General features: G+C 50.1%; 1 protein-coding gene across 1 annotated transcript; it reads left to right on the top strand.

Annotated features, from left to right (window-relative positions):
* Nucleotides 1-18,866: 18,866 nt before the first annotated feature.
* On the top strand, nt 18,867-47,709 carry LOC123350611 (butyrophilin subfamily 3 member A2-like). The gene is made up of 11 exons (XM_044989263.1): nt 18,867-18,936; nt 20,144-20,491; nt 22,361-22,645; nt 34,293-34,394; nt 34,620-34,676; nt 36,109-36,135; nt 37,876-37,902; nt 39,948-39,983; nt 43,533-43,586; nt 46,502-46,528; nt 47,203-47,709. Exons 1-9 carry the CDS (start codon nt 18,867-18,869, stop codon nt 43,559-43,561), a joined length of 981 nt encoding a protein of 326 aa, XP_044845198.1. The 3' UTR covers nt 43,562-43,586; nt 46,502-46,528; nt 47,203-47,709.
* The last annotated feature ends 23,622 nt before the right edge of the window (nt 47,710-71,331 follow it).

Genomic DNA, 71,331 nt, shown 5'->3' with positions numbered 1-71,331 from the left:
GATGAAACCTCCTCCCCATCCTTGCAGAAGATAATGCGGGTGGCCAGGAACCGGGAGAACACGGAGCATTGGAACCGCATGGAGTCCCCTGGCTGGGCAGATGTCAAGCTCAGGTGGAGAATGGGGGCAGGGAGAGCGCCTGGGAAGGGGAATGGGTCAGAGCTGTCAGTGGGGTGTTGGTGGCATGCAGTGCTGTCATTGGGGCAGGAGGTAAATGGTGGGTGAGTCTGTGCCACATCTCAGATGGAGGCTCTGATTCCAGCCCAGCTGGGCAGACTGGGGGACAAGCTCTCTCTGGGGACCAGAAGTTTTATTCCCTGGGATCATTTGGGTTATGGAAGAGCCTGGAGGCTCAGCTGGGCTTGGTTCCCACTGTCTGGCACCCCGCTGACCCAGATAGAGCAGTATGGCCAGGAGTGAAGTGACCCCTCAGTGAGGCCGGCCTCTGGCCATTGAGGGCTGTCTAGGGAACGGCCAGCAACTTGGCCTGCGGCCATGGTCCATGCATTGAAGCACAGTCGCTATCCCAAGGAGCTCGGCAGCCGACTGCCATGGAGCTGTGTCAAGTCCTTAAGCCCTCTGGGGTCTTCTCTAGCAGCCTCCCCATCCTTGTGTCCCTCCCACCCCCCAGTCCCCAGCTGGCACAGGGGTAACCGGGAGCAATTCTGGGCCCAGGCTAAGGGAAGGCCCTGGAGCAGCAGCAGGGAGTGGATCCCCCTTTCCCGGGAATCACCAGGGAGATGGGTCCCAGCTCTAAACTTGCAGGGGAATTGCTGCTCCCACTGGCTAAGTCAATATCTACCCATCACCTTCCCCACCTCAGTGGTGCCCCCTGCTGCTGCCTTCTGCACGCAGCCAGCAAAGAAACAGCTCTGCCAGCCCTTGCTGGGCTGGGCACAGGGTCACTAGATGCGGCTCCCTGGCACGGGTCATAGGGGAGCTCAGTCTGGATTATACAATGGTCCTTTCTGGCTGTACCTATTCAAACGCCATCTGTCCTCCCAGGGCTGACTATTAACGGTGCTGCTGATTCTCTCCTCCCCAGGGGGTGGGACAGTGTGGATGTGACTCTTTGACCCCCATGTCACAGTGGTCCTGGGTCAGAGTGGAGCTGAGACACAGCAGGTCAGGGAAGGGCCAGCCAGATCCCTGCTCAGATCCCACACAGCCCATTTGCCTTCCTGTGCCATTGCCGCTGGCACCACACTGGGCAGAGAGCATCCCAAGGGGTGGTGGCTGGACAACTGGAGAGGGAGGGGTAAATGCCATGAGTAGGTTGAGGACAGACAGACAGACTCACTCACCGGGAGCTGAGCAGATATCCTGGCTGCTGGGACTCAGTGCTGGGAACAGAAAGGTGCCGTGTGGTTAATGCTGGAGATAAAATCTCCCTATTAGGTCCTGCTTCAGGGTCAAAAACTGCCTTTAATAGGAAAAAAAATCCTGATTTCTGTTTTGATGTAGAAGCGAACCAGGCAGGACGTTAAATCTGGGGCAGGGCAGGTTCCTCGAGCACAGAGATCTTGGCTGAGCTGGGACCAACTTTCCCTTCAACTGTCTAGAGGTCCAGATCCTCAAATGGTGTAAATCAGCATTCACTCCAATGGAGCGACACTGATTTACACCAACTGGGGATCTGGCCCAGTAACTCTCACACTCAGTGTTTACACTGGTTCCCATTTCTCTCCCACTAAACAAGATTTGCCAACAGTCTGGGCCAGGGGCTGCTCTGGATTCCCAGATACTCACTGGGAAGCAAGAGGCACAGAGACAGGATCATCGAGGTGGTGGCAGGAACAGATCAGGATGGAAATAGCCCAGCGGCTTCTGCTCCTGGATGGGGTCGGGAAGGGACAATCCTCAGTCGCTCTCTGCTCCCGCCTGCCCCACTGCCCTGTCTGACTTCAGCAGAAGGGAAGCTCCGGTCTCTCTCTGCTCTGATTCGCCTTTATCTGCTCTGCAGGGTTGGATTGTCCAGACAGCCCCTCTCCCTGCTCCCAGGCCCCTGGGGTCTGCAGGGCTCAGACAGCAGAGACACTGCAGCCTCTCTCTGATCTGCTCTGTCCCCTTCTCAGGTTTGATATTCATCATTGCTTCCCGTTTCCTTCCCCACACCATCCCCCTTCCCCACCCTGGCCACAGCGTCTCTATTTAAGGCTACACGATTGAGAACCAAAGGGGCCTTGTTTGCTTGTTTTAGTCTAAACATATCACTGCGGAAACACCCCTGTCGCATCTCACTGCCTGGGGACCTAGACAGCTCCCTGGCTAAAGGCACAACTTGACCAGGATGAAATGTGACTAGGTGATTGGTGGGCCTGGGATGTAGGATGAATCTGAACCTTTTGTCTCCACCCTGCTGAGTCCCTGGTGAGAAGGACCCAGCTCCCCCAGGGGCAAGTTCACCCTCTTGGCTTAAGAGGGAAATACCCTGGGCCTCATGTGGGACCCTCTACACAGGGCTGAATTTCACCCCCAGAGAACAGTAACCACAGGACTGCACTGGCTTCCCCAGCTGCTTAGTCTCCCCCTGCCATATCCTTGAAACCCAGCTCCAGCCACTTTTGCACGCCCTGCACTGACTGCCTCCATTCTCCATTCTGGGCTCCTGAGGAGTCTGCTGTCCCTGCTGAGAGACGGGCACCGGGGCAATGCCAGATAGGGAAGAACACAAGGTAGTTGAGAAAGAGCATCCAGAAGTGACCTCTGAGCAGGTGGGGCGCTGGAATCAGTGTGACTAAGAAAGTGGGGGAACCAGGGCAAAAGATCAGAGAGCATGTGGGAAAGAAAAAAAAGTCTTGTGAACAGATATTAACATCTCTGTAGGAAGCCAAACAATTGAGGTCCTCAAGGGAAATCTGTCAGGAGCACGAGGCAAAGCAGTTTTGCAGAGCAACTTTGCAGAGTAATTGATGCAGAAGTGGATTGTCCTGAGATGGTGGCTGGGCACATTTCACCACTGGGATAGAGTCAGCTCAGCAGAGTAACTGGACGGGAGATGTTTTGGGGAAGCTCAGATGTTCAGGTGAGAATCAGAGGAGCACAGTGTGAGACTCCCTGTTATAAGCAGTGTCCAGAAGCCAACAGAGTTAAAAGGAGTAAATATTTGTTGCAATTAATAAAAAAATATTGTTTAAAAACCTTATGTGAAAAATATTGTTTCCCCATTTTTTTCCCCTCTTGTGGTGGCAAAATGGTAAAAAGGGAGGGAGGGGAAACCAAAACCTGAAAACTATTAAAAAATTGTCTGAAAAAATGGGGTTTTTAAATGTACATTTTCTTTTTTTTCTTTTAATTTTCCAGTTTTGTTTTTACAAAACCCCCACAAAAGTTTTAATCTTTTTTTTTTAAATGGAAACTTTGGAAAAAAGTGAAAATGTTTGACAAAAACTGTCACTTTGAAAAATGTGTCATTTTTAGATCACAGCATTGTGGTGGCTCAGCCCAAAGTGACTCCCAGGGCTGTGGGTCAGGCTGAGCTGCTGGCACCCTTGGATGGCAGCCGGGCCCTGCTTGTAGCTCAGACAGTGCTGCCCAGAAAGGGCCTGGTCCAAAGCCCCTTGATGTCAATGGAAAGACTCCACTGACTTCACTAGTCTAGTTCAAACAGGGATTATTTGGGGGCAGTTCTCTGGCCTGTGTTATACAGGAGGTCAGATTAGATGATCACAGTGGTCCCTTCTGGCCTAAGAATCTATGAATGAACCTGACAAAGGCTCTGATTCCACAATAAGAGTGTCCTGTGGGAGTTATACCAGCAAAGCTAGAGACTCCAAACTGGCTTCCATTTCTAAAAACTAAGGTGACTGTGGCTGATCAGTGAAAGAGGTGACCGGGGGAAGGGAGATGCTGGACTGGGGCAGAGCAACTGGAGACAGGGGCGGCTCCAGGCCCCAGAACGCCAAGCGCATGCTTGGGGCGGCATGCCGCGGGGGGGCGCTCTGCCGGTCGCCGGGAGGGCGGCAGGCAGGCCACCTTTGGTGGCTTGCCTGCAAAGGGTCCGCTGGTCCCGCGGCTCCGGTGGACCTCCTACAGGCGTGCCTGCAGAGGGTCCGCTGGTCCCGCGGTAAATTTCTGTCTATAGAGAAACCCGGAGATAAAACAGCTCTTCCCATCATTGCTCTCCTTCTCCTTCTACATCCCCTGTCATTGGAGTATCGGAGCCTCTCACAGTCATTTTATCCTCACACACACCTGAGAGCTAGGGAACTTCATTCTCATTTAGAATCATAGAATCATAGAATTCAAGATCAGAAGGGACCATTATGATCATCTAGTCTGACCTCCTGCAAGATGCAGGCCACATAAGCCGATCCACCCACTCCTTAGCAAGCGACCCCTGCCCCATGCTTCGGAGGAAGGCGAAAAACCTCCAGGGCCATTGCCAATCTTCCCTGGAGGAAAATTCCTTCCCGACCCCAAATATGGCGGTCAGCTGAACCCCGAGCATGCGGGCAAGACTCTCCAGCCAAACCCTCTGGAAAAGGTTATATCATACCATTGACCCATTGTACTATTTACCAGTGTGGCACTTAATTGACCTATTGACTAAGCCCGTTATCCTATCATACCATCCCCTCCATAAACTTATCTAGCTTAATCTTAAAGTCATGGAGGTCCTTCGCCCCCACTGTTTCCCTCGGTAGGCTGTTCCAGTATTGCACTCCCCTGATGGTTAGAAACCTTCGTCTAATTTCAAGCCTGAATTTCCTGACTGACAATTTATATCCGTTTATATCTCATTTCACAGATGAGACACAGAAAGAGACTCAGTGACTGACCCCAGGGCACACAGGAGTCTACAGCTGGGTCAGGGATTGAAGCCTGGGATGTTGAGCACCAGTCCACTGCCCTTGCCACAGGATTGTCCTTCCTCCCTGCTGCCCCCAGCCCAAAAGCCTGGGTGACAATGACCAACCTGGTACCTGCCTGGAAGGCCAATGAGCCTGGGCTATTTCATTCAAAGAGTGGAAGAGCCTGGATGGGACAGGAGTGGGAGTGAGGGAAAACACCAGAGACACAATATATAGGGGCGGCTCCAGGCACCAGCGCACCAAGAGCATGCCTTGGGCGGCAAGCCACGGGGGGCGACCTTCTGGCTGCTGTGAGGGTGGCATTCAGGCTGCCTTCAGCGGCATGCCTGCATGAGGTCCGCCAGTCCCGTAGCTTCAGCAGAAATTCAGCGGTGGGTACGCTGAAGCCACAGGATCGGCGGACCTCCCGCAGGCATGCCGACAAATCCACGTTACCAGCAGACCTCCCGCAGGCATGCCACCGAAGGCTGCCTGACTGCCGTGCTTGGGGTGGCAAAATACATAGAGACTTCCCTGACAATATGGGAAATACGCCACAGGGAATTTAATGTATCTCACAGAGTGTCCCACCCCCTATTGATTCTGGGCTAGATCCTGCTTCTCTCCCACCAGCGCAAACCCCAGGGCAGCCTGGGCAGAATGAAACCCTTCTCCCAGCCCTTCAGGGGACATTGATGGAGTCAGATACTGCAGGAAGAGAGAGTGATTGGCTGCTGCTCAGAAGAGGGAAGGGAGAGGAGTGTAGGTGCCATCAGGGCCAAAAACAAAAACAAACCGCTGGGAGTGCAATTGCCAAAGCAAAAAAATAAAAAAAAAGGTGGCCAGAATGCCGCCCCTGAAATTGTACTGCCCCAAGCACGTGCTTGGTTTGCTGGTGCCTAGAGCCAGCCCTGGGTTCCATGAGCATTAGCTCCTTCTCAGCAACCTTCTGCACACACAATCCAGCTGCTCCATGCATCAGTGCAGGGAGGGAACCACAGGACAAGCTGACAGCACCCTGAGACTCTGGAGAGTCTCTTGTGCAGACACCTCTTCCTCTGCCTAGCAGTGAGCTCTCCAGGGCCTGATCCCCAGTTAGCAGCCCAGCAGGGTCAGGGTGTATCACACCCTAGATGTGGGTTTGAATAACCTGCTCACACAATGTTATTTTTGTCCTCACAGGCTAACCTGTCTCATTCTCTCTCTCTCTGTTCTCATGAGGTTTCCAGGGCAGTTTATCTTCATAGTCGTACATTTAAAGACCCGAAGGGACCAATGATTCCATCTAGTCTGAGTGTCTGCACAACACAGGCCAGGGAGCCTCCCCCAGGGATCCCTGCATTGAGCTGCTAACTTCTGGCTGAGCTAGAGTATATTGTGTAGAAAGAGACATCCCCTCTCAGTTTAAAGACTCCAAACCGGCTCCCATTTCTAAACACTAAGGTGACTGTGGCTGATCAGTGAAAGAGGGGACCAGTGGGAAGGGAGATGCTGGACTGGGGCAGAGCAACTGGAGACAGGGGCGGCTCCAGGCCACAGCACGCTAAGCGCGTGCTTGGGGCGGCATGCCGCGGGGGGCACTCTGCCGGTCGCCGGGAGGGTGGCAGGCGGCTCCGGTGGACCTCCCGCAGGCGTGCCTGCGGAGGGTCCGCTGGTCCCGCGGCTCCGGTGTAGCATCCACAGGCACATCTGCGGGAGGTCCACCGGAGCCGCGGGACCGGCAACCGCCAGAGCGCCCCCCGCGGCGTGCCGCCGTGCTTGGGGCGGCGAAATTGCTAGAGCCGCCCCTGCTGATCACCAATATTCTACAGCTGACAAGTGAATACTTGTGTAACCCATTGTGAAGGTGTTTGTCATGTCCTTCTCCATTAGCTGGCCTGGATTAAAAAGGGCCTAAATTGGGCATCTGACACCTAAGTGTTCAAATACTGCTGCTGATCTACCTGGTGGGTGACTGTTTTTATGTTCTGAGTTTGTACAGCACCTAGCACAATGGGGTCCTGGTCTGTGACTGGGGTTCTAGGTGCTACTATAATGTAAATAATCAGAGCAGTCTGGGTTTATGTGATTCACAAAGTGAAGAGCCCATTTTAAAACAGGTTTTGTACTTAAATGCTCTGATAATCTGTCAATTATGGTGTGAATCACCAAAATATTGCACCTGAATTACTTTGCTGGCTGGATTTGTGTATGGGGCACATTCACAGACAGCTCCTAAAGGGTGTTGTTGCTCCCAGAGGGGACGGCCCCCTCCGGTAAGGAAGTAACCATGAAAGAATGGGGAGGGGAGAGGGTGCTTCCTTGGGAAAGTGAAAGTGGTTTTGAAGTCAGCAGCACCAGCCGCAGGAGGAGGGGAGCTGCCTCTGTAACCTCACCCAGCAAGGAACACCTGTGCTGCTGTTACTGAGCTCATTCCAGGCACTCTGCCTGCTTGGGCCATCCCACTAAGCAGGAGACCCACAGTCTTGTAATAATGGGACAGCCCTGGGATCAGCCGCTAGCAGGGAAGGAAAATGGCAGATGACAGCAGGGAAGAGGGAGACATGCAGCAGGGAGCCCCAGGAGTGGGAAGACTCAGACCAAAATGCCCAGATTTTGAGCCTGAACCATTTCCAGGGGCTGAGGGTGATTGGAGCACTTGGATAGAGCAAAATCAAACTAAGTTGACTTTAATTCTGAATAAGAACAACCACACAGGTGTTTAATATGGTTTAGTTAAACCCCCAGAGCTTCCCAGCTGATGATTGGGGTCAGCTGAAAATTTTACATCAAGACCTTTTTTGATAGAATAGATTTTGATTTTAAATGAGAGAAAGAGAGAGTAAAGTGTCTGCTTTCCTTGGACACTTTCAAGTGTTCATTACAAAACCAACCCTCCTACACACACACACATACACACACACACACACACACACACACACACATCTCCAAATTTTATAGTATTTGGAAGTTTACAGCTGAAAAGTTTCCCCCCTCTTTTCAGGTGTTCAGTTTTTTAATGAAAAGTTACAATTTTCTTGTTGAACGTTTCAATGGAAATTCATCTCAGTTTTCCTTAGGAAAAAAACATCTCCACCTGCCCCAGAGTGCATCATGTTTATATCCTCATTACTGGAATCTGTCATCCTCCATCCTGCCCTTTGTCCTGCATGAGGCCCCTATGACATCTTAGGGGTTAACGCATTGGCCAGCCATGCTGTGGAGCTTTTCCCCTCCGGCTGGAAGGATGCTGTGATTCCCAGGATACTTGGGAGGAACCTTGAATTGTTCTGGGGGCAAATATGAATGGGGGAAGGTGTACATGGGCCCGGCGGGATGCTCACTGTCCAAGCTTTGTGCTGCCCAGACCCCAGAGCCATGGAAATCCCAGTGCTCTTGCTGGCTGAGTCTCAGACAGGCGAGTTCCTGCAGGAACCTCACTGGATGGTTCAGATGTTTCATCCCCACCCAGCCTCTCTTCCCAGCAGTGAGCTGGTCACTGGGCCAACACTCCCATTTACCTGGAGCAGGGTGTGTCTGGATCACAACAAACGCCAAGAATGGCCCAGCCAGCCAGTTCTAAACAGGATCTCATACAAGATGAGCTGGATAAGGTCCCAGGTGTAACTCCTGCTAGCCCAGCTGGGCTCCTATATTTATGAGAACAGAAATTAGGTTTCTGGGGTGGCTACAGGCAGGAAAGTAGCAACTTTTCCCTTTAGCCAGGTGATAGTAACCCAGGTATTTTGCTCTATAGGGCTTAGGTTCAATGGATGCAGATAAGAAGTGCTAACAGAGCTCAAGTGCCAGAGGTCTGTGCTATGCCATGGTAGATCTTGAGTTCAAACCCTACGGATGACCCCTAGTAAAAGCACTTGTCCCCACCGTCACAACAGCTCCTCCTTAGAAATCATTGGGATTGTTCTATGCTCCGCCTCCTGCCTACAATGAAGCCACTGGCATTGCTTTGCACTGAATTTTAGACCCTTGGGCTGCTGTTTTCTGTGCATCCCCCACCCTGCTAATGCCCCCAGAGTGCTGCACAGGCTGGGACACGAAAGGCAGCTTGGTGGTGAGGAAAGGGGATGGGATGAGAGTGAGGAGCAGATTCAATGCTCAGCTGCCATGGGCCTCCCAAGTGATGGGAGGATGAATGGGAACCCCAGTGGCACATAAATTCCTCACTGCTCACCATGTCTCCACAGGTAACCGAACACCTGCCCTGGATCCTGGCCAGATAATACCTCTGGCAGGTTAATGTGTAACAGGTGCCCTGGTGCTTTCACTTTCCCTTGGTCAGAGTTCACACACAGCTCCGGGACTTAGTTCCCCGTCTCCCCCAGAACATCTATTCAGCTCCTTGGGCACTGTGTGTGGCACCGGGACCCCTGGCTCGCTGCACGGCATCTGCTGGGACATGCTGAATTCTTAAGGTAGGTCCCTCCCTGTTATTATCCCTGTTCCTTCACTTCCAGGGGCTGCTCATACTTCTGCCCCCTGGGAGCACATCCCCCCTGCCATGGCCTGTTCCCACCCCCCATCAGTGCTGGGCAAATGCCGATGGTGGGTGTGAGTCACTGCTCAGCCCGTTATCCCCTCACTGCACAGTGTGGCCATTTGGGCTTCTTTGTGGCCTTTCCCTGGAGGGTGTGATGGGGCGCACGGGTGAATTGGTGCCTCTTCAAAAGGGCCTCATAGCACTTCCTTACAGATGCCCCTAGGAGTGGGGGCTGCCAGGCCAGAAGTGGGTGGGTGAGTGGGTGGGTGGGGGCAGGGTGGCAGTTATTTGGTTCAGAGATCTAAATAGAAGGTGCTTCCTGGTTGTTATTATTATGTGTATTACAGTAGCACCTAGAGGCCCCAGCTGAGATCAGGTTCCCCTTGTGCCCGGTGACACATACAGACCGTGAGAGACCATCCGCGCCCCAAAGAGCTCAGTCTGGCAATCAGGTGTAGCTGAGCCTAGCTGGGTTCAGACCCTTTCAAACCTCATCTCCATGGGACATTACATTGTGTTGGAATATGAGTTAATCCAGCACAGGACACTGAACACTCAGGCCTTGTCTGTGCTGGAGGGATGTGTGGTGTTAGATAATGTATTAATTGTCAGACCTAGTAGTTCATCAAGTCATCAGCTCACACTCTGCCAACAACAGCATCCTTGAATGTCGGCCTGTCCCCTCGAGCACCTCCGCACTTTCTCTCAAGCTGCCGCCATGCATGGGAACAGCTTCCTGCCAAAGTTCACAAAGCCACCACCTTCCCCTTCTCGAAATCCCCCTTTGGAGCCTACCTCTGCCATGGGGCCTATTGAGCGCTGCCACCTGAAGCTGGCTAGGCTAGCAGCCAGCTGGGACTCTGCTTCCCTGCTATGCTCCCTCTTCTGTCTTGTTACCTTGTCCTCCCAGCCCATCACCACTGAGGGGTTTGTCTGTTTCACCCCCTGGCTCTGTCCTGTCTGACATTGAGAGTCAGATGGTGAGTACTCTGGGGCAGGGACTGTCGTTACATGTCTACACAGCACCTGACACAGTGGGACACTGACCCCTGTCTGGGGTTCCTCGTTAATACCATAATGCAAATCATACACAACAGCAGTAACTAGCCTGGTGTGATGAGCACTGCGCTGAACACAGTTTTGTTCTTGGTGTGGAAAAGGACAACCGGGGTCAGTATCATGTCGGCTGGCCACGGTGACCCCAGGAGTCACTCTAGTGTTGTTATTGTGGTGGCACCTGTGTCTTCACTGAGTCTTAAGTCCTGGAGAGACCAATGGGAACACGCCCAATGATTTCAGTATGGCCAAGATTTCACCCTGAGTGGTTAGTGCTGTTAACACACGCTCTAGCACCAGGCATTTGTCGTGTGCAGAGAGGCCATAAGGGCCCTGGCTGGGCTATGCTGATTTGGGGAGAGCTGGATTTGTTGATCAGAAGTTGGGAAGCTCTGGGGGGTTTAAGAGCTGTCTTGGGTGTTGCTGTGTGTTGGTTTCTATTGTGTGTCTGGAGCTCACACTGTTCATCTGCAGGAAGGTGGCGGGGAGGCGGGGGTGGGCTCCAACTGTGCTGGCTGGTGGTTAACTTCTTCATAACCACTTAAGTGATTTAGAAGTTTAGGGCTGGAGTCACAGGGTTGCAGGGCCTGACTCCCAGGTGCCATGCTGCCTAGGGGACTTCACTGCCCCGAGTTGGCAAGCAGGCTCCCCGTACAAGGTCTAGGCAGAGCTGGGCAACTACCAAAGGGCCCCTTGGAAGCCAGCACAGTGAGCAGGCAGCTGCCTAAGCCAGCCAGTGAAATCCAGAGGAAATGAGGCAGGGCTTAGGTTCCAAATACACAAAGGGATTTAGGCACCTCACTCCCATTGATCTGAGCCTTGGGTGCTTGACTAACTGGCTGGAGGAAGGTGCCTTCCTCCAGTTGGGATTCTCAGCAGTAAACCCTCGCCTGGAGTAAGGCACCTAAACCCAGTCAGCCCTTCCTTGTACAGAGCCAGAGAGATAAACCCCTCCTCCTGCATTACAGTCAGTAGCCCAGGGACCAGCTCCAATAGGATAGACTCACTCTGCAACCTGTTACTAGGGGACTCCCCTGGATGCAAGACCTGGGGTCAATCCCTGCCCAAAATCAGAGACAGGAAATCAATCCTGGTTCTCCCACAGCCCAGGTGAGTGCTACAGCCAAGGACTATTGGGTATTCTGGCCACATGCCCACATCCCTCACCTGACCCCAACTGTATTTAGCAGAAGACCTGAACTGGTAGGTGCTCTCAGAGCAGTTGGCCCTTAATCTAGCTGTGTCCATTTGTGGATCTGGTCCTTAACTCCTATTGAAAGCCAATGGGACTTAGGTGCCTTTTCAGTATTTTACCCTGTGTTATTAGGCTGAACAAGAGCCCTGTAAAGAACCTGGAAACTAGAGCTGGTCAAGAATGTTTAATGGAAAATGTTTGTAATGAAAAGTGTTTTTCAAAAGTATAGGAACATTTTCAACAAAATATTTCATTTAATTTGAAAATTGTCATTAAAAGGATTCAGAATAAAAAATGTTCATTTCGAGTCCAGTCTAATGGAATCAATTTTGTTTGTCTGTTTGTTTTTTGGCTTTTAAGAAGAAAAAAACTAAGAAGTGAACTTGAAAAAAATCATTCTGATTCCATTTGATCTTAATTGAATTTCCAATCTATTTGAAACAATTATTGCTTGTTTTGAGTCATTTTGTCAGAATATTGGACGATTTCAGGCAAACTTTTGAATTAAAACAAAATTTTCCTAAAAAAAAAAATCCCCATTTTCACCAGCCTCCCAGAATACTCAGTGCCTGCCAGGCCTTGGCTCTGTGGCTCTCTCAGAGCCCCGCTTTGCACAAGGGCAAATAGGTAATAAAATGGCCCAGAAACCTACGCTCACCCTTTGCTCTGGGGCGGGGCTGGAGATGCAATGATACTAGAGAGCACTCGGCTGGGGGGGTCAAACTCTAATTCCTCCTTACAGGGCCAGCTGGGGCTGGGAGCTCTGCCGAGGGTGGGGCTGGATTAAGGCAATGCCTGGTCCTTGGCTCTCCCTGGCTTGCCCCCCATAGACCTGCCCCCATCCACTGGAGTGGCTGTGGGTGGGTCCTGCCTTCCCCTCCTGGCCAGCACATGGGCGACTTCTCATCCTCAGAAAGGTGGGGGACTTAACAAGGATTTTACCCCCTCACCCTCACTACTTCTCTCAGCGCCTAGGTATCAGTTGTAGAGATACATTTGTACTAGATTATAATGTAGAGAGACTCCCTCATAAGGGACAGTGTTATGAACACAGAAATGTAGAGCCATGCCTGGCAGGAGGGTGAAGAACACAGCATAGCTATGTAGTAGTAGGATTTTATGTTTGTATTTTGTAAAATTTTGTATCTGAGCTGATTTCAAGGCAATAACAGACCTTTTACGGTTACCACTTTGTTGAAGTTTTAGCATTTTAATATAAGTAAAGGAATGCAATAATTGTTTTCCTTTTCCATTGCAATGTTAAGTTCCTGGTCAAAATGTTCTGTGTAAATCAGTTCTATATTGTATGTAAATAAAAAATGTGTATGATATATATATATATATATATAAGCCACCACCGAACCAAATGTTCTAAAAAACTCCTCAAAACAAATGCAAGGGCACCAAAAGGCTGCAACATGCCCCTATTATCTAAATAATGTATAATATCTAAAAAGGGCAAATTAACAATTCTAAAAATAGGACAAGCACCTATCAATAAAACACAAAGCAGCTGTAATCAAAACCAACATAAAATAACTCCCTAAAAAATTAATAAAAAAAATAATAAAAATTAAAAAAAAACAAGCACTCATCAAACAACAATTAATTACAGCATAACAGTGCAAAACTCATTGGTCCCAATAAAAAAAAATCACCATATAAACAGGGCGCCTTGCCATAAAACTTTGGGTCCATTCTACCAAGACTTCCATGGAGCATCATGTAGCAACTGACACAACCCTGCTCCTGCCTACTCGTGATCAACCTAGCTGGCCACTAGATTGATCCAGACTCTAGTAATTATAACATCGACTGGCAGAACACAGTGTGTGTGCATAATTAAATGCATATACTAATTGTTGTATCTTCAATAAATGCAGTGTATTGCCTTTTCCCATGTGCCTCTTATAAGCATAACATTTTTTGTGGAGAATTGTGAAAAGGGGCAGACATGCATTGTGATTGTTGAAAATGTTACTGACAGGTATACCATATGTATGAAGTGATCAATCATTCAGGTGTGCACACCCCAATCGTAGAAGTACCAGGCAATAGGAGAAGAATTAGAGTTCTTGCTCCTACCCTTCTGTCAGAGGAAAAAAATATAGGTGAATATGCCCTCAGTTGTAGCAGGATAGAGCTCAAAAGGTAGGGAGCTTAGCGTTCCCCACTCCTGCTCTGTGAGGTAGAGTTTTTAGTGGGTATAAACTTTTTGTGTTTTGTAAGTCCTAGCACAAGTGTGGGCAAATAAGAAGTAGATTTCTCTAAGACCTCACTCTAAAGAATATAAACGTGAAATATTGTTGTGATTTCACAATTTTAAGAAAAATGTTTAAGAAAAGGGACCAAGAGGGGTGGGGACTAGGTAAGGAGTCCATGCTCCTTGCTAAATGGTTAGTGGAACAAAGCCTGTGCCCATGGGATGGGACAGTTCAGCGAGGAAAGCAGGATTGGGCTCAAACAAATAAAGGCAAGAAATAAAGAAATTAAAAAAAAAAAAAACAGGTTGGGAGCCCTGATGGCCATAGCTGCAGGAGTATGAAAAGGAGTAACTACAGGCATGGGAAATTCAGATTTCTCATACAATACTTGGAATGGTGATATCTGAACTAATGAAGGTGTCATTTTGGGAAATAAGCAAGTGATTTAAGGAAAGAGAGTGAGACGTTAACTCTGCAAAAGCTGGAGGAAATTAAGCAATTCAACTTTGTAAACATGTTAAAAAAAGTGTTATAAAAAAAAATCTTGGTTTCTTTGCAGCCATTCTGAAGGAAAAATCAGCCCTTTTCCAAAAGAATGTCTGTAATTAGCCAGGCAAAAAAACAATCACATGTAAATCATTTGACTATAAACAATTTAGTCAAATTTGCTAAAAAACCGTAAGTGGTTTCTATTGGAACTTAACTGCCCCCAAATATATATAAATGTAATCTATGTACAGCTGTGTAAAAATTAAAACAATGTAAAAATATTTTTAAAAAGTGTGTGTGTAAATATGTAAGGTTTTAAGAACCTAAATCAATACTCCTGGTTTGTAAAACTCTGTTTTGTACATTTTAAAATAATGTTGTTTTGTTTTTAAATAATACCACTAAAATCCATTTGAATCTTTCATTCAACTGTTGCAAAACTAACAGACACTGTTTGCCAGACACAGGTAACTAGTGTTGTTTGGCTTTGGTATTTAGCATTTAACCCTTAAGGTACCTTAATGCTTTATAACATTAAATATATTTAAAAAAAACAAAGTCATGGCTGCAGCAGGGCAATCAAACTCAGAAGAATGGGAAGAAATTCTAAATTTGTTTTTAATAACAAAATAGCAAATAAAAATTATAGTAAAAAATGAAAAGAAAAAAAAATAAAGCAACAACCAGGGTAAGGTGCACAAAGAAGCAATATTAAAAACACTGAGCCTTAAGCTGGCTCTGTGTAATCAGACTGTCACTTTGATGAGGGTACCTAAAAACTCTGTAAGCACAAAAAAAACAGTTACACCTTATGTAAAAAATAATATGGCTAATATAATGTTATAAAAGTTAAACTATGAAAAAAATGTGCATTTTTCCCAGGCCATATGCAGTTTATATTGTAGAAGGAGTAAAGAAAATGCAAACAAAACATGCTACTTAATTAAAATCCTATTAGGGCTCCAAAAGGAGCCACAATAGGTTGCGTTTTCTTTTTCAGATGTGTGTGTGTGTTTTGGAAGCAGGAGTTAAAAGTAAAAAGTAAGCAGGACTCTGTTGAAAGTTAATTGTGTACCTTTTCAGACAGAGTCTCTGAGCTGCTAATGGCTTTGAATCCAAAAGCAAGCTAGAAAGCATCTGCCTTAATGCAAATTGCCTAACTAATAAAAAAAGAAAAAAAATGTCCATAAATGGCAGCACAAAAAAGCTGCCACTAAAAAACATACCTGGCCAGCAAACAAACTACCTAACACCAAAAGGCTCAAATTATAACCATAAAAAATATTAATAAGTACCCCGTATATAATATATATGATTTTAAAAACAACAACTTTAAAATCATATGGTAATAATGCTTCTCAGCTATTACCTGTAAATAAATGTAAAGCTTAGCACAGGAAAAAAAAGTGGAATAATTTCCCCTAAACCCTTAAAAGGCAAAAGCCATTAAAACCTGGCCTGCCTATAAAACAAAAACACAAAAAAGTATGGGGGTATTGACTTTTCTCCAAAAAAAAAAAATCCTGTGTGCTGCTTATAAGCATAACAGCTGTGCCCAGTAGTTCACCACAGACACTCTCTAGTTTGTTTTTAACAACATTTTATTCCTTTCTAGTTCACTCATTTGTTGATTAATGAATCCCAAGATCATTACAGCAGTACTGGGGGTGGGGCTGGATCCCCAAGGTTCTTCGCCCCTGTTACACACACCGTCCCTGCTGAGTGGGGTTGGTAGGACCTGCAGAGCAGCGGAACTGGCAGGAAAACTCCTGCTGAGCTGCATGAGGCATTTCCCCTCTCAGAACTCTGGTCCCCGGACCTAGGGTTGCCAAGCAAGCAGTTTTTGACTGGAACCCCTGATCGAAAAGGAACCCTGGCGGCTCTGGTCAGCACTGCCAACCTGGCTGTTCAAAGTCTGGTCAGCGGCAGAGTGCGGGCCTGGAGCTAAGTCAGATTCGATATCTGCCCTCGCTCCACGCTGCTCCCAGAAACAGCTGCCAGGTCCCTGCAGCCCCTGCCCAGAGTGCTAGCTCTGCAGCTCCCCTTGGCTGGGAATCATGACCAATGGGTGCTGTGGGGAGGTGCCTGCAGGCACGAGGGCAGTGCATGGACGGAGCCTCCCTGGACGTCTGTGTGCCTAGCGGCCACAAGGACCTGACGGCCGCTTCCTGGGAGCCGGGATAAGTGCCGCCGGGACCCTGCACCCCCAACTCCTATAATGGGGCTTATAATGCGTAGGTTTTAACCCCGCCCTCAGGAACATCATGTCATTCTCAAGTGACCTTGGATGGGCTCAGAAGGGAGGTCTCTTTGTGGGAAGGATGTCCATTGTTATGCTCCTGGCACACACAGAGGAGTTGGATATAAACATAAATCCTCTGGCTGGAAGGTTGCAGCGGAACACGGCTTTAATGCTTAGAATCCAGAACAATAACACACAAGGACCCAAATCAGAGAGAGACAAAGCAGGCTGTTCCCTAAAGCTGAGAGGCCCAGGTCACCCTATGTTGCTCTAGGCTGCTCTCTGTACAACTGCCTGCTGCTGGACCCAGATCACACACTTCCACACCGGGCCCTCCCCTGCCAGAAGGACCAGGAATACCCCCAGAGCATTTACAGTGACAGTTTACAATTCTAATGCAATTTTTAATGCACCACACATATATGGACAGGCTTTGAAGGAGCTGGAACTGAAACAAAAATAGATTGACAGATGCTAAGGCCAGAAGAGCCCATTGTGTCTATCCAGTCTGACCCTGTGTACACAGACCAGAGAATTGGGGATAGGATGTTTGAGGCTCTGAGCAGAGCTGAGACGATCCCTCCTGATCCCCACCATATGTCTTACTGATATGATGGTCTACTGATATGATGGTCTCCCATTGACGTCAAGGGAGGAGGAGTAGGTATCTAAGAGTGCCCCCTGGTGTCTGCAATAGCCACTGCCAGCCCCATCCATGTCACTTGGCAGCATCACTTACAGAGGAGGGTGACTTTCGGGCAGGCTGACCTGTAGGAAGGTGCCCAGATGTCATCCAGTGGCCAGGGTGTGAGATGGACCTGCCTGGGCCTGATCCACACAGCATGTGAGTCTGTCACAGCCCCAGCTGCACAGCCTGGATCTTTAGCTCATGGTGTAGGGCCTCATGCAGTTAGCTGTGGAGAGCCCCAGGTCACACATCTGCTGTGCTGTCCCAGGTGGAGGCAGGCACAGAGCCAGGCCCCTTCTGCAAGGGGGACAGCAGTGTGGGTACCAGTGGGGTTACCTCAGAAGTGGCCCTGCTGTGCTGCAGGCTCACCTTGCACTGGAATCGGGGGGGACACCTGCACCAATGGATGGTCAGAGAACCGACAAGGGGAGGAGGAAATGGGGATGGATACATGGCACTGCCAAGGGGTGGAAATTCCTAGTGCCAGGCCTGGGCAGGTGGCAGGACAGCCTGGGAGGGGTTGTAGCCTGATTTGGGCTGGGTTAGTAGGGTCGGTGGAATTTATCCACTTAATTTAATTTAATTTGATTAATTAATTTCCTAATTAATTAGTAATATTAATAATAATTAATGGATATTAATAGTATGGGTTTGGCTCGCCAACGTGTATGATCAGAAGATAAAGTCTGTCCTGAATCAGGCTTCACAGAGTTTATAAAAGGAACTTCGGGGTATATGACAGGAACTTACACTGAGACAGAAATAGTCATAAAGACCTTTTATTAAAATCAATGAAACAATAAGTAAATGTTAAAACAGTTCAAGATTACAAAGTTACAAAATATCACAGTTCTTTAAGAGATATATTTAAGATAATATATTGTTATAAACTCACTCTGTGCAGTAGCACTTTGGGTGTTTATCACACCTCTGATAGAGGAAGCTAGTTTAAGATTGCGTTTTGGTTTTAACTCTACATAAACTAGGTGCTTTAGAAGGTAAAGCAGAGGCAGAAATTAGATTCCTTTATACTTACAGCTTTGAAAAGAAATAATACCATGGCATGTTAATAGCCTTCGTAGATGGGTAGCATCAATATGTAGATGGGGTGGAGGCGATGGAGTGTAAACAGGAACAGATAGATGGGTGTATCACCTGCCTAATGGTGATTTGTTTCACCTTTTCTGGAGCATTATTCGGAAATCCTTCCTCCTATGCCCAAATTTCATCTTCCCCCCCCCCCACACACAGAAATGTTAGAGTACACCTGCCACATGTGTGTGCATATGAGTGACAGTTATGTGCGCATTTGTGGTGTTAGATTTATGGGCAAAAATCCCTTTTTCCACCCTTTACTGTTATTGGTTCAGTTAAAGGTCCCCAGACATCTGCGTAGATATTTTGTCTTATTATTACTTTTCTAAGTAAGGGTCCCAAAGGTTGCCTTCAGCGTCATACAGGATGTCTGTAGGTATCTTGCATTTCAGCAATTGCAAATCTATAAATCTATAAGCCTATTACATACTTAAATTTATCAAAAATACATTTTATACAGACCAACAGATTAATCCTCAGGGCTACACGGTGAAATCCTCTCCTGTCCCTGGGGAGCAGCTCTGTCTGGGAGCAGAGTGGATCCCTGCACTGCCGGTCCCTCATGCAGTCTGGGGAGTGTTAACCATCCCTGATCTCTCCTTACAGGTCCCTGCCTGGGGTGTCCCCATGGCGACACGGTGGCGGCTCTGTGTGTGCAGCCTGGGGATCCTCCTCCTGGCGCCGTGTTCTCTATCTGGTAAAAACATTTGAATCCCAATTATTTCCCTCCCTGTCCCCCATGTACACTGCCCCCTGCAGGGCTGGGGCAGGGGCATCAGAGGCCAATGACACCCCCCGACCGGGGCCTCCTCAGTCCTGCAGTGTAAAAGGGCAAGGCCCAGGAGGTTGTGGGGTGGGGATAATGTTAGGGTGACCAGGACATGTCCTAGCTCTGGGTGCCAGGATTGTTGGATCTTGTAGCAAATCACACAGTTCCCTCTCCCCTTGAGAGAGGCTTCCAGAGCCCCCGACCCTGATCCCTTCCTGTCCTGACAAAGGCACCGTGCTGCTTGACCTGCCTCACTGGGAGCCTGGATTCTCGTGGCCTGCAAGGCTGAGATCTTCCCAGCGGCCTGAGGGATGGGGGTCCCAGTTCCCATTAGGATGAATGGGAGCTCATGAAAATCTCCTTGGTGGCTTTGAAAATCTGCCCCTTATGCCTCCCCACCATTAGCCACACAGTGAGTGTCAGGTGCTGCAGCTCAGTAGTTATTGCTCTACATGCCTCATGGTGGGATGGACGAGCCTGGAGACCCTTCAGACACAGCTATTGTGCAGACATAAATCACCCTCAGATGCTTAATTTCCCCCAGACACCGACCACCAAAATGGTGAATCCCATCTGAGTGAGTTTCTGTTTTGGATCTATTGAATCCATGGCAGGGACGTGCATTGGCCCAAAGATCCATCAAAGACTCAATACTTTCAGGCCAGGCAGAAGTCTCCTGAGGTGGCCCCTCAGCAGCCATTGTGGCTCTACATGGATCTGAAACTGATTCATCAAAGAAGTTGCTTGTAGTTGAAGGAGCTCGTAACTGGGTGCCATGGGGCTCTTCAGGGTGCTATGACCTGGCAGGTGGCTTCCAGACGGGGCCACCCCTTGCCAACAGAGTGTAGGTAGGTTGCAAGACAAGCACCTTTGGTAGAGTTTCTGGGTGATTGTAGGACAGGATTGGTGGTATGTCTTCACTGCCTTGTGTCCAGACTGAGTAACTCAGTTGAACGACACATGACTCAGCTTTGGGACCTTCTGCTATGAGCTATGCACGACTGAGGAAATTTTGATTAGCTCAGTGATGCCCCCTCCTCTTCACTCACTGTGTCTGTAGGGCTGGGGTGGGGCTCAGAGATGTCCCCCTCCTTTTTCTTGTTACTCACTGTGTTTCTGGGGTTTTCTGTTTCAGAGGAGTTCTCCCTGGCTGGCTCCCTGCACCCTGTGGTGGAGGTAGTTGGCCAGGATGTGGTGTTACCCTGCCAGCTCTCACCCCAAGCTGGGCTGCCCAGCATGGACGTGCAGTGGAGGAAAGCTGGGCCAGGATTTATTCTGGTTCATGAGTACATGCATGAGGATACCCAGGACCTGCCGGGGGAGGGTTACCAGACCCGGACATCACTGTTCCTGCAGGAGTTCAGCAGCGGGAACGTCTCACTGAAGCTGAAACAGGTCCAAGTGGCAGACACTGGGACATACCATTGCTTTGTAAGGAACCCACAGTGGACCCTGGAAGCCACCACTGAGTTACAGGTTGCAGGTGAGACGGAGCACTAAGGGGTGTATAAGGATGAAATGTTGTTGCCTCGGTAATGATGTCCAGGCTGCTGGAGCTGTTCCAGCTGCTCAATGTTTCCATTCTTGGAGCTCCAGTGTTATCAGTACTAGCAGATAGTGCAGCCTGCTGATTCAGCAGACTTGATGTTACTCATAAAGAACAACCATCAGAATAGTTTGGTGACAAAGGCACTCAGACAGATTTATTGCCCTCAAGGCACAGTCCTAGTGCCCAGGCTCCGTGGTTACCGGTACATTAACACATGAGTGCCCAGTGGCTCAGTCAGCAGTGGGAGTCCCTGCTGTCCCCTCGGCCACACAAAGGGTTAAAGTGAGATACCCCAACATTTGTAGACTGAGGCAAACAACTAGGATAAACAACCTACATACCACCTTACGTATTTCATGACATCTCTTTGTTACCTCCCCTGGTTCCTGATATTTCAGACAGAACATCTCTATACATTGTTCTGTCAAGCCATCTTATCTTGCGCTAGATTCGGGTGTATCCATACCAGCCTTCTGCAAAGTATTTACATAAATATCTCATGCCTAGTACTTCTTGCGAGTGCCTATGTTTTGGCAAGGCTAGCAGCAAATTTGCTAAGTTAATGTACTGGACAGTGAACTTGGAAGCATCTACTTTAATACATGGCCTGACTTTGGTTTACATCTTCTGGTTCAGGTCTCAGATCTTGCACCAGGCCCAGATCTCCAGGCTCTCCCTCCACTACTGGGGGGACTATGTCTGGGCATCCAGAGCTTCCTGTACCCATGCAGGTGCCCCTGTACTGAGCCCAGCACAGCAGCAGGGTCCTGTGCTGCAGGGAGTGATGTGCAGGATACAGTAGGGGGTGCTGTCCCCTCATACTCAGCGCTGACTCCACTGTGGTGCTAGCAGGGTCAGTGTTGCATTAAACAACCTCTTTTCAATTAGATGTAAAGCTACAGTCCTCAGCTCTCATGCTCATTACGGTGCTTTATGAAGGAGTGGGACCTTTACTCCGATGTTCTGCTCAAATCCCAGGTGAGGTCATAAGTACATTTGGCCTCTCTTAAAACTCCCCCTGCAGTTTCCAAGGGCTGGGATATTCTTTATTTATTCCCTGGGCACTGACCCTGCATTCAGTGCTGCTGCACAAGGGCAGTGGAAGGGATGGTTTTTGTCCTTTTAGCTCACTGGGTAACGTAGCTCCAGACAATACAATTCAGAAACATCAAGCCCCAAGTGAGGGGCCCTCCTGTGATAATGCAGAGCATTGAGGTTGTTTTAAATCATCTCCAATCTTTGGTGGGTCCTAGTTCAAAGGATCCACAGGAGACATCTTCTTTTAGAGAGAGATTCAAATGAGGGGAGGGTGGTTGTGTGCAGCACAGGGAGAGGGAAATCCAAGCATGAGGGTGGCTTCGCCTGGGGCACTGCTACCAGTGCGGGAGAAGGACATCAGAGGGACAGTATGTAGAAGAGTGGCACAGGCGGAGTGGGAGCAAAGATGTAGGCGGGGTCACCATCCCTCACTTTCTGCTCTGTACTGAAGTGCAGTGATCGTGACAGCTCCTGGGCTCCACCCCAAAAGTGGCTGCATTTCAGCAGCAGGTGCAGAGATCTCTGTATAGCAGTTTCACCCTGCACATTCCTCAGTGAGATTTCAGGGCTCAGTGCTATATGGAAATGCAAGATGGTATTATTTAATTTCCCGAGTTGTCAAGATGAGAGGTCCCAGGGAGGCTTTGCATGTAAGGGAATGGAGTTTTCCGGTCACAGCTCACTATACCCAGTGGTATCTGGGGAATCACATGGTGCTACCAAAGACACGATTTCCTGATACAGACTCTCTGTCTCTCACTGTAGCTGTGGCTCCAGTGTTCATTGACGTGCTGGGCCCCCGGGGTCAGGGGATCGGGCTGGCCTGTAGATCTGCAGGCTGGTTCCCCAAACCTGAACTCCGGTGGATTGGAAAGAACTGGCAGAACCTGGCAATGGAGATTGTGACCAACATGACTCAGAACGTGGAGAACCTGTATAGTGTTGTGAGTCACGTCACTGTCACAGAAGGGGAAGACAATGGAGACATCAGCTGCATAGTGCGGAATGGCCTGCTGGAGACCGAGAGGCAATCGGCCATTCACCTCTCAGGTGAGTCCTCACACGCAGAAGGGGTCACCATGGGAGCGGGGGAGGGATGGGGTGCTGGGTCACTTGGGAATTGCACTTGACTAGGACCTGTTTCTGGTATCGAGACAGGAAATGTCCTTCTAATCTGATTTGTGGGGCTGGAGGTTTCTGTGATATGGATAAACTGCCTGTCAGAAGCTGAGCTGAGTCTTGTGAAATGGGCTGAGGAGATGACCAAGAGATTCAGGGTGTGTCTACACTAGAAATGCTATAGAAGCAACACTGTGGTTTAAACACTTGCTACAGGGACAGGAGGGTTCTTCCATGGTTGTAGTAAATTCACCTCTTTGGGGGGGGGGTGTCTACACTAGAGCTTCACGTCCTCTGTGATGTATTTAAGACGACCGAACTCTATAGTGTAGCACAGGTGTCAGACTCTGAAAGGGGTTTGACTTAGTGCTCATGAAACACCTATAAAATAATATCAAAATCAATGTAGCCCACATTAAATGGATTAAAAACTGGCTAACTGATAGATCTCAAAGTAATTATAGTGGGGAATCATCCTCCAATAGGGATATTTCTAGCAGTGTCCCACAGGGACCTGTTCTGGGCCAATGCTATTCAATAGCTTTATCAATGAGGGGGAAAGAAATATTAAATCATTGCTGGTAAAATTTGCAGATGACTCAAACATTGGTGGAGATGTAAATAATGATGGTGACAGGTTGGTACTACAGACTGATGTGGAGCGCTTGGTAAGGTGGATTCACCCTAACAACATGCTGTCACAGATCTAGAACCAGTGCAATAGCCCCAGTTTTAGAATAGTCTCTGGGAAGACCTTTCATTGTGACAGACCCCTCTAGGGGTCCTACTCCCCCATCCCCCAGGGAAAACCACCTGGCTTCACCACCTCCTGAGATTCAACCCCTGGGCCTTCAGCACCCCAGTTTCCCACTGAGAGCTCCATTCAGCAAGTCCCATGGAGACAGACCCCTAAAGGAGACTGGTACAATATTGGGGAGCAATGTGTCTCCTCTGTCAGCATTTGTAGTGACACTCAGCCAGTGTTGTAAAACAGAAGAGTTTATTAGTCGATTGACGCACATAGAATATCAGGGTTGGAAGGGACCTCAGGAGGTATTTAGTCCAACCCCCTGCTCAAAGCAGAACCAATTCCCAACTAAATCTTCCCAGCCAGGGCTTTGTCAAGCCCGACCTTAAAAACCTCTAAGGAAGGAGATTCCACCTAGGTAACCCATTCCAGTGCTTCACCACCCTCCTAGTGAAAAAAGTTTTTCCTAATATCCAACCTAAACCTCCTCCACTGCAACTCGAGACCATTACTCCAGCACAGGGCCCCCTTGGTTAGCACAGAGAAAAGAAAGTTACAGCACTGTCCATCCTGGGCACCACAGTGCCCAATGCCCTGTCCATCTGACCTCTCTGTCCAAGTTCAGGTGTGCCCCAGCTGCTTCCTGCAGCCCACACTTAACTTCCACCTCACATGCCCCAGTCCTTTGTTCCCCAGCGGGACAAACACTGCTTGGCTTCCTGCCAAGAGGTGGGCCAGCCATGGTCATTGGATAAATGACCTGGCTGTCCTATACGGGGGCACTCCTTTGGCCCTTCTCCACCATCTTCATTTTTGGCTTTGTTGTCTAGGGTTTGGCTCTCTTGTCCTCTGGAGACCTGGGTCCTCCCCATCAGTGGGGCTGAGGGGTTGTGACGAGATGGATCACAGAAAACCCCTTGGGAACTGCCAACTGATGTGCCAAGACTACTTCTGCCCCTGCTTTCCCTGCCAGCCTGGGAATCTAGCACCCTGTCTTGTTAAGCCAGACACGCCAGTCTGCTCCAACACAGACCCAGGGTCTGAACCACATGTCCCAAAGCTGAGACTTAACTGAAAGCAACTCACAGAAGAGTTCCTGTCTTTAACACTGAGATGCCCAACTCCCAATGGGGTCTAAACGCCAAATAAATCCATATTACCCTGTATAAAGCTTATGCAGGGTAAACTCATAAATTATTCGCCCTCTATATCACTGATAGAGAGATATGCACAGCTGTTTGCTCCCCCAGGTATCAATACATACTGTGGGTTAATTAATAAGTAAAAAGTGATTTTATTAAATACAGAAAGTAGGATTTAAGTGGTTCCAAGTAGTAACAGACGGAACAAAGTGAATTACCAAGTAAAATAAAATAAAATATACAAATCTAAGTTTATTACAGTAATAAAACTGAATACAGATAAAACCTCACCAGTTCCAGTAAGCTTCCTTTCACAGACTAGTCTCCTGCTAGTCTGGGTCCAGCAATCATTCACACTCTCTGTAGTTACTGTTCTTTGTTCCAGTTTCTTTCAAGAATCCTTGGGGGTGGAGAGGCTCTCCCTTTAGCCAGCTGAAGACAAAACGGAGGGGTCTCCCAGGGGTTTAAATAGACTTTCTCTTGTGGGTGGAGATCCCCTCCTCACTCCTATGCAAATCCAGCTCCAAGATGGAGTTTTGGAGTCACATGGGCAAGTCATCCTCCTCCTAGCCAAGAATTTGTTGTCCCGACAAATCACACTCCCTATTATACCAACTCACTGGTTCCCTCCAAAAGGCCTCAGATAGCTCACTTTAGCTTCCACAAGCCTGTGTGCTAAATGTATTGGCTCCTCACTAGTCACCCCAGGTGCATCATAAGCTAAACGTTTTACTGGTCTTATTACTCTGTCTTATCTATTGAGAATCTCTGTTGCCGTGGTAGAGGGGACATTCTCTTGAGCAACAGATGGAGAGGTGTCCTCTGAGGGTCCCTCGGCTACTGACATAGGCCCCTGCATTTCTAGTTCTAACAGTGGCAGGTCCAAGGTGCCCAGGACATCCTCCACCTGTATGTCTCCACTGTCCAATAACCTGTGTGTGTCATCACACAGAGGTCCCACCAGCAGCACAGGGGTGTCAGAAATGGGCTGAAATACTTCCGCCATGGGGCTTAGGGCAGAGGATGGGGAGTCTCTTTTGGTTCAGCTGATCAAGACTGAAATCTTGTCTCCATTTCAGGATATACCATGGTTGTGTCTTCCTCCTCAGACTCACTCTTGGATGTGCTGCATAGGGGTAGGTTAGCTGCAGGAGGGCGGCTGTCCGTGTTGGATGGTGGCTTTGATCTAGCACCTTTGTTCTGCCCGGTTGCCCTATTGTGGCCCCTCTCATAAGGGGTGCTTACCAATTCCCCCACAAGGTTTCAAATGCACTGAAATGCACAGTCTTTAAGAAGTCTTTCTTCATGTTCCTCCAAGGTTCTTCCAGACACAATCAGGTCATCCAAATAAACTAACACTTGAAGTAAATTCATGTCTCCCACAACTTTCTCCATAAGACGCTGAAATGTGGCAGGTGCTCCAGAAATCCCTTGGGGCATGCGTTCAAACTGATAAAACCCTAATGGGAAGATGAAGGCTGTCTTCTCCTTATCTTCTTCTCCCAGAGGATTCTAGAAGTATCCACTCCGAAGATCCAACACAGAGGACCACTGGCTTCCCAACAAACAGTCTAAGGTATCTTGGACTCCGGGCATAGTGTACTGGTGAACCACAGTACGGCAGTTTAGGGTGCGGTAGTCAATACACATCCAGATTTTCCCATTCTTTTTACAGCCCACCACAATGGGTGAGGCGTATGGGCTGCGAGCCTCCGTAATGATGCCATTTGCAGCCAGCTCCTGAAGATGTTGTCGCACATCTTCCATCTCAGAGAGAGCAATCCTCCTAGATCTCTCCCTGAAAGATCAAGAGTCATGTAGTCTGATGTTGTGCTCTACTCCTTTTGCACATCCCATATCTCACTCATGCAGTGAGAACACCTTGGATCTTTCACAAAGTTTTCTCCTCAGGCGATCTTTCCACTCCTCTGACAATGGTGAATCTCCAAAGTCAAACTTTGCTGGGTCTATTGTCAGAACTTGATTCTCGCACTGGGGTTTTACAATTGATTCAAGCTCGAAGAGGTCTGCTATCTTTTGTCCTTGCTTCACAACAACATCACAGCTTGTTTCATTAGCAATCAGTATAGTCACCTTTTCCTGAGCTTCAGCAGGTAGGGTTATGACTCCACTGGGGACCAGCACTCCTTCTGGGAGCTCTCCTTCAACTGGCTGCTCTACCATTGCTAATGCCCCTTTACAGCCTTTCAGCCAGGTACTAATGACAAGCACTTCTTGCTCCATCCTTGAAGGCACTACTAAGGGGGTTGTGCCCACGTACTTCAGTGCCCCAATTGGTAGCTCAGATGTCTCCTTTTTAATGCTTTCAATCTTCCTATAGGCTTCAGCACAAAGCATATGGATCATCAGGGTGTTCAGGTATTGGTCCCCATCCCCATCCCATTGTCTGCAGTAATCCGCAAGCACCTTGAAGAGACTGGAGTTAATCCCTATCAGCACAGACACATCAGAGGTCCCTTTAATGTCAGGGCATATTAAGGCAGCTGTGTCTATCTCTTCTCTTACCCCAGCAACCTCCTCTGAGAATTCCAGGTGCACTATGACATATCCTTGATAGGGGTATTCATCCATGCTGAGGCCACACAGACCAATGTCAGTCAGTGGCTGTATAGGCAGGTGCTTAAGCATCTGTTGGTAGAATGACTGAAATATAATAGTCATTTGAGATACAATGTCAAGCACGGCTTTACACTCTGCCCCTTCAATCCTCACTGTGACCTCTGCTTGAGGTCCTATCAGTCCTACAGGGATCCCAGATGAACAGTCTTTTCTGGGGGGATCTTCAAATCCTGCAGGCCTGGGTGGTCCCCATCCCCAGACCCTCTGGCAGTTACCGGATCTCTACCAACTGATCCTCAGCTTTCCATACACTAAGGAGAGATTTTCTTCATTACAGTACTTGGCAGCACTGTGTCCATCCTGACCACATCAGTAGCAGAAGAATTGTCCTTTCCCCCTTTGCCTGAGTGGGACTGTGGCTCTAAATGCTGACTTCTCCATCGAAGTGAATAACGTAGCTGAAGTCAAAGTATCTTAGATCAAATTACCTACCGTCCTCACGGTGCAGGATCGATGTCCACGGCTCCCCATGTCGACTCTGCTACTGCCGTTCGGGTTGGTGGAGTTCCGGAGTTGACAGGAGCACGTTCGGGGATAGATATATCGCGTCTAAATGAGATGTGATATATCGATCCCCGAGAAATCGATTGCTACCCACCGATATGGCGGGTAGTCTGGACGTACCCTGAGGCTCCTTATTCCTGGAAATCTGAGCTCGGTCAATGGTGCTTTGCAGCTCAGCTATCCGTTCTGTCAGGACCTGCATTTGTTGGGCAAGTTCCTCTGTGGTGCTCACCATCAGTACACTGGCCATGTGCAGTGGCGTTGTGCTGGCTGGTTCCAATGTTCGGGCTTCCCAACACTTGCTGGCAGCCTGCCTTTCTTCCTCTTCCTTGACCTCCTTTATCAGCTGGGAGTAACTTGGGGGATGTTCCTGCCATTCTCTTAGCCGGAGATGAAGTAGAATCGGGTTCTGATACTGAGTCCCTCTTACAACTTGAGCCAGTCTGGTCTGATCCATCTGCTCAGCAGTCACTGCTCCCCTCATGACAGCTCTCTGAAGCAGTCTCTCCAGCCTCTGTATATAGGCTGAACTCTTCTCACTCCTTTGCTGTCGGGAATTAAGGAACTTACAGTAACTGTCTTCATGGCCCTCTACGCTCCCAAAGGTATGATCAAGGGCCTCTAGGCAGGCCTTCACACTGACCCCAGGGTCAGTGAGCTTCAGGGTGCGAATCACATCAAATGCTGGGCCACTAAGGCTCTCTATTAGACATCTTCGCTTTTCTGCAGGGGGTTGGACTAGATGACCTCCTGAGGTCCCTTCCAACCCTGAGATTCTATGATTCTATGATTCTATGATACGGCCCACTCCCGCAGCATTTCAGTGGTATTCTCTAACCAGGGTTCAAACTCCTCTTCCCCAGCAAATAACCTTAACTTACAACAAGAGTTTGACGTAGCATGGGACAGCACAACCTTTTCCAACATTTGCCCCAGTGCTTTTGCCCAATCATCAGTTGTGGCTGCGGCCCCTGAGCACAACAAACCTGACATATTAGCCATTATACAAACAATAATTTCCTCAAAATATAAACACAATTGTTTCCCAATGTAGTGGAACACTCAACAGGAGTTTGCGAGGGATACTGATCCAGGGATCCTGGATGAGCCCCCAAAAATACAACCCTTCTGCCCGTCTGAGTTGGCTGCAACAAGGTCTGGGTTCAGTATCTAGGGGTTCTGTTTTAATAACACAATGCAAAACCTGCTCAAGCCCCCACCCAGTGTCCTGGGACAATTACATACCGCCCCCCCAGGTGCCTCTAAGAGGCAATACTTCCCCTCTCGCAAGCATGGAGTCTGAGTGTAGCAAAGGTTCAACAAGGACAAGTGCAGAGTCCTGCATTTAGGACGGAAGAATCCCATGCACTGTTACAGATTAGGGACCGAATGGTTAGGAAGCAGTTCTGAGGAAAAGGACCTAGGGGTTACAGTGGACGAGAAGCTGTATATGAGTCCGCAGTGTGCCCTTGTTGCCAAGAAGGCTAAAAGCATTTTGTACTGTATAAGTAGGGGCATTGCCAACAGATTGAGGGACATGATCATTCCCCTCTATTCAACGTTGGTGACGCCTCATCTGGAGTACTGTGTCCAGTTTTGGGCCCCACACTACAAGAAGGATGTGGAAAAATTGGAAAGAGTCCAGTGGAGGGCAACAAAAATGATTAGGGGGCTGGAGCACATGACTTATGAGGAGAGGCTGAGGGAACTGGGATTGTTTAGTCTGCAGAAGAGAAGAATGAGGTGGGGTTTGATAGCTGCTTTCAACTACCTGAAAGGGAGTTTCAAAGAGGATGGATCTAGATTGTTCTCAGTAGTACCAGACTAATGGTCTCAAGTTGCAGTGGGGGAGGTTTAGGTTGGATAGTAGGAAAAAAACTTTTTCACTAGGAGGGTGGTGAAGCACTGGAATGGGTTACGTAGGGAGGTGGTGGAATCTTCTTTCTCAGAGGTTTTTAAGGTCAGGCTCAACAAAGCCTTGGCTGGGGTGATTTAGTTGGGAATTGGTCCTGCTTTGAGCAGGGGGTTGGACTAGATGACCTCCTGAGGTCTCTTCCAACCCTGATATTCTACGATTCTATGAAAATCCTTTTAATAAAGGAGGGAAACAATGCAGCATTATATTGGGGGAACACCACAAACAGGATTCATAACACAAACCATGAGCAAAAGACCCATCCCCCACATAAGTTTGGCAGTGTCCTTTTCCCCTCAGGGTCTTAAGTCCAGCAACCCAAAAAATCACCCAAAGTTCCAAAAGTCCAACCCCCCAAAAGTCTCTTGTGTCCAACAACCCCAAAATAACCCAAAAGTCTCTGTCCCTGGTCAATGCAGGCCCAGAGTTCAAAAGTTTATCTGCAGAGTTTTACCTCCCTGCGTTAGTTTGTAGTAGGGGAGCCTCAGCGCTGGTACACCATTGGCCCAAAGTGAATTCAGCTCAGCAGCCTGTAACTAGACTCCTAATGAAATCAAAATTAGCTCTGATATTCCACAGTGAAGAGAGGAGGCAGTGCAATTGGTATTTCAGGCCCTCAAAGGGCACCTATACCATTCAATACAAATATCCTCAGCCTCTCTCCATTCAGTGGGTTTTGGAATCCATGTCCCTTGTCTAGTGAGTGCTACTTCGTTGACGGCAAGTCCCTCTGTCATAATACAGTTCCACTGTCCTTGAGTCATATAATCAGGGTAACAACACTTTATTCTTCCTGTCCCAATAACAGGGAATCTGGGGATCCCACCACAGCCAAAGTGACCATTTGGGCTGCTGTGGGCTCATGGTAGGTAAGGTCGGTGTACCTATGCAAACAATATCAGCCCCTGAAGTTCTTTTGCACAACTCACCACAATTCACTACCAGATGTCAGAGTAGAGCTTATCCTGAATCTGCTTACATATCCTAGGGTGCTGAGGGAGTTGGCTGATGTGATTTTAGAGCCATTGGCCATTATCTTTGAAAACTCATGGTGATCAGGGGAGGTCCTGGATGATTGGAAAAAGGCAAATATAGTGTCCATCTTTTAAAAAGGGAACAAGGAGAATCTGGGGAACTACAGACCGGTCAGCCTCACCTCAATCCCTGGAAAAACTGTGGAGCAGATCCTCAAGGAATCAATTTTGAAGCGCTTGGAGGAGAGGGAGGTGATCAGGAACAGTCAACATGGATTTACCAAGGGCAATTCATGCCTGACCAACCTGATTGCCTTCTCTGTGGATATGGGGAAAGCGGTGGACATGATATAACTTAACTTTAGCTAAGCTTTTGATATGGTCTTCCACAGTATTCTTGCCAGCAAGTTAAAAAAGTATGGATTGGATTAATGGACTATAACGTGGACAACAAGCTGGCTAGATTGTCAGGCTCAATGGGTAGTGATCAATGGCTTGATGTCTAGTTGGGAGTTGGTATCAAGCAGAGTGCCCCAGGGTTTGTCCTGGGGCTGGTTTTGTTCAACATCTTCATTAATGATCTGGATGATGGGATGCATTGCACCCTCAGGAAGATAGTGGATGACCCTAAGCTGTGTTGAGAGGTCGATATGCTGGAGGGTATGGATAGGGTCCAGATGGATCTAGACAAATTGAAGGATTGAGTTAAAAGAAATCTGATGAGGTTCAACAAGGACAAGTGCAGAGTCCTGAATTTAGGACAGAAATATCCCATGCACTGCTACAGGCTGGGGACCTACTGGCTAAGTGGCAGTTCTGCAGAAAAAGGAACTGGGGATTACAGTGGATGAGAAGCTGGATATGAGTCAGCAGTGTGCCCTTGTTGCCAAGAAGGCTAACAACATTTTGGTCTCCATTAGTAGGAGCATTACCAGCAGATTGAGAGAAGTCAATATTCCCCTCTATTTGGCACTGGTGAGGCCACATCTGGAGTAATGTGTTCAGTTTTGGGTCCTCCACTACAGAACGGATGTGGACAAATTGGAAAGAGTCCAGCAAAGGGCAACAGAAATGATTAGGGGGCTGGAGCACATGATTTATGAGGAGAGGCCGAGTGAACTGGGATTATTTAGAAGAGAAGAGTGAGGGAGGATTTGATAGTAACCTTCAACTACCTGAAGGGGAATTCCAAAGAGAATAGATCTAGACTGTTCTCAGTGGTACCAGATGACAGAACAAGGAGGGATGGTCTCAAGTTGCAGTGAGGGAGTTCTAGATTGTATATTAGGAAAAAGTACTTCAAACTAGGAGGGTGGTGAAGCACTGGAATGAGTTATCTTGGGAGGTGGTGGAATCTCCATCCTTAGAGGTTTTTAATGCCTGGCTTGACAGAGCCCTGGCTGGGATGATTTATTTGGGGTTAGTCCTGCTTTGAAAGGGGGTTGGACTAGATGACCTCCTGAGGTCTCTTCCAACCCTGATATTCTATGATTCTATGATTTCATGTTTTCTGGGAGGCCCTGCACAATTTATTCAAGGATCATCCTATCCATAATCTCTCCCACCCTTTGGGTGTCCGGCCTCAACCACCGAGTGGCCCAGTCCATGAGTTTCTGGGCAAAAACTCGGGGCCGCAAACCCCGTGTCCACCAGCCCTCCTGAAACTTCTGTCGGTACTTTTCCACTGACAACCCCATCCTATCTAGGATGGCCACCTTTACCACATTGTAATCCTTTGCCTTTTAATCACTGAACGCCATATAGGCAGCATGCGCCTCACCATCAGGATAGGGAGCCAGTCACAAGGACCAGGTCGCCTTGTCCCACCCGGCGCCCACGGCCTCCTGCTCAAATGTACACAGGAAGGTGTCAGGGTCATTGGGAGGGCCCATTTTACATAAGACCAAGCCTGGCATGCAGCTACCATCACCTCCCTGGGGACTCACGAACTTGTGCAGGAGCTGCCGTGGTACCTTAGCCTGCTCCCTGAAGAAGTCCTGGAGGCTCTTCTGTTGCTCGGCCTGCCAGGCGAGTAAGGCCTGGCTCTCCAGCTCATGGGATTGCTGGAAGGCCTGCAGTGCTTTCCGCATCTCCTCTTGTTGCTTGGCTAGCCACTGCACGGTTCCCTCCATCTTCGGGTAGCCATGCCCTGGTGGTGGCTGGAGATCCCAGACAAGACCCCATGTGTAACGGGGTACACACTGCACCTCTCTGGATTCAGTCCCTTGGCCCCACTCCTCCATGAATCAGGGACACTTCAATCTGGTGCCACACCCGTGTTCTTTATTCGTGATCAGTTTCCCATTACCAGTTTCCCACTATACAGGCTACCACAGGCTGGGCCAGAAACAGAGTAGGAGGCTCCTACTCCCTCTGAGCCTGACATCCTGCTCTTAGTCTCCACTTCCCCTTTCTCTCACTTCCATCCAGCCTTAGAGCTTCTGCTAATGAGGATGGCAGGTGTGGTCAGTTACCTTCATCCAGCCCCAATCCATTCTCCCTGATTGGGGCTGGAGTGGCAGGCGCTGATTAAAGACTTTTCCAGCAGCACCCTGCCGCACAAATTTACACATCTATGAACAAAGAGCGTAGGTCACAATAGCAGGATGGGAGACTATCCAAGAAAGCAGTTACTGAAAAGGACTTGAACGTGAGCTCCCAAAGCGATGCTGGAGCTAAGATGGTGAATGCAACCCTTGAATGTATAAAATGAGAATATCTAGCAGGAGAAAGGAGGTGACATCACCCCTGTATGTGCTGTTAGCCAGACCACTGCTGGGTACTGTGTCCAGTTCTGGTGTCTACAGTTTAAAATAGGATTTTGACAAATTGGAAACTGCTCAGAAAACAGCTACAGGAACAATTAGAGATCTGGAAACCTGCCTCATAGACAGAAATGTAGGAGCTCAAGTTATAGAGCTTATCCGAGGGAAGGTTAAAAGGTGACTTGATCAGAGTCTGTAAGTACCTACAAGGGAAGGAGATTTCTGACAGTCGACAGATCTCTAATCTAGCAGACAAAGGCAGAACAAGATCTGATGGCTGGAAGTTGAAGCTGGACTAGAAATAAGGTGCAGATTTTAACAGCAAGGGGAATTAACCATTGGAACAACTGCCCTAGGGACGTGGTGGATTCTCCATCACTTGGAATCTTTCAACCCAAACTGGGTGTCTCTTTCTATAACATCCACTCCGGCTGGAACAGAAGTTTTGGACTGGATGCAGAGATCACAGGGGGAGGGTCTCTGGCCCAGGCTATACAGGAGGTCAGACTTGATGATCATAATGCCCCCTTCAGGCCTTAACATCTATGAATCCATGAACTCATAACACACTGGGGCCAGCTAGGAAATTAACTGTTCTTTGCTGAACAGGCAGGGCTAGGTATGGAGCCGCTGGCTGTTGGCTTGTAGCAGCGGGAGACATTTGGGCAGAGCAGAGTCCTGGGTCTTGGAACTGATGCTGCACTGGCTTCTCTGGTTCCAATGCTCCCATTTGTGGGTATGATTAGAGCATGAAGGGGACATTCCCTTCAGTACTGGGAGCTTCTGGGGTCCCTGAGCCAGGACTCATCTGTCAAGCTAAATGGCAAACCCCATTCTCCAGCTCTAGAATGGGACCTTGCGCCTCACACACTGTGCTCCCTGTTTGGCAGGTGACATCTTCCCCCGTGTTTCTCCCTGGCTGGCTGCATTCTGGGTGATGTTCACTCTGGTTCTCATTGCTGCTGGCACTTGTGCATATCTTGGATACACAGGTAATGGGAATGTGTTATTTATATGTTTAGAGCCCAGCCCTAGAGGGCACTGGGCTGGGGCATGGGAGCATTTTATTGTTCAGATATTTACTTTGTATTTGTTTTAGGAAATAAACCAAACTAACAAACACACCGGGATCCCCAGCCCCACCTGTATTAGTGTATTGCTCAGTGTTTCCCCTTCCTTCCCTGTCTCACTGCAATGTCCAATTCTCTGTCTCACAGCGAAGCGAAAGGCCTCTCAGAAGAAACGCTCTAAAGAAGAAGCTCTGTTAAATCTTGGTAGGTCTCCTGCAGTATTTCTTGCTCTGTCTGTTGAAATGTGTGAGCTCTGTGACTGCTTGGTGTTATCTATGGGCTCAGTGCAATGAAGGGATGGAGCCAGGAGGTCTCTGCCCAGTAGTTCCTCATCTCCCCCACGTTCTCAAACATGCTGATAGTAACAGGTTGACAAATGTGTATTTTGCAACAGAAACTCAAAGAGTCCATGCTTGTGAGATTCCTTGCATGTGGCTGCAGCAGGGAGATGGGCTTGCAGTGACAAATCTGGATCATAGTCTAACCCACTAACCCTGGGAAATTGTTCGGTGGCTAAAGGAAATGACACGGCAAGATCAATGACGCTCTGTGAGATGATTCCATCCCTGTGACTGTCAAATGCACAGGGAGGGTGTTTAACCACTAGAGGAAGCTCGTAATGGCAGTGATGAATTCTCGATCTCTTGATGGCATCAGATCCATACCAAGCACCTTTCTGGAAGCTGCTGTAGTCAAACCTGAGTTATTGGGCTCAGTGCAGGGGGAACTGGGTGAGATTCTCTGGCCTGTGATATGCAGCAGGTCAGAGCAGATAAACTAATGGTTCTGCTTGGCCTGAAACTCTATAAATTCCCTCTCTCATATGGGCCAATAGACACAGCAACAACATTTTATTAAGTGCACACGTCTAATTTATTCCACTGTGAAATTTTCAATATTTAGTAACAATACTGATTTGCATTATGATGGTGCTGACCAGTTCTGCTGGGCACTGCAGACACATGCAGGGAAAACAGATGAAAGGTGCAGAGAATGGATACAACATGCCAGCACGATGACTGGGGTTCTCCCAGCAATCACAACTCAGAAGAGCTCTGAGGATCCTCCTCTTTCATCTCCTCGCTGCCATGCCCTCTCCTGGCCACATTCCTCCAGATAGGGAGGGCTGGATGAGACTCCCCTAGCAATCAGTGCTGTTCTGTAACTAGCCACAGGGGTCGCTGTGGAGTAACTGACTCTGCCCCATGGTTCTGCCAGGCCTGTGCTACACACAGCCCTGAACCAGTTTAACTCAAGGTGTGTTTTTAAACCCAATTAATTAAAATGGTGCAGGAATGTGTGTAGAAAGTGGCTAAGGAGTGAGAAACTCCCTCAAGTCTCCTGAATGTTGGTGCACATCACAAACCACCAGCCCTGTTCCTGTCAAACCTTCCGGCTGCTGTTTTAGGGCTGGGAGGGATAGCTCAGTGGTTTGAGCATTGGCCTGTTAAACCAAGGCTTGTGAGTTCAATCCTTGAGGGGGCCTTTTGGGGATTAGTCCTGCTTTGAGCAGGTGGTTGTCCTAGATGATCTTTTGAGGTCCCTTCCAACCCTGATCTGGTGTGGGATGTCTGTGACAAACCCCAGTCATTAGGGAGTGTCTCTGGGTCTGACTCTTTTCTCTTCCCCATTTCAGAGACTGAGAAGAAGACCTGGGAAGCAGGTACTTGGCTAAACCCCCAGTAAATATATATCTGCGCTTTCATACTATAATGAGATAGAAATATCACCACATGCGCTGTGTGGATCTTAGTCACCTTCATGATCATCTCCCTCTGCCCCAAAAACAGTTAAACACTGCACAGTTTGCAGCTCAGATTTCAGTGTCATCCTGAACAACAGAGAGTGAATTTAATGCATATAGGATGGCAGGACTCAGGCTATGTCTACACTGCCCAGTGTTCAGATTACCAGAGTGTGAATAACAACACACACTAATGTGCTGCACTGTAACAACCCTGTGTGGATGCTGTGGATGTGAACTAAAAGGTTCCTAGTTTACATTTCCAATAATCGTATTTGAAGAGGGCCATCTAGGTGATGTTTAGAGGGTAGTCACAGTGCAGCACTTTGGTGCATGATGCAGATCCTATCCCCAAATGCCAATCCATGGGGCTTTGTAGACAAGCCTGAGCCAGGGGCTGGGCAAACTTCCTCCATGCAGGTTTGTGGGTATATCTCAGTGCTGACCTGCAAAATGGCTGCTATCCCAATGCTGGACTATCCACTTACACACAACTCGAGCAGTGCCCCTCAGTGTTCACCCACTGCATCCCGGCTATATCAGTGCTGGGCTCCCCACAGCACTGCCAGAGCCCCTCAATCCTCACCCCCTGCCTCCCTGTAATCCAGATGAGAGCTCCATAATCCTGTCAAATCCTGTAACCGCCCCCGCCCTCATACACACCATACATGCAAAGTCAGTGGAAGGGGTCCTGGAATTGAGCTTTGCAGTGAGTCCCCATGGGACAAACATCACCACTGACTGCAGCCCCCAGCTATCACAGCCCTGGACTTCCTCCCCTAGCTCCAGCTCTGTTGGCAACACTCAGTCCCCACCCACAGCTTGCCTCCTATTCCAGCCCTGATATTCTATGTTGTTATATGCAAACTCTGCAGAAGGGAGAAGCAAGGACCAGTCACCCTGGTGGTGGCTGATGTAACTTCACAGCTACTGTTAAAGGATCTGGTTGGTCCTTTTTTTGGCCACTGGATGTTGGAGAGTATGCAGAGAGAAGACAAATGTGGACCCTCATCAGGCAAAGGGCACCAGAACCAGGCCATGAACTGAGGCCACTGATCAGAGATGATGGGTTCTGGATAGTCATGGAGGCAGACTGCAGTTTATATATAGTTGGACCATCCCTTCAATGGAGGGTATGCTTGTGCAGGAGACAAATGGGGCCATTTTAAGAAAGTGTTCCACTACTGTCCATATTAATGTGAATTTGTTGGACTCCAGTAATTCTACAATAAAGTTCACACAATAGCTGCCCGACGTTGAGATAGGATGTCCAAGGGATGGAGGAGACCTCTAGGTGTGTGTCATCTTGGCATAGGCACAAATATCACAGGAGGTAATGAATGACTGTATTATGGGGCACATCCGGGGGCACCAAAAGGGACAGGATATTAACCATTAGGACTTACAGTTCAAGTGTTCCACTTGAAAAAATCATGGCAGACCACAAATGTTGCTGGGCCTGGAAGAACACAAAAATGTTCCTCTCATATTCCTGATCCGTTTCTGGGAGTTGTGCTGTTTGTTGACAATGATTTGTTCATCAGGTGGAATTCCTGAGGCAGAGGTAGGGCGTATCAATACTAGTGTATCCTGGTGAGGCACTGTGCTGAGAATGCCCCACGCTGAACCCATGATGCTCTCCTTTTATTCTCTCCCCAGAGCGCCAGGAGCTGCATAAGACCATTGGTAAGTTCATCAACCTCCCCATTAGAGCCCTGTAATGGTATGGAGACTCACCTGGCGGCGCCTCCTGCTGTTCTCTCAGGGAATTAGCTCTTCCAGCCTCCAGAGTGCACTCTGCAGGCCGGTGTCCCACTTGCCGCTGGGCCCAAGTCCCTCCTGGACCCCGGTGCCCCTTTACTCTGGGTTCTGCCCCCTGGCCATAAACCCACAGTCTCAGGGTTTACCCACTCACCATCCCCACTACGACTGGGGAGACTGGCTGGATCCCCTGACGCTCGCTCGGCGTATGGGGCTCTCCAGACCTTGTACTCCCTGGCGCGTATTACAGGAGGTGAAGGCCGCTTTGCCACCCGCTGCTCGGGCCTACCTTGACCGGGTCCTGCGTGAGGGCACGCCCTGCCCATCCCCCACCCCGAGCCCTCTGGACCTCTTCATCGGGCACCTGCCCCGTGGACCCGCCCCTTCTCCACAAGCCGGCTGCACGATCTGCCAAACCATGCCAAGGAAGCATCTCTACGCGCTCGTGCTCCACACCCTTCACTTCCTCACCCTCGTGTCCCGCCCCGACACCAAGTGGCAGGACCTCCTACCACCTCTGGAGGGTGAGGAGCCCCAGTGGGCCAGCCTGTACTCCACCCTGGTCCCGAGGCCCACCAGGGATATCAGTTGGCGGCTCCTCTATGGGGCTGTGAGCACGGGTGTGTACTTGGTGCGGTTTACCCCTGTCCCAGACACCTGCCCCTTCTGCGGCATGAGGGAGACCCTAGTGCACATTTACTTAGAGTGCGCCAGGTTGCAGCCCCTATACCGGCTCCTCACCAACATCCTGTTACCTTTCTGGCTGTACTTTTCCCCCCACCTCCTTCTCCATGCACTCCCTATCTGTGGCCCCACAAAGTCACGGGACCTCCTGGTCAACCTCCTCCTCGCCCTGGCTAAAATGGCCATCTATGCAACCAGGGAGAGGAGGTTGGCCAATGGAGACTCCTGCGACTGTGGGGCTTTTCCGGTCCTTAGTCCGTTCATGTATCTGGGCAGAGTTCCTCTGGGCGGCGTCCACTGGCTCCCTTGACGCCTTCGAGGAGCAGTGGGCGCTGTCTGGGGTTCTCTGCTCGGTGTCCCCGTCAGGCTCCCTTCTCATGACCCTCTGACCGCACTCCTGTCCCTGTTCTTTTATTAGTTGTCCCCCGCAATTAGTGTGTTTGAGGCCCTGTGGAACCTCCCCTTAGGCTGGGGGGGGGGATCCTTTAGCATTGGGCAGGCTTCCGCCCGCCTAGTTTCCTGGAAACCCAATAGATACAAGCCCCCAGGCAGAGGCTCCCAGGTCACACAGGGTGCTGAGCAGATCCAGAAGCACTGGCACTGCAGGGCAGGGCTGAGTGAACAGTTTCAGCCAAAATCAGTGTTGTTAGTTACCCCAGTCCCAGTGCAGCACTGTGAGCTCTCTGCAGCAGACGCAGGGGTACCTGCTCTTATGTCTGGATAGACAGACAGGTGTCACCTGGCCTGTGTCAATCCAATGCCAGTCACATTGTTCTGATGCAGCAGTAGGGGCCAGCCATTTTCAATAGATGACTGCTGGAGAGTAACTCTTCTGGGCCACTCCCCAGAATGTAGCTCACATTTCCATGCTTTGTTGCCAAGGCCAGATCCCAAATGTGAGCTCCTATCAGCTGCACGTCCTTCCCCTAGTTACACCAGGAGTGTGTAGCTCTGATGTTCCAAAGGGCTGTTAGTAACATAGAAAAGCATTCCCCCTGAGATGGAAAGATTGAGAATGTCAGAGCTGTATGGCTATCCAGACCCATGTCTCCCCTCAAGGTTAGATGCTTTGCAAATCCCAGGGGTCCTGCATATTGGTACCTATCACTAACCATGAGCTCTTGGTGTGTATCACTAACCGCCAGCCCTGATCCTATCAAAGCTGCTGGCTCCTGGAGCTGGGAGTGTGGCTGTGGGTGTCTGTAACCAACCCCAGTTGTTATGGGTCACACAGCATCACACAGCTCCTGTCTCTGTTTCTAACTCTTTTCTCTTTCGCATTTTAGCATCTAAGGAAAAGAAGATCAAGGAACTGGAACAAGGTACTTGGATAATCCCTAGTAAACGTGTGTCTCTGCTTTTATGTTCTAACATGATATGAAAATCACCACACTCAAAAGTATGGACTTCAGTCACTTTCATGATTATCCCCCCCCTCCCGTGGAAATATTCAAACACTGCAGTGTTTGCAGCTCATATTTCAATATCATCCTTAATGACAGAGCGTGAATTTAGTGCACATGGAATAGCAGGATTTAGTCAGGGGATGGCAAACTTCCTCCCAGCAATTTTATGCATATATCTCAATTGTGACTTGGGGGTCCCCCAGTGCCCACACACAGCTACCTGCTATCCTTGCCCTGGGCTCCCACACACAGTTCTGCCTGTGTCCCTCAATGCTGACCTGCAGCCCTCTGCTAACCAGCCCTGGGCTCCCATGAACAAAGCTCTGCTGGTGCCACTCAGTCTTGATCTGCATCCCCTTGCTATCTCAGCCCTGGACTCTCCAGTCCCTCAGCTCTGTGGTGACCCTCAATCTCAATGTGCCGTTAGTGGTGACGTCGGGTTCCTGCAAGCCATACAATCCCAGGGAACCCCGAGGCAGTGAGGGGCCCCCTGAAAGCCAGAGCTGGTCCACCAGGCATCAGCTGCTCCGTCTTACTCAGTGCTTCCCAGCAACCTGAATTGTGTCCTCTGCACAGAGTGACCTCGCACACACCACACATGCCAGTGGTAGGGGCCCCAGAACTGATCTGTGCAGGGGGTTCCCGTGGGATAAACACCATCACTGCCTGCAGCCCCCTGCATCCCAGCCCTGGGGTTCCTCCCCCAGCCCCTGCTCTGTTGGCATCCCTCAGTCCCCCTGGCCGTAACTCACCATTTCCCTGCTATCCCAGCCGTCAGCTCCTCAGTCCTGTCCAGTTTCCCCACATCCTAGTCCAGGCCTGGACCTCGAATGAACAGTCTCCAAAACCTACTATGCTTTATATGGGCTCTGTGAGGTGCACTCTAATGGGTCCTACCACCCACCTTGTTCCACTAGGAGCTGAGACAGGACCTCTAGGGATGAACTGTAACTCCAGAGCCACACAGTCCCACGGACCCTTCCCCAGCTAAGCTCCTGCCAACCACTAACCCTAGAGTTACACAAATCAGCACCAAAAAGGGATAGCCCAGCACAGAAATAGGAGGTCTGAGGCCGGGTGACAGACTACAGGACTGCAGGCCTCTCTCTACGTGATACTCCCTCCCCTCATTCCCAGCAGGGCCATCAGATGGGAGTAGGGTGACCAGATGTTCTGATTTTATAGGGACAATCCCTATTTTTTGGTCTTTTTAGTCTCCTATTACCCCCCACCACCTGTCCCGATTTTTCACGATCTTTCATGTTTGCTGTCTGGGCACCCTAGATGGGAGTGCTGCCCCGAGGGGCAATTTGTTTAAAGTCTGATCTGGGACCTTGTTCATTAACAACAATTTTGTCTGACACATCAGTTCTGAGACCCTTGGCTCGAATGAGCGTCCCAGCTCGGGGAGCTGACTCATGCTAGCTCTGCTCGAGTATCATGCATGGTCAGCCTAGTGGTCAGAGCAGGAGCAGGAGTCAGGTGTGAACATGCAGCAGGGTCAGGTTCCCAGGAGATCAGAGTCAGGGAGAAGGAGCAGGTGGGAGAAGGGAACCAGTCCTGAGCAGGAAATACCCCAATTGCATGGAAAAATTCCTGGTCCCATGCTTCATTTAAATAGAAGCAGAGAACCAACCAGGACCCACAGTGTTCCATCACTCAAATACCCGAAATGGAGTCCTCTGTTACAGTTGAGGTTGTAGGTCTGGTAGGTGTCAGCAGGTCAGTGGGAGGTGAGTTGGAACTTACTGGCTGAGAAGAGCCCTGTGGGCCAGGCTTCAAGACATCTGCCTGGCATCAGTCCCTTGGACCAGGACTTTTGGGGTGATTCTTATGGAATGCTCATACTAGCGCAGGAGTGTGTATATTTTCCACCATCCCTCAGGTGTTCTCAGGGCCGTATCCCTCCCAGATAAGGTAGCACAGTCGTCCAAAAGGGTTTCCCATGTAGGGTTTCAAAAGTGAGACATGAAAAACCAGATGTATCTCCAGAGAATGAGGTAGTTGATGTGCAAAAGTGCCTGAGTTAACCTGTTGCTGTATCCTAAAGGGTCCCAGAAACTGAAAGTCCAGCTTGTGAAAGGGTCTGTCTTTTCAGAGATTCTTCATGGAGAGCCATACTTTCCCCTCCACTGAGTAATCCACTGTACTAGGTCTGAGGTGGCTGGGATGGGAGAGGACATAGGTAATTGCAGGTGGAATCAGGAGTGGTACCTTTAGTTAGTGGAAAATGGTCTTTGATCCACAGATGTATGGTCTATGTTGTTATATGGACCAGTCACACTGGTGGTGGCTGACGTAACATCGTAGCTACTGTTTGAGGATCTGGCTGGTCTTTTGCTTTTGCACACTGGACTTGGGAGGGCAAATTGAGAAAAGACATGTGTGGGCCCCCATCAGGCAAAGGGCCTCACATGAGAACTGGGCCATGAACTGAGGCCCCTGATCAGAAGTGATACGTTCTGGAAGGCCATGGAGATGGACTGCATGATTTATACATGGTTGGGCCATCCCTGCAGCATAGGATATGCCTGCGCTGGGGACGAAAACAGCCATTTTGGTAAAGTATCCACTACTGTCAGTATTGCTATGAATTTCTACAATAAAGTCTACAGTGATAGTCACCCAGAGTTGAGACAGGATGACCAAGGGATGGAGAAGATCAGAGGTGTGTGTGTCACCTTGGCATAGGCACAAACATCACAGGAGGCAATGAATGACTGTATGATGGGGTCATCTGGGGCAACCAAAAGGGACGGGATCTTAACTGTTGGGCCTGACAGTTCCCCAAATGTTCCACTAGGGAAAAATCATGGCACAGTTGAAGGACATGGGCCTAGTGGTCAGAACAGGGATCAGCAGCCAGGAGCCAGGCCAGGGCAGGCTGCCAGAAGATCAGAGATTGAGACAGTGCAGAAGAGCAGCTGGAGAGTCAGGAGAGGACAGCAGGTCATGTTACCAGGAGATCAGAGTCAGTCAGCAGGAGCAGCTAACACACGGGAGGCAGCACTAAGCCAGGCCCTTTCTATAGATGACTGCATGCTCTTCTGGGCCATTTCCCAGAACATGGCTCATGTTTCCATGATTTATTGCTAAGGCCAGATCCCAGATGTAAGCCCCAATCGTCTGCATGTCCATTCCCTGCTTATCCCTGGAGTGTGTAGATTTGATGCTCCAAAGGGCTGTCCGTAACACAGAAAAGGAATTCCCCTGAAACAGAAGGGTTGAGAATGTCAGAGCTGTATCAAGATCCAGATCTATGTCTTCCATCAAGGTGAGATGCTTTGCAAATCCCAGGTCTGCTGTGTCAATACGTATCACTAACCTCCAGCACTGCTCCCATCAAAGCTGCTGGCTGAGTCTGTGGCTGTGGATGTGTCTGTAACTAACCCCAGTCATTATGGGGCACACAGCATCACACAGCTCCTGTCTCTGTGTCTAACTCTTTTCTCTTTCCCATTTCAGCATCTCAGAAGAAGGGTTGGTTCGGTTAATGTCCCTGCAGGAGCTCCACTCCAGGTGAGCTAGTGCTCCCTGTGCCTTTGATTGGCAATTTCTCCTAGCGGTGTCCGTTCAGCCCCTGTGTGTGTGCTAGTTGCCTCATGCCCCCTGCCATTGTTCTATAGCACTGCACGGGCAAACCACCCTCAGTTCCTTCTCTGCTGCAAAGCTCCCAGCAGAGAGCTCTGAAGCAGAGGGGATGGAGGGCGGGAAGTGGAGAACCCATAGGGACACATCTCGAAGGACCTCAGTTCCTGCACAGGGTGAGTGACCATTTCTTGCAATCAGGTACTTGGCTAATCCCTAGTAAATGTGTGTCTGGGCTTTCACACTGTCATGGGATAGGAAAAACATCACACGCGCTGTATGGCTTTCAGTCACCTTCATGATCATCTCCCCATTCCCAGGAAATAAACAAAACCGGCAGAGTTTGCAGCTCAGGTTTCAGTATCCTGCTTACTGACGGAAAGTGACTCTAGTGCGCAGGAAATGGCGGGACATGGGGCAGGTCTACACTAGGGCTTAGGGTGATATAACTGACATCACTCAGGAGTGTCAAAAAAACACCGACCTAAGCGCAGGTGTGGACTGTGCTATGTCAGGGGCAGATGCTCTTCCATCGACAGAGACAAGGGAGCTGAATTAGCTACGCTGACAGGGGAGCTCTCTCCCATTGGCATAAAGCGTCTTTTCCAGACAAACCACAGTGGTGCAGCAGCACCGAGGTAGCGCTTCTAGTGTAGACTGGCCCTTAGTTAGGTGCTGTGCAAACTTCCTCCGTGCAGGTCTGTGGAGACATCTCAGTTCAGACTCACACAATCCCTGCTCCCCAATGCTGGGCTGCCTGCACCCAGCTCAACTGGATCCCTTTGTGCCCACCTGCAGCCTCCCAAAATCCCAGTCTTGAGCTCCCCCCCCACACACAGGTCTGCCTGTGACTCTCAATCCCCACCTGCAGCCCCCTGCTATTCCTGCCCACGACTCCCCAGGCCCACAGCTCTGTCAGAGCCCCTCAATCCCAACCTATAGCTAATGATGGCATAATGCACCTGCAATCTCACCAGCCAGATGTCAACTGTTCTGTCTTGCTCAGTGCTGCCCCGGGCTCTGAATTGTGTCCTCTGCACAGCGTGACCTCACACATGCCATACAATGCCAGGTCACTGGTAGGGGCCCCAGAACTGAGTTGTGCAGGGGGACCCATGGGACAAATGCCTCCACTCCCTGCAGCCGCCTACATCCCAGCTCTGAGCTTCCTCTACCAGCCCCAGCTCTTATGGTATCCCTCAGTCCCCCAGAGCCTCCCTGCTATCCGAGCCCTCAGCTCTTCAGTCCTGTCATGTTTCCTCGCCACCTCATCTAGGCCTGGAACTTGAATGAAAAGAGCCTCCAAACTCTGCTACGCTCTGTAAGGTGCACTCTGATGGGCCCCACCACCCACATTGTTCCACTAGGAGTCGAGACAGGACCTGAACTCACGGCTCTTGGGGTGGACAGTAACTCCAGTGCCACACAGCCCCCCGCCATGGAGCCATTTCCCAGCTAAACTCCTGCCAAGCACTAACCCTAGAGTTACACAAATCAGCACCACAAAGGGATTGCCCAGCACAGAAATAGGGGGTCTGAGGCCGGGTGACAGACTACAGGACTGCAGGCCTCTCCCTATGTGATAGGGTCTGATACTCCCTCCCCTCATTCCCAGCAGGGCCATCAGATGGGAGTGATGCCCACAGGGGCAAATTGTGGGCTCTGTTTAGGGACTGATCAGGGACCTTGTCTGCTGTTCACTACCAACAGTTTTGTCTCACACGTTCTGTCAGTTCTGAGACCCTTGGTTCATTGGGTACCTCTACACTGCGAGCTTCCTGGCATGGGTAGCCAGATACATACTAGTTCTGCTTGAGCTAGTCTACTAACAATAGCAGTGTGGGTGGGTGTAACATGGTCTCCAGGGTGTAACCTGGACTGTGGAACCACTGACCCTGCACAAATGCCATTACTATTAGCAGAGATCTCTGGTCTCTGGATGAAAGGGCCTGTCTCTAGGGTGACCAGATGTCCTGATTTTATAGTGTTGGAGAAAAACTTAGTTCTCGCTCTTTGGTTGGGTGCAGCAAAGTCAGATACTTTATTTATTCTCAAGCAGTTGCAAAGAGGGAGGGAGTATGCTAGGACACAGGGTTTCCCCCTCCTAGGCAGGTCTCTCTACAGGTAAACAATTACAGCAGCATTTATACTTTTTGTTACGTACAATAATAAGCAACAGCTGCATTTTGTTTATATATAGGCCATCTTGATATGTTATTTTTCTCACTTCTGTTTAGACACCAGTCTACATTCCTTATTATCGACACAAGGTCGCAACAACTTCTCACACAGTTCTTTCCCACTCACCTCACACAATCCTCGCTTCTACAAATATCATGTTATTAGGGTTACAGCTAGCCTGACTCTTGCTCACAGAGGTGACTGTTTGCATTGAAATCCCTGTCAGTTCTTGCTCTACTTCCAAAACAGGGACAATCCCAATTTTCAGGTCTTTTTCTTATATAGGCTCCTATTACCTCCCACCGCTGTCCCGATTTTTCACATTTGCTGTCTGGTCACTCTACCTGTCTCTCAGTTCAAAGAGCCGGGATATTTCTCCTTTAGCAGCAAGGGCCCATAAACTATGTGTAAAGCAATCACACGGTCACAGAGCAGCGCCCAGAACTGAGTCCTCTGCCTAAATGAGAGGGAATAACTCGGTCTCTTTCCATTTCAGACAGGGTGGTCACAGTGCTAGGTAAGAGAACGTGTTTTCATGTCACATTTCACATCACTTGGTCTCTTTCTATTTGCCAATGACCCTCTCCCAGAACAGCACCTCCCATGGGAGCAAGTTCCCTGTGTTTGCTGTGCCCCTGACCATGTTTGTTTCTCTTCCCTTGCAGATTTCAGGAGGGCTCGGAGCTACATGGGTGAGTGGGGCTGCGAGGGGCTGAGCAGATGCTGCACTGGGGTTAGTGGTGTTGGCATTACGTAGTTGAGCTGTCAGAGGTGTGGGGTCCCCATGGGGCAGCCAGGTCAGGGCAGGGCAGGGCTGGCTGCAGAGCCATGGGGCTGGATGTTGCAAATGGTCCTGAACATGCTGCCCTGAGCTGTAAGTCTCACCTCCGGGCAGTTCCCTTGCAATCTCCGCCCCCCTCCGCCCCACTCAGCTAGTCCTGACACCCCCCCACATCTCCACTGGCCCTTCAGCGCTGATCCATCAATACCCCGTCAGCTCCCACAACAGCCCCACTCAGCCCTCCCTCCACAACCTGCAGAGTCTTCACTCCCTGGGCATCTTCTATGGACTCCCAGAGCCCTAGTGCCTCTCAGGGACTGATCCTGTGCAGGGGGGAGTGACAGGAAGCAAGGACCCCAATCCCCATTCCAGCTCCCCCCACCTCCCCACCAGCTCAGTGACCAGGCCCAGCCACAGCCCTGGAGCTCCTGGCCGGATCCAGGCTAGCGGTGCCAGTCCCACTAGTCACCCCAACCTTAATACTCTGTTCTTCACTCTGGCTATGCTGGCTGGAATCTCTCCTGTGGATCATGGGGTCCCTGATGGGCCCATGGCTAATGGGAATATTTTGGTTTTTCTCCCCAGTCCGCATCATCCTGGAGCCACTTTGGAAACACCCTGAAATCACCGTCTCTGGAGATGGCAGAAGAGTCCAACATGACCCCCAATCTCCATGGCCCTCTGGCCTATCTGGAGCCCTGATAGCCCTGGGGAAGGAGGGGTTTGTGTCCAGGAATCATTATGCTTTAGGCCTTGTCTACACTGCCACTTTACAGCGCTGAAACGTTCTCGCTCAGGAGTGTGGAACACCATCACCACCCCCCGCACCACAAGTTTCAGCGCTGTAAAGCGTCAGTGTAGACAGTGCACAAGCGCTGGGAGCTATGCCCCTCCTGGGGTTGTTTTTTTTACTGCGCTGGGGGACCTCTCTCCTAGAGCTGGTACCACAACTACACAGCCACATTAAAGTGCTGCTGCGGCAGAACTTTAACATTGCTAGTGAAGACATATCTTTAAAGATGGCGTTTGCAGGGATACTGGGAGGTGGAGGTGGGAAACACACTGGACTGGGAGCTGGGGGTGCTGAGTGAGACTGTAAGGGGCAGAGTGAGACAGGAGAGGCTGGAGAGACTCCCTGAGGGGGGTGCTGGACACTGGGGAGATCTGGGGGGGGGGCAATATCACCCCAGGGAGGCCGACACTGTGATCTGGAACTGTGGTGTGACATCGACAGTGGTTGGGGTGTATCTGTAGCTAGAAGGGGGCGTCTCTTGTTCTATAGTGTCAGTGGAATGGCCCTTATCCTGGAGATTCCTGTGGAAGGTTCTGAGAGATTGTTCCCCTTCCTCAGCCCTGGTCATGCTGCAGGGAGGGACCAGGGAAAACCCCTCAGCATCTCCTTCACCCACCCCCCAGCGACTGGGATTTCCACAGTAATTAGGAGTTAGTGGGTCTGTTATTCAGGGAGATCCCACAGCCTCTGCACAACCCCCTGCCCTTAGGGACAGGGAGGGGCAGGAAAAAACACAGGGCCACTGCAGAAACAGTCTCAGCACCTGGACAGCACTCGGCCCTGGAGACAAGGAAGTGAAAGAAAACAGCTCATGGGATACAATAAATCCAAAAGCATCTACCCACCAACCTGCGTCCCAAGTTGAGGATGGGGAATAAAACTGAGCAGGAGCCTCCACAACTGCAAACAGCCCTCAGAGAGAAGGGGGGAAAGAAACATCAAAATCCTGAGTTCTGAACCCCTCCTGTAGGGCAAAGGGAATCACACAGAGAGAAACACTCAGAACTTGACTCCCAAGGGGTCTCTGGAGCTGACTCTTGTTCCTGGGATACCAGAGCCAGGAAATATGATGGGGGAATCAGACACAAATGCTGACCCCTGGGAAAGAACCTCGCCCCACAGGGAACGTGGAGAAATGGCAACGTCAGAAGTTTTCTGCCCCCTGAACTCAAAAGAAAACTGCAGCGATTTGTGACAACGTTTTGACCCAACCCACAGTTACATCGGAATGTGCTGATTGGAGGGAACTACAGTAACAACTGTTAAATGTAGGAAATTCAGTACACACCGGTCGGGGGATGCAGAAGGGAAGGGTCTCACAGTGGCACTGACTCACTCCCGTTGCATACACACACACACTGCTCCTGCCAGCCTCAGGCCATGTGAATGGGTGACAGGATCGGGCCCTCTGTGTATCAGACTGGACTGTGATAGTCTCACACTGAGCAGCACCCTGAGTGCTGAACCCACCCCCCAACCACCAGAGCCCTTCCCTGGGCTCTAGCAGGGCTGGCTGGGCTCGAGGTTCAGATGCTGTTGGAAATTGGAGCAAAGGGGATAGGGTGCAGGAGGAGAACAGGCTGCCAGCTGCAACATTGTCAAGTCTCATGGTGCCACAGAGTGAGAATTTTTCATAATATTTTGGATAAATATGGTGTGTGTTTCAGTTTTCCCTACGTGGTACATGGTTAACTAGGTGGGGGGAGGGAGGGTGTTTGCTCTTTGCAGAGGCCCAGAGACACAGGTGTGACTGATGCCCAGCTGACTGGGCCTGGAGCCCCTGGAGACTCTCAGAAGAAAATGGCCGCTTCAATTGCCCAGATATTCGGCACCTAGCAACATGACCATGGATGGCCCCACCCACTTTGGGAAGCCAGCTGGATGTGACCAGCTGGAGGACAAAGGATGGGGGAGGGTGCAGGTGGGGTTGTTAAATTTGGGCTATTGAAGGCAGAGAGAAGCTCCTGGACTGGGACTAAAGAAGGGTCTGATGTCTCTGGACTAGGGTGACCAGACAGAATATGTGAAAAATAGGGTCGGGGGTGGGGGGTAATAGGAGTCTATATAAGAAAAAGACCCAAAAATCTGGACTGTCCCTATAAAATCGGGACATCTGGTCACCCTACTCTGGACTGACCCAGATGGATTATGCTGGAACTTTTGATTCTCTGTACATAAGAACATAAGAACATAAGAAAGGCCGTACCGGGTCAGACCAAAGGTCCATCTAGCCCAGTATCTTTCTACCGACAGTGGCCAATGCCAGGTGCCCCTGAGGGAGTGAACCTAACAGGCAATGATCAAGTGATCTCTCTCCTGCCATCCATCTCCATCCTCTGACGAACAGAGGCTAGGGACACCATTCTTACCCATCCTGGCTAATAGCCATTTATGGACTTAGCCACCATGAATTTATCCAGTCCCCTTTTAAACATTGTTATAGTCCTAGCCTTCACAACCTCCTCAGGTAAGGAGTTCCACAAGTTGACTGTGCACTGCGTGAAGAAGAACTTCCTTTTATTTGTTTTAAACCTGCTGCCTATTAATTTCATTTGGTGACCCCTAGTTCTTGTATTATGGGAATAAGTAAATAACTTTTCCTTATCCACTTTCTCAACATCACTCATGATTTTATATACCTCTATCATGTCCCCCCTTAGTCTCCTCTTTTCCAAACTGAAGAGTCCTAGCCTCTTTAATCTTTCCTCATATGGGACCCTCTCTAATCTAATCATTTTAGTTGCTCTTTTTTGAACCTTTTCAAGTGCTAGAATATCTTTTTTGAGGTGAGGAGACCACATCTGTACACAGTATTCGAGATGTGGGCGTACCATGGATTTATATAAGGGCAATAATATATTCTCAGTCTTATTCTCTATCCCCTTTTTAATGATTCCTAACATCCTGTTTGCTTTTTTGACCGCCTCTGCACACTGCGTGGACATCTTCAGAGAACTATCCACGATAACTCCAAGATCTTTTTCCTGACTCGTTGTAGCTAAATTAGCCCCCATCATGTTGTATGTATAGTTGGGGTTATTTTTTCCAATGTGCATTACTTTACATTTATCCACATTAAATTTCATTTGCCATTTTGTTGCCCAATCGCTTAGTTTTGTGAGATCTTTTTGAAGTTCTTCACAATCTGCTTTGGTCTTAACTATCTTGAGTAGTTTAGTGTCATCTGCAAACTTAGCCACCTCACTGTTTACCCCTTTCTCCAGATCATTTATGAATAAATTGAATAGGATTGGTCCTAGGACTGACCCTTGGGGAACACCACTAGTTACCCCTCTCCATTCTGAGAATTTACCATTAATTCCTACCCTTTGTTCCCTGTCCTTTAACCAGTTCTCAATCCATGAAAGGACCTTTCCTTTTATCCCATGACAGCTTAATTTACGTAAGAGCCTTTGGTGAGGGACCTTGTCAAAGGCTTTCTGGAAATCTAAGTACACTATGTCCACCGGATCCCCCTAAGTAAGTTGTTAGTTAGTGTTAACTAACAACTTCCTACACTGTGTTCTAAACACCCAATAAACCCCATGCTGTTACAGTGCTGGCTGAGAGTCACTCCAGAGTCGGGGGTGCACTGCTCCCTTTGGGTGTGCAAGTCTCCCCCAGGTGTCCAGCTCAGACGGACTCACTGAGGGGAGCTCACAGCATGAAGCCAGGGGACTGAAAGCTCTGAGATTCGGTCCCAGGAGGTGGTGAAGCCAAGTGGCTTACCCTACAGAGAGTGTGACCCTATATGAGCTGACACACAGAAGGGGACCTCCCAGGGACTGTTCCAGAGCACCAGACCTGTGGATCCATGACACATGGTATTTGCTATTTCCTTTAAAGCCCCAGCTCCTGGAATTGTGGGAGAATCTCAGTTTTGGCTTAAAGCAAATAAAAAGTAACTTTCTAGCCCATGGCTATGGTGAGGAGCTGTAAAGTGTGACCCCAATACCCTGTGCTCCATGTCTGTCTTTACTGCTGGGTGTGCTGCATTTAAACTCTAGAGCCTGGCTGTTGGTTTAGTGCAGGTTGTGATGGGACCCAGCAGTGAATGGGGGGTGGGGAGCCCTGGGCAGCGCCACCCACAAAGGCTGGGTCCGCGCTGGGTAAAAGGTGTGTGTGCGATGAGCTAGCTGGGCCCAGACAGTGCTCTCAGCGTCAGATCTCAGTGGAGACAAGGCCGCCTGTGCCATGGGCTTTTTAACTCTCCGTAGCTGGTGGAGGTGAACCCCAGGGAGGTGTTATGGTGTGAGAACACTGTTCTCCTGGCATAGCCAGCGCCCAAAGCAGCCATTTCCACCCTGGCGCCGGGAGCTAGGGGAACAAATGTGAATCACTGGGTGTGATGGATTTGGAACTGCCCTATAATAACCGCTGAACATTGTCTGCTCTGTTTGTCTGTTCTGCGGGGTCACTGCATGAACACAAGGGGTTAAGGGGTTAATTCAAGCTGGGGTTGGCTGCCCCCGCCCACCTCCTGGCAAACACTGCAAGGGATCAGAGACACTGCAGGGCCATCCGCTGTGACATCCCCTTTGGCCCCCTGCTGAGCCACCCGCGGTGAACCAGGCTCAGGACCCAGGAAGGAACAGAGAGCTTGCGCTGCACTGACACACACCTGGAAGGACGGGGAGGGGAGGCAGAGACTGTGGGGAGCAGATGGCCCCAGAAGTGAGGGCCTGGGGTAGGACAGGCTGCCTAGGTCTAGGGATGAGGTAGACCTGCAAAGAGCCCTGTTATTGTGTTAAACCCTGTTCTCTGGCTGTGCCTGGCTCCTGCTGTGGAGATCAAACAAGACTTTGTAAGAAGCTGTTTGAGTCACTGCTGTCATGGCTGGTCACCGTTCCAGTAGGTGGAGATGCAGGTATGAAGTCCAGACCTGCTGGGGGTCAGCACAGCCAGTCCACAGGGGGCTGTAGCCCAGGGCTGGTCTGAGGTGGGAAGGTCTGAAGAGTCACCCAGCGAGGGAACAGAGGAGCAGCCGCCCTGGAACTGACACAATATTTGTGCATTAGCCCGGCTAGAGCTGCCGGGAAAGGAGGATTCTTCTCCAAGTGATGCCCATACGCATTCCACTCTACGGATGTGCGAACCCCATGCATGGTCACCAGAAATTTTTCCTTCAGTGGGACCTGTCAGGGCAGCTCAAGCACCCTGTGCTGCTGCACGCTGTTAGCACTGATATAAAGTGTCCAGCTGACCCCACGCCCCTCAGCTCCTTCTTACCATCTGAGACATTTGCAGGAACTGCTCTCCTTGCATCTGCCAGTTATCTCAGAGGACTTTCTTGTTATTGTACATAGTAAGTCATAGTTTGTTTTAGCTCATGTGAGTTAATTTTAGTGACATTTAGTAAATTAGTTATCATGATTTAGCTTTAAGCCCTGCACCTCCTGCCACAAGACTGTGCCCCTGAGGAACCCGCACTCCAGGTGCTTGAGGTGCCTGGGAGAAGCTCATATTGGGGACCACTGACAGATCTGCAGGAGTTTAAGCCTCACACAAAGGACTGGGAGGCCAGGCTCAATTCCTGCTCATGGAGGTGGCACTGAGACCTGCATCTTAGCCAGGCTGGTCAGACTTAGCACCAAGTGCCTCAGCGTTGGTAAGGAGAGCTGCTATGTACCAGAGTCGCGGCACCAATCACCATCCCCAGTGCCTAGAAACAGGTATAAGAAACAGCCAGCCAAAAGAGGGTGATCCCTGGCACTGAAGACAGCCAGGGATGGAGTTCAGACTAGAATGAGTTCTGAGCCAAAGCACTCCTCTGCCTCGGTACTGCAGCAGTCAGCACCTTTCACTCCGTCGTCTAGACAACCACCATCAACTCTGGCACCAGAAGAGCCTTCTATATCTGCAGCCTCGTGCAGTACCTCTACTATCTCAGTACCAACCACACTGAAGGCATTTGCTACTGCCAGGGACCTTCTCTTGCTGTCAGTACCGGTATTGTCAGCAGTCCAGGAGTCAGCATTATTGGTGCTGGTGGAGAGGACTGAACCCGCTGGGTCATTTCAATATTCAGTACCGCACCTTTCGGTACTGTCAAAGGGGGAATCAGCTATGTTTGCCACTGTGCGAATCTCTCCACCACTGCACCAGTCTCTAGCACTGGCAGGAATGGCACCCCGGTGGTCACCAGACAGAGTCGCGTCCTCTTCCAAGTCGGAGATCGGGTCCTATTCCTCCCATCCGAGGAGCTGCTTTCGCTGCTGCTCCTGGCATTTCCATCCTTCCATGGACCCGGGCACAGGAGTAACATCGAGTGACCAGGAGGTCACTGGGGACCTACGACGGTCCAGTGTCCCTTTTGGAACCCATGGGTTTTCCCCCAGTTTCTAGGTGCTCCTATTTGGTTGCCTCGGAAAGAAGGTGGCACCTGGTCCGGACTCCAGTACTGAGCCTGGTACCAAACTACTGGAGCTGGCTAAAGATCCTGCTTGTGCAGAAAGGAAGCAAGAACATCCACAGCTGGTGCTGGCCTCCTCTTCCACTTCCCCGATGAGGCAGCCTCGGGAGATGGGGGATGTCGCTTCCCCCAGATGACCAGGAGTTGTTAAAGAATCATAGAATCATAGGACTGGAAGGGACTTCAAGAGGTTATCTAGGGCAGCCCCCTGCATGCATGGCAGGACTAAGTATTAGACCATCCCTGCCAGGTGTTTCTCTAACTTGCTTTTAAAAAGCTCCAGCGATGGAGATTCCACAACTCCCTAGGCAAATTATTCTAGTGCTTAACCACCCTGACAAGAATTTTTTCCTAATGTCCAGCCTAAACCTCCCTTGCTGAAATTTAAGCCCATTACTTCTTGTCCTATCCTCAGAGGTTAAGAAGAACAATTTTTCCCTTCTCCTTGTAAAAACATTTTATGTACTTGAAAACTGTTATCATGTCCCCTCCCAGTCTTCTCTTCTCCACACTAAACAAACTCAATATTTTTCCAATCTTCCGTCATGGGTCATGTTTTCTAGACCTTTAATCACTTTTGTTGCTCTTCTCTGGACTTTCTCCAATTTGACCACATCTTTCCTGAAATGTGGCACTCAGAACTGGACACACTACTCCAGTTGAGGCCTAATCAGCGCAGAATAGAGCAGAAGAATTACTTCTTGTGTCTTGCTTACAATACTCCTGCTAATACATCCCAGAATGATGTTTGCTTTTTTTGCAAGTGTTATACTGTTGACTCATATTGTGATCCACTATGATGCCCAGATCCCTTTCCACAGCACTCCTTCCTAGGCAGTCATTTCCCATTTTGTATGTGTGCAACTGATTGTTCCTTCCTAAGTGGAGTACTTTGTATTTGTCCTTATTGAATTTCACCCTATTTACTTCAGACCATTTTTCCAGTTTGTCCAGATCATTTTGAATTTTAATCCTATCCTCCAAAGCACTTGCAACCCGTCCCATCTTGGTATCATCCACAAACTTTATAAATGTACTCTCTATGCCATTATCTAAATCATTGATGAAGATATTGAACAGAACCAGAACCAGAACTGATCCTTGCGGGACCCCATTCGATATGCCCTTCCAGTTTGACTGTGAACAACAGATAACTACTCTATGGGGATGGTTTTCCAACCAATTTTGCACCCACTTTATAGTAGTTCCATCTAGGTTGTATTTCCCTAGTTTGTTTATGAGAAGGTCATAAGAAGAGGGTGACCTTAAATCTAGGCATATAGAAGGAGGTAGCGAAGGAGTCCTCCCACAGCCTAGTCGATACTTGAGCCACTGCAGGCCCTTCAAAAGTTCCCCTGCCTCTCAATGACACCATTATGGACCCAGTTAAGACTTTGAAGGAGCTCTCCATGTCCGTTCCTCTGACTTCAAATACTTTGTTCCTGCCTGGGGTTATGAGTTCTTTTACACCCCCTTTTCTCCCTCCTGGATACCTGGTGGTATCCGTTGCCTATGAGAGAGAAAGAAAGGCTCTTCCCTGTGCAACCCCAAAATCAATGGCCTCGAATAAATTAGACTCGTTCAGTAGGACACAAAGTGGGTGTTTTATACCAGTGCTATGAGCACGCAGCAGCAGAGGGCGTTCGAGCTGCCCCACCAGGTGCCATTGAGGGCAAATTTTCCAGCAACTGTGTGTGGGATGCGTACACACCTGGAGTGGAATGGAGACGTGCAACACATCTCGAAGAACAGCAGTTACAAGCAGTAGGTAACTTGTATTTGGGGTCTGGGGCACAGGCCAGGCTGGGGGATGGGTTTACTTTCCTAAAGTCCACAAACCACCTCCTGGTTTTATCCTTTCTAGGAGCCATCACAACAGGAGACGTCCAGGGGCTTTTGGTCTGATCCCGGTGAGACTCTGCTACTTTCCTGCACTTGGACTTCAGAGCCAGACTCCCCTGGAGAATGTCAGAGACAGAGAGAACGAACCACAGAGATATTCAGCTGGGCCAGAAATATCACAGTGTGAGAGCTGGTTCTTCCATCCCACATCACAGCCTGTGACTCATCCCCACCCCGCTGGGCTGCAAGCTTGTGGTCAGGCCAGGGTGAGCTCACTGCAGAGCTGGGGAAGAGGTATCTGCACAGGGTACTCTGTAGATGCTCAGGGTGCTGATGGCTCATCCTGCAAGTACAGCCAGACTGTGTGTGCAGAGAGTCACGGCTCATGGCACCGACTCTCCTCTCCCTTCCCTCTTCTGAGCAGCAGCGGGTCGCTCTCTAGTCCCACAATATTTGGGTCCATCAATATCCCCTGCAGGGCAGGGAGATGGGTCTAATTCTGCCCTCACTGCCCGGGGGGTTGGGCTGGAGAAGGGAGGCAGGATTCAGCCCAGGGTCCAGGCGCAGGAGGGGGTGGGCCACCTGTGAGATCAAAGAAGCCCCTGCAGCCTATTTCCCAGCCTGTGTCTCTGACACTTGTTCTGTGTTTTCAGGCCCATCCCAGCCAGGCTCTCTCCACCATGGGACACAAACAGCCCCTGTGCGTTGGCTTCCAGGGCTAGAAGGGACGTTAGCTCAGCCAGTCTGACCTGGACAGCCCAGAGACTCCCCCAGCCCCCTGCATTGAGCCAATAGCTCGTGTGGGACCAAAGCCTCTCCCAGGAAGGCCTCCAGCCTGGCTCTGACATTGTCAGGGATGGAGAATCCCCCCTGCCCTGGATGATCTGGCCCAGAGTTAATCAACTGCCTGGACAGAAATTGGCCTCTCAGTTCTCACTGGGACTTGTCTGGCGTCAGCTGGGCCCAGGCTCCCCAAGACTCAGCCTGTTCCCAGCGTTAGAGAGGGAGGGACGTGATAAGGAGAGTTTGTGGGAGGCGGGAGCTTTGGGTGAATAGCCCCAAGTCACTGGAGCCCTGGGCTGTGGGCTCAGCTCTGACGTAGCATTGTCAGCCCTGGAGCTCAGAGCCCGTCGCCAAGAGGGGCTGGACAGGTGGGGATTGGCTGCCCCAAGCACCCCCGCAAGGGAGCAGTGTGGGGGATGGAGCCCAGCTCCCCTAACGCCTGGGGACTGCACGGTGCTGCATCTCCACAGTCAGCAGCATGTGGCCCTGAGGTGAGGGCTGAGAGCTCCTCAGATGACACACAGCCACAGCCGCCATCCTGACAGTGACCTCCCAGCGCCCGTGCAGGGCACGGCTCACACACGAGGGCAGGCGGCTTAGGGGCTGCCTGGCCCCGCTCTGCACGGAGAAGGAGCTGCCCTTTTTCAACTGCTTCGGGTCCTTCATCACCTGGGGCCAGATTCAGGAGCCCAGCGATGCAGACAGGTGCCTCGTGCGACTGACAGAGTGTCCAGGGGAGTGACGTGCCTAACTTTCATTGGCTGCCAACAGGAGTTGTGCACCCAGACTGCCCAGGAGCGCTAGTGAATACCACTAGGCACCTGGCTGCAGCACTAGGTGCCTAAATACCTTTATCACGCTGGCCCTGGGGTAAAGAGAGGCAGTGTGGCCTAGTGGACAGAGCACTGGCCTTGAAATCAGGAGTCCTGGCTTCTGTTCCTGGTTCTGCCCTCCTGGGTGACCTCAGGCCATTCATGTCCCCATCTTCCTGTGCCTCAGTTTCTGCATCTGTTTCCCTCCTGCCTAAAGCACTTTGAGCTCTATGGATGGGCGAGGTGTGGTTAATGTTAAACACTCCAGCCAGGCTAGGCCTGTGCTCCCCTCTGTTACTAAATCAGAGGAGGGTTTTTAAAGATGCAGTTGATGTGTGTTTAATTCTCAGGCTTCCGGCGTTAAATAAAGATACTGTGGGTGGCCAGGAAACGGGGAGCGGTGACGCTCAGATGTGAGGACAGGACGGGGCAGAGCAGAGAGGGGCTGTGGTGTCCCTGCTGCCTCAGTCATATGGCCCTGATGGGGGCTCAGAGCAGCGACAGCATCTGGGTTCACAATTTAGCCCTGAGAGGCTGGCAGAGATGCTGAACAGGGAGAGGGTCCTTCCACCCTGAGCCCTGGGGGAGAGGGGGGCAGGGGCAGGTCGGAGCAGGGAACGACTGCAGACTGTCCCCACCCGACCCTATCAGGAGCAGTCATTGCTGGGCCATTTCCATCTATCTTGGCTCCGCTACCGCCCCGATGATCCTGTCTCTGTGCCTCTTGCTGCCCGGTGAGTATGTGGGAAGTCGGTGCTAATTCATAGCAGATTGTGAGGAAACAGAACTGAGAGCAGCCCCCAGCCCAGTGAGTTGGCAAATCCCCTTCAGTGGCAGAGAGGTTTGTGCTATTGCGATGTTCGAGGGAGTGGAACTGTCCCAAACCAGCACAGGGCCAGCGCTCGGTGCTGGGGACGGGCCGGGGCTAGCAGTCGGCCCAGGCTGGGGTTACAGTCACAGCTTCACAGAGTTTAAGGCCAGAAGGGACCATTCACCCATCCAGTCTGACCCCCGATAGCCCAGAGCAGAGAACTTCCCCCAGCAACCCTGCACTGAGCCCAGTCACTTGTGCTTGACTAAAGCATCTTCCAGAAGGGCCTCTGGCCTGGCTGTGACTCCCCCACTTCCCTGGGGAGCTGGAGCCGGGGGTTAATCCCCAGCACAGTGAGAAACTGCTGCCTCCTTTCTCACTGGAGTTTGCCCAGATTCGGTATCCAACCCTTGGGTCTTGTTCTGCCTGTCTCTGCTGCACTGAAGAGCCCATTGGACACCGTGACCAGCCCAGCTATCTGACCAGCTACACACAGTTCTGGATTCCCCCAGAATTCAGGGGTTCTAGGTCTGGGGCTCAGGTCTGACTCATTATAGGACCAAGCCCAAGTCACACAGCTTGGATCTAACCCCAGATCTGTGTTTTCAGGATGGGTTGGGATCAGGGGTTCTGCTTTGGGCCTGTGTCTCAAACGTCCCTATCAAGTCTGGGCCCAACTCTCTGTCTGTTCATAGCGTGTTTCCTGCTGCAGGTTCTGCTGGGGAAGTGAGGGGCTGAGCTCAGTTATCAGGGCTGGGGATGAAAGTTGGCGCTGCCAGGCTGTTAGCAGAGCCGTGTATAGAGATGCTCAGTGATGATCTCCTGGGGGCAAGGGAACCCTCCAGAGGGAACCTGACGGGGGGGTCAGGGCTCTGCATAGTGCCTGGCACAGAATCATGGAGTGGGGGGGGTGCCCCTGGTGGGACGGGTGGGGCAGGGTGTCTCACAGCAGGGGAGATTCTACTCGGCACTAACCACACGTCACCTTTCTGTTCCCAGCGATGAGTTCCAGCAGCCAGGAGATCTGCTCTGTGCCCGGTGAGTCTGTCTGTCTGTCTGTCCCCAATCTACCAAGGGCCTTTACTCCTCCATCTCCAGGTCTCCAGCCACCACCCCTTGGACTACACCCTGCTCAGTGCAGTGCCAGCAGCAATGGCACAGGAAGGCGGATGGGGCTGTGTGAGATCTGAGTGGGGCGCAGGTCTCCTGGCTGACCCCTTCCTGCCCTGATGCCTCTCTCCTGTGACCAGGCCAGTGTGACACATAGGTAAGAAGAGAGTCACATCCAAGGCCCATCCCACCCCCAGGGCACTGGCCCTGGGAAGCAGAGGACACCGCGGCTCTGACCCCAAGGGATTTACATTCCCCTGGTACTGGCTCCCAGCCCCTCCTGGCTGCAGGGCTCTGGAGCCCCCGCCCCCCGCCTCTCCCCCAACACATGGATGCAGCCTGTGCCTTGTCCTTAAATATCAGCAGCACCATTAACAGTCAGCACTAGGTGGGCAGGCAGCATTCAAGAGGGAACGACCAGAAGGAACCATTAGGTCACCCAGACTGAGCTCCCATATGACCCGGGCCAGTGAGCTGTGCCCAGCAGGGTCTGGCTGAGCTGGGATGTGTTTTTTTGGTCATGGCCGAGTTTCTTTGCTCGGTGCCTGGGCAGTAGGGGCAGGGGATGCCGGCCAAGGCAGCAGCAGGGAGCACTGCAGGGGTGGGGAAGGTGGTGGGCAGATATTGACCTGTTCAGCGGCAGCAGCAATTCTCCTGCGAGTTCAGAGCTGGGTCCCATCGCACTGGTGATTCCCAGGAAAGGGGGACCTGCTCCCTGCTGCTGCTCCAGGACCTTCCCTTAGCCTGGGCCTGGAATTGCTCCCGGTGCCCTTGTGCCAGCTGGGGATTGTGGGGCGGGAGGGGCACAAGGACAGGGAGGATGTTAGAGCAGATGTCAGAGTGGTTAGGGACTGGACACAGCTCCTTGGCAGTTGGCTGACGAGCTCCATGGGGCAGTGACTGTCCTTCACCGCATGGGCTATGGGGGTGGGCTGAGGTCTTGGCCAGGCCCTAGACAACCCCCAGCAGCCAGGGGCCGGTCTCACTGAGGGGTCACTTCTCTCCCGGCTGTACTGCCCCAGCTGGGTCAGCGGGGTGCCAGTGCTTGGGTCCCTTGTACTAGGAGAGTGTGCAGCGCCAGACGATGGGAGCCCAGCCCAGCTGAGCTCTTAGGCTCTTGCACAACTTAAATGATCCCGGGGAATGAAACCAGAGAGAGCTGGTCCCCCTGTCTGCCCAGCTGGGCTGGAATCAGAGCCACTATCCAAGACGTGGCACAAACCCACAAGCCATTTACTTTCTGCCCCACCCACAGCGTCGGGCACCACCGACAACCCCACTGACAGTTCTGACCCATTCCCCTTCCCAGGTGCTCTCCCTTCCCCCATCCTCTACCAGAGACGGACGTTCGCCCGGCCAGGGGACTCCGTGCAGCTCACGTGCTCCGTGTTCTCCCGGACGCCAGCCACCCGCGTCATCTTCTGTAAGGACGGGGAGGAAGTTTCATCTCAGACAGGCTTAGTGGGGAAACTCACCTATGACTATGACCTTGTGGTGTCTGGGCACAGCTCCGGGAATTATTCCTGTGGGTACGAGATCAAGGACAGCGACAGCCGGATGACCAAATCCCAGCTCAGCCCTGCCAAGCACCTCAGCATCACTGGTAAGGTGTCAAGTATCAGAGGGGTAGCCGTGTTAGTCTGGATCTGTAAAAGCAACAAAGAATCCTGTGGCACCTTATAGACTAACAGACGTTTTGCAGCATGAGCTTTCGTGGGTGAATACCCACTTCTTCGGATGCAAGAGAAGAAGTGGGTATTCACCCACGAAAGCTCATGCTGCAAAACGTCTGTTAGTCTATAAGGTGCCACAGGATTCTTTGTTGCTTTTACTGGTAAGGTGTGTGTGTCTGTGTGTGTCTGTGTGTCTCTGTGTGAGTGTGTCTCTGTGTGTAACCATATCAGCTCAGCCCTGCTCATCCCGGGAAGGTGAGTGGGGGTCAATGGCAGAGCAAAGATAGGGCTTTCGAAAGGGTATGGTCAGAAGGGAAAATTAGATCACGCAGGCTGAGCTCCCATATGACCCGGGCCAGGAAGCTGCGCCCAGCAACCCGGTGTCCAGCCCTGCAGGGGCTGGCCAAGCCAGGAGGCAGCTTTTCAGTTGTGGCTGCCTGTCTTTTCTGGCTGAGCCGCAGTGGCAGGGGATGCTGCCAGCCAGGGCAGTAGCATTGGGGTGGGGAAGGTGTTGGGCAGACATTGACCTGCCCAGCAGCAGCAGCAATTCCCCTGCGAGTTCAGAGCTGGGTCCCATCGCCCTGGTGATTCCTGGGAAAGGATGATTCGCTCCCTGCTGCTGCTCCTTAGCCTGGGCCTGGAATTGCCCTTGGTGCCCCCTGTGCAAGCTGGGGGGCAGGAGGGGCACAAGGACAGGGAGGATGTTAGAGCAGATGTCAGAGGGGATAGGGACTGGACACAGCTCCTTGGCTGTTGGCTGACGAGCTCCATGAGGCAACAACTGGCCTTCACTCCATGGGCTATCGGGGCAGGCCAAGGTGTGGACCGTGCCCTAGACAGCCCCCAATGGCCAGTGGCTGCCCTTTCTGAGGGGTCACCTCTCTCCTGGCCGTACTGCCCCAGCTGGGTCAATGGGGTGCCTGTGCCAGGGCCCCTGGTTCTAGGAGAGGGCACAGTGCCAGACAATAGGAGCCCAGCCTAGGCTCTTACGTAACCCAAAAGATACCGAGTAATAAACGTCCTGGGCACTGGAGAGAGCTCGTCCCCCCATCTACCCAGCTGGGCTGGAATCAGAGCCTCCATCCCAGACGTGGCACAGACTCACCCACCATTGACTTCCGCTGCCACTAACAACACCGGGTGCCACCATTGGCTCCATTCTCCTTCCCAGGTGCTCTTCGTGCCCCCACCCTCTACCTGAGCCAGACGTCTGCCCAGCCTGGGGACTCTGTGCAGCTCCAGTGCTCCGTGTTGTCCCAGATCCCAGCCACACGGGTCGTCTTCTATAAGGACGGGGAGGAGGTTTCATCCCAGATGGGTTCGGAGGAGAAGGTTACCTATGACTATTACCATATGGTGTCCAGAGACGGCACCGGGAATTACTCCTGTGGGTACGAGATCAAGGACAGCGACAACCAGTTGATCAGATCCCTGCTCAGCCCTGCCCAGCACCTCAGCGTCACTGGTAAGGGGTGTGTGTGTGCATGTGACCGTATCCCAGCTTGGCCCTGCCCAGCAACTCAGCATGGTGGCAAAGGGGTGGTGAACAGACAATTAAATAACAAACACCTGAAAATCTTAAAGCTAAAAATCATCCATTTTCAAAATCTGAAATGAAAAATTTCGAACAAAGCATCTTTGTTCAAAATTTGTCACAGGGAACCCCTCTCCCCTCCCTACTTTTCACTCAGCTCAGCTCAGATGGCCCAGTCCAGATAGGTTGGGGACAAAGACATCATAGAAATGTCAGGCTGGAAGGGACTTCAAGATGTCATCAAGTCCAGCCCCTGCCCTGAGACAGAGCCAAATAAACCTAGACTGTCCCTGACAGGGGGGTTGTCCAACCTTTTCTTAATAACCTCTGAAGATGGGGTTATTGGAAGCTGTTCCAGTGACTAACTACCATTATTGTTAGAAAGTTTTCCCCAACATCTAACCTAAATTTCCCTTGCTTCAGATTAAGCCCATTACTTCCTGTCCTACCTTCAGTGGACATGGAGACCAACTGCTTTCTGTCCTCTTTATTGGCCTGTAGTGAGGCCATGGTCTGGCTCTGGTCTCTTACATATTTATTGCCTAGGTAGTGACTCCAGCAGTGTCATAGAGTCATAGAATCATAGACTTTAAGGTCAGAAGGGACCATTATGATCGTCTAGTCTGACCTCCTGCACAACGCAGGTCACAGAATCTCACCCACCCACTCCTGTAATAAACCCCTAGCCTGTGTCTGAGCTATTGAAGTCCTCAAATCGTGATTTAAAGACTTCAAGCTGCAGAGAATCCTCCAGCAAATGACCCGTGCCCCATGCTGCAGAGGAAGGCGAACCCCCACCCCAGGGCCTCTGCCAATCTGCCCTGGAGGAAAATCCTTACCTAACCCCAAATATGGCGATCAGCTAAACCCTGAGCATGTGGGCAAGACTCACCAGCCAGACACCCAGGAAAGAATTCTCTGTAGTAACTCAGATCCCATCCCATCTAACATCCCATCACAGACCATTGGGCATATTTGCCGCTAATAGTCAAAGATCAATTAATTGCCAAAATTAGGCTATCCCATCATACCATCCCTTCCATAAACTTATCAAGCTCAGTCTTGAAGCCAGATATGTCTTTTGCCCCCACTACTCCCCTTGGAAGGCTGTTCCAGTGGTGATATCAGGGGTCCCCCCCTCCCCCAAGGTAACTGATTCTGAAGTGTTTCTTTATCCGGTGGATTCTATTTGGGGAAACTTGAGTCCTGGGCTGGGCAACCCTAGTCTGAGTGCAATCGCTGTGACGATTGATGTAGAGGAAACACCCAACAGGTGTCATGCATCTTTGCAGGGCAGGAAAACGGCTCTTTCAAAGGGGGAATCCCAAACCCTTCTGATGGGCAAGTTTCATCTGGAGTTCACAGACCCCCTCTGTTAAATTGGCAGTCAGTCAATTATTTCCTCCCTTTCCACTCACTGTATTTGTTGTTGCTCTGGCAGGAGGCACCATATGCATCATCACACCTGGGCTCACATATTCTTTTTCTTCATGTAATTAGTTATTTACGCTCTGTGCTTGAGTCCTAGAACAGAGGTGTCACAAACAGCATGTGGGCAAAACCCTCTTTCAGGAATCTCGGCCTAGCACCAGTGCCCTGTTCCCAGGGAGCAACAGAGCCCCAGGAACTGACGTTAGCAGAGTCCAAACCTGGCTATTTGCACCAACTCCCCCCAAAGCATCTGCATCAGCAAACCAATACCTACACAATATGGTTGCAAAGGCTGTGTGGACCCCTCCCATTGCAAGGAAAATATTGTGTCAAACTTTGTGTAACAGCGCCACCTCGTGACTCCTGTCCGGAATTTCATTCAACACATAACAATTCCAATGTTTTGATGAAAAAGTATTCATGAAATTCAAGAAAAAAAATTCATGTGGCCTCATTTCAACTAGACATTTTCCTTTGTTCTGGGTTTTCAGAACAAAAATGAGAGAAAACTGTCAGTTAGAAACACAGAGAGTTTTGTTTTGTTTCCTTTCAAAAGAACATTTTCTTTCCATTTATGGCTTTTGAAAACCAAAATGAAAAAAAAAAGTCAATTCAGAACTAAAGAAAACATTGTTTTTAATTTCATAATTATTTTTCTGGAAAGACTAAATAGGTGAATTGTCTGGGGAAAAGTTTTTTATTTCAGTTAAACAGTGTTTGGATTAAAATAATGTAGGGTCAAAAAAAAATTGTGGAAAAATTTCAACCAACTCTACTACCAAAGAATAGCCACTAATGTCGCCTTGAAGATAACTGTGGGGTGAGCTCCGTGGTATGTTCATGAGGATATTAGGGGTCACCACTTACCACAGGACTCATACAGCTCCAGCCAGTGGGGACTCGCCGGTGACTGCTTGAAGAGGCCGTTCACATCGAGGTTCTTTCCTAGGGCTGGATCTAAAGCTCCTGTTTGGAATTACAATCCCTGCCATCGTGGTTCTGGCTGTGGTGCTTTATCTTCTGGGAAAGAAAGGTGGGTATGACAGTGAGGCCAAGCCTTGTTAACAGATGTACAGGCAAATGTGGCAGAGACAACCCCTGAGATCCCCTGTACCCAGTGTGTCTGGGATGGGGGGAGAGAGATGACCAGAGACACAATGAAATCAATCATTCATTTTGGGGAGGATAGGTGGGTAGAAAGATCAAAGAGATGATGAACTGGATTATCATTGTGATTAATTATTTATATTATGGTAGCACCTTGGAGACCGAGTCAGGGATCAGAGCTCCACTGTGCTAGGCACTGTACATTATTTATTAGGATGTTACTGTAGTGCCCTGGAGCCCCAATCAGGGATCAGGACCCCACCGTGCCAGGCGCTGCACAGATCAGTAATGAAGGAGACAGCCCCTGCTTCACAGATGGGCCCAACCTAAGACTCAGTCAGGGGCGTGTGTCTGGATGGAATATCGACACACAGGTACCTAAGGCTGCAGTTCAGGAAGGCATCCTCTAGTCAGGAAGGGCCCTTACGCCTGTGCCCGTGTGTAAGTGCTTTCCTGAATCAGGGCCTAACAACTCTGAAAATAGAGCTCTGGACACAGCTCTGCCCTGCCAACCTTTCCTCACACAGCATCCCCAGCACCAAGCTTTCACAGCACTCGAGTCACCCCAACAATCTCGAGATTGGCTTAAAACTCATGGGATTTCCAACAAGTCATCAGTGTGAGTTCTTTGTATTTGCCTGGGGGCCTTTGGGTCACATCTTCAGGCTTTTCTCCCCAAACAGGAGGGTTATAAATTTATTTGTTTTTTTAATGAAAGCCGAGATTCTCACTGAATCCCCTGATTCTCAGACCTGGGGCTTAACATAGAATATCAAATGCCATGAGACCAGAACTAAAGTTCTGATGGAGGAGAGCGCTGGGCTGGGCCGGGCCATATGGACGGGGCTCTGCTTCAATACCATGATGAATTGGGGCAATGTCGCTTAGTTTCCCTCTCTCTCTCTCTCTTTCTGCCCACAATGAATCGAGTCTACAATCGCATTGTTTCACTGCCTTCCAGTTGTGTCTCTACCAAGGGATCAAAGGTAAGAGGAGATTATTCCATCTCCAATCTCATTTCCATTCTGGTTCCCTTCTCTCTGTCTCATGGAAGGGCTGGCAGCCACTCCCGCTTCTAAGTGGAGCTCAGCTCTGCTGCTGCATGGGGTTTCAGTCTGGTTGTTGTGCAGGATTTTTTGAAAAGTCCAGGCCAGGAGAAGGTGTCTAAGGGTCACTCCCCATTGCTCTGAAGCCAGCTCCCGCCACTCAGGTCTCCCCCCAACTCCTGCTCCCCTCTCCCTCTGAGTTCCCAGTCACCTTCTGCAGCCCATCAGGCCTGCTGCAGCCCTTTTGAGAGCCACAGGGCCCATATGCTCATTCTAAGCCCTGCCTGGCCCATGCCGGCCTCACAGCCCCGGAGCTTTGAGAACATTTATCAGCTGTGCATTGTCCCAAGAGGGACTCCAGCAAATCCTAATGGCCCCAGCCCAGATGGACATGACGGGGGGAGCAACCAGCCCTGGTTCAACGTTTTCACAGAAATTGTGGGTGGGGTTTGACAAAAAAAATCAAAATGAAACAAAACAAAATGTCCATTAGAAAGAAAACAAAATGAACACTGTCTCTTTAAGATATTTTTATTGAAAAGTTAATTTAAAATCCAATTGTTTTTGGCTAAACATTAGATTTGGGTTAAACAATTCTGAAAATCATTTCTGTTGAATATCAGAGGGGTAGCCGTGTTAGTCTGGATCTGTAAAAGCAGCAAAGAATCCTGTGGCACCTTATAGACTAACAGACGTTTTGCAGCATGAGCTTTCGTGGGTGAATACCCACTTCTTCGGATGCAAGACTTGCATCCGAAGAAGTGGGTATTCACCCACGAAAGCTCATGCTGCAAAACGTCTGTTAGTATATAAGGTGCCACAGGATTCTTTGCTGCTATTTCTGTTGAAAAATGTCACCCAGTTCTAACTTCATGAAAACGAGTGTTCTTTTCAACTTCTGTCCTGAGATGTCAGGGATTTTCAGTTCCCTCCAAGCTTAACTCCATGCTGGCTAGTGAGGTTTTGGTTAGTTGGTTTCTTGGCCATTTTGCTGAAGTAGAACAGGATGTTCAAGTATCAGCTTTATTAGACTTTCCCTGCGTAAATGGCGAAGCTGCCATGTTTCCTGATTTACCCAGACATAGGGTTTGCTGCAGTGATGAGCTGCCAAAATCTTAACAACGGGTTCCCTATAAAAAGTTCTGATTTAACAACGGGTTCCCTATAAAAAGTTCTGATTTAAGGGATGTGCGACAGCATGTATTTTTTGTACCAATAGGGTTACCATACGTCCATATTTTCCCAGGAGGTTTTTAAGAACCGAAAAGCCTGACATGTCCAGGAAAATACAGATGTATTTTAACCCTACCTAAAGTTCTTTTTTAAAAAGATGGGGCTGAACTAGAAATGAGCTCCGTTTCACATGTGTGGGTGGTGATCAGGGACAGTCTCAATTTTTGGGTCTTTTTCTTATATAGGCTCCTATTACCCCTCACCCCCGTCCCGATTTTTCACACTTGCTGTCTGGTCACTCTAGGGTGTGCACATGTGTGGGTCCCAGCTGCTCCCTGCCCCCCCCCTCATTAAAGCAGGTGTGCAGGGTTACTGCCCTGGGAACTGCAGGGCACCAGTGGATGTGGGGCTGGCTGCAGATAGGGGCGTGGGGCAGGGCTAGCTGGAGGCAGGGAGTGACACGGGCTGGCTGTGGGCAGGTGATGCAGATGGGCGGGCTGCGGGTGGCTGTGGGCAGGGGCTGGCTGAGGGCGGCTGTGGGCAGAGGCTGGCTGCAGGCAGGGGGTGGCTGTGGCAGGGGCTGCAGGCAGAGGCTGGCTGTGGCAAGGGCTGGCTGCAGGCAGGGGGTGGCTGTGGCAGGGGCTGCAGGCAGAGGGTGGCTGTGGCAAGGGCTGGCTGCGGGCAGAGGGCGGCTGTGGGCAGGGGGTGGCTGGGGGCAGGGGCTGGCTGGGGGCAGGGAAGGCGGGGGAGGGGCGCAGATACTCACACGGGGGGGGGCTGGGAGCAGCAGGACGCAGCCAGGGACTCACCAGGCAGCAGCAGGAGCCCCAGGGCCAGAGGTCCAAAGAGCAGGAGCAGCAACAGGGCCAGGAGGCAGCTCACATGGCTCTCGCAGCACAGCGCAGCGCCCCCCGGCGGCCGGGAGGAGGAATTACAGGCTTCCCAGGCAGAGCCCATCAAAGCTTCCCTCGCAGGGAAGCTAGTTAACAAGCGGTTCTAAAACCGCTTCTAAATTTAACAACGGGTTTGCGCGAACCTGTGCGACCGGCTCCAGCTCACCCCTGGTTTGCTGCCTTTCCACTGAGTGTGAGCTGAATGGAGATGTAAGGTTCTAGCAGCAGAACCAGCCATAGGAAGAAATCTACTTACAGCTGGATCTCTGAAAACAGACTCAGTGTCACCAAGGTGACAGAGAGAGAGCACATGGCATTACTAATACCCCCTGATCTTATTACTCCCCACAGGGAACGAGTCCAGCATAACACCAGCAACACTCATGTATATCATATTGAAAGTAAGAACTTTTGGAGAGTATTGGGGTTACCGGCTTCACCTGCACATGAGGGAGAAATGCAGGGACTGGGACTAAATGTGTTAATTGGTGGAGGATGGACACATCCTAGATCAGACTGCCTGGCCAAGAATTAGACCAACAAACTGCCTCTGATAAAAGTGAATGTGCCAAAAGAGTTCCCAGGATCCCAGGGCACATGCATCTGAGTCTCTGAGGTTCCTTCATCCCTCTGTTTCCCTGTTATACGCAGTTGTGCATTGTAATGGATTAGGGGATTGAGCCAAAGCGTTACCACTTCCCTTCCTACATTGAAAGGACACATCCTGGGGAAAGCTCCCCTTGGAAAGTGTTCCACCCCCTTCACTGGGAGCTGGCTGTGGGAAATTTCAACTTTTCAGTGAAGTATCAAAAATCAAAATACTTGAGCTTTAAAAGAAAAAAAATCAATTCAAATTGGTACAAGAGTGCCTCATGGGAGCTGTAGTTCATGTGCCTCGTGCTCCTGGTCTCTTTGATCATAGAATCATGGAATCATAGAATATCAGGGATGGAAGGGACCACAGGAGGTCATCTAGTCCAACCCCCTTCTCAAAGCAGGACCAATTCCCAACTAAATCATCCCAGCCAGGGCTTTGTCAAGCCTGACCTTAAAAACCTCTAAGGAAGGAGATTCCACTGCCTCCCTAGGGAGCCCATTCCAGTGCTTCACCACCCTCCTAGTGAAAAAGTTTTTCCTAATATCCAACCTAAACCTCCCACACTGCAACTTGAGACCATTACTCCTTGTTCTGTCATCTGCTACCACTGAGAACAGTCTAGATCCATCCGCTTTGGAACCCTCTTTCAAGTAGTTGAAAGCAGCTATCAAATCCTCCCTCATTCTTCTCTTCTGCAGACTAAACAATCCCAGTTCCCTCAGCCTCTCCTCATAAGTCATGTGCTCCAACCCCCTAATCATTTTTGTTGCCCTCCTCTGGACTCTTTCCAATTTTTCCACATTTTTTTTCTCTGGCTCTCCCATGATGTTCCACATTCTCCCTTCTTGCTGACAGGAAATAGTACATCATGGGACTCCCTGGTTGCAGTGCATCATGGGAGATGAAGCCCACTCAGGCAGCCCAACCTGTAGTGGAAAACATCAACACAAGGCAACTGAACTACAATTTCCATGTGGCACCATGCTGGTATTTTGATTCAGAAGATATCCGGTTTTGACCAGATAGTTCAGTTTGGGGGCACTCCTTTTTTGAACAAAATGTTGAAACTTTCTGCCAAAAGCCACATCAGTGTGTGACAAAATATCTCTGTTGAAACCCCGACAGACAGTTTCCACTGAACATCTCCTGCAGCCATATTAAATCCTTCTGCTCCGGTATCCCCTAGCGACCCTGCTCAGGATCAGGTCCCATTCTGCTCAGTGCTGCCCACGGGGGAGCCCTACCCTGCCTGGGGGAGAGGTGGGAGCTGTGGGGTTATAATTCATGCTCAGCGAGGTGCCTTCCCTTAAGGGCATTTACATCCAATGACAATGTGTAACTGTCATTCTCTCCCCAGATGCCTCAGTGGATTGTCTGGTAAGCACCAGGGTGAGTCACAGCTTTTATTAACGATAAAATGACGTGATAGAAAAGAGCAATTTGTTTGCCTGTTCCAGCTCGGCAGTGACCCGTGGGCTTGGGACATGGATTTACTCAGGATTCCCAGGCTTCTGATTGTGTCTGTTCCCCTGGTCTCACTGCTGCTGCCCCAGATCTCCACCCAGGAGCAGGTAGTTTCCTTCCATAAGTGCTTTTATCCTGGCCAGTCAGGTCCTGTTCCCCACAGACACACATCCAGGTGAGAGGAAAACATTCTTCCCAAACTCCACACCACAGCGATAGGGGAGAATCCCCCATGGCCTGAAAATCTATCCTGCTGCAGAGAGGCTTTCCCCTCTCAAAGGGGAAGGAAGACAGGCAAGGGGTGAAATCCTGGGAGTTTCCCATTGACTTCAGTAAGGGCAGAATTTCCACCAATGGGTTTGTATGTGATATATGTGTCAGTGGGGCATGCATGGTCTCACAATGCACACACCCTGGGTATCATATATAGGCACTGACTTACACAGATCGCAGGGGGTGCTCGATCCCTCTCCACTCCAGGCCCTGCCCCCACTCCATCCCTTCCTCCAAGCTCCCACTCCAAGAGTTTGGGTCACTGAAGTTCTGTCCTAGTATTATTGTTATTTTTAATATGTAACATTTTATTGAGCATTTAAAGCATTTCCACAAAGGCAAGAGCTGTGCACTGCTATCATGGATGGGTAGCTGGTCTCCTCAAAGTTAAGGTTGAAGTTAGCATCCCATTACCAGCCTGATTTTCACACACACCCCTACAAATCCATTCCAGTAGATATGACATTTTATAACCATGTCTCATCACCGGGGAGATCTTTTCCTGAAAGCTGGAGGCAAAGAACTCAAGTGATCTCAGTGAGTTGGAGTCTCATTCGCTTTTCAGAGATTTTCCTCGTATTACTTTGGCTGTTCTACATTCTGTTCTAACAAACATCGATTTATCCCTTAGAGCTTTTAGTAAATGACTGTAGGACAGGTTACTACTTACATGGATATTTATGACTCCTGTGTATTCAGAAGCTGGTTTAACCCTATGAAAATTACATATATAGGTTTCCCTTTGACCCAAGTAATGAGCCATTATTCCGGGTCTTGTGCATAGCTACACTGAGAGGAGAATGTGATGACAGAGTCAGGTGTGTTTGTTGATGCAATCCCATTTATTTACATAACATCTACAAAGTCCTGTTTCCATGAACAGAACAGGAACTAGACAACACATGGCACTTTATTTGATCCCAGCTCCAAGCCTCTTTCCAGCCAGCACTCTGCCCAAC

This window comes from Mauremys mutica, chromosome 15 (assembly GCF_020497125.1).
Source record: "Mauremys mutica isolate MM-2020 ecotype Southern chromosome 15, ASM2049712v1, whole genome shotgun sequence".
NCBI classification, from domain to species: Eukaryota; Metazoa; Chordata; order Testudines; family Geoemydidae; genus Mauremys; species Mauremys mutica.
Note: the sequence above shows the minus strand (reverse complement) of the source record. Positions and strands in the feature narration are given on the sequence as shown.

What these genes read in the sequence shown, in the direction of transcription:
- LOC123350611 (XM_044989263.1), top strand. Translation starts at nt 18,867, where the DNA reads ATGGCGACACGGTGGCGGCTCTGTGTGTGCAGCCTGGGGATCCTCCTC. An exon ending in CACTGAGTTACAGGTTGCAG is followed by an intron (nt 20,492 to 22,360) that starts GTGAGACGGAGC and finishes CTCTCACTGTAG; the next exon opens with CTGTGGCTCCAGTGTTCATT. An exon ending in ATCGGCCATTCACCTCTCAG is followed by an intron (nt 22,646 to 34,292) that starts GTGAGTCCTCAC and finishes CCTGTTTGGCAG; the next exon opens with GTGACATCTTCCCCCGTGTT.